Source organism: Aedes albopictus, chromosome 1 (genome assembly GCF_035046485.1).
Source record: "Aedes albopictus strain Foshan chromosome 1, AalbF5, whole genome shotgun sequence".
NCBI lineage: Eukaryota > Metazoa > Arthropoda > Insecta > Diptera > Culicidae > Aedes > Aedes albopictus.
The window spans coordinates 200,713,952-200,786,040 of NC_085136.1; the positions used below are offsets into that span (position 1 = coordinate 200,713,952).

The following is a 72,089-nucleotide window of genomic DNA, read 5'->3' on the forward strand; positions in this document are numbered from 1 at the left end:
CGGTATATGATGAAAAGACTAGTAAATTCGACGTGCAAAAGTTTCTATTTTTTTACCCTTTGACTATCCTGACGGCCCAATGAAATTTTTTGACAATGGGTCGATTCAAGATTACGACATATTAAATGCGATAGCATACCGTAAAACGGGGCGAATAGAAACACCTTCCAGCATACTTAGGCAAGTATCTCTGGAACCGTGCGTAATAAAGTCAGTTGCAAGGGTCTTAACTTTGGGTCCCTCCTCCCTTTTTAATTGCTGTAATTAGGATTCAAAACTAATTTTGATTTCGTTAACTTATTTGAAAAAAGGTTGCTTGTTTCTATTCACCCCGCAATGGGGCGAATAGAAACAGCTTTAAAAAAAATTCGATATTTTTTCCAATTTCCAGACAGAAATAACTTTTAATTCAATTAAAACTCTAACACTAGATTATAATAATTCACCTAGTGAAGAAAAAAATGTCGAATGTCGAAAAATACTTTAGACTGTTAATACATACCAAATCGATGAAACGCAATTTAAATGGCGGAAGTTTTTTTGCCTCCAAATCAATACTTTGCTTTTAAAAATTTTCACAAAAAAATTAACGGAATTATCATCTTAAAAAAGGTTTATTGAAACACTAGTAGCATCCAACTAGCTAATAAAATTAAGTTTTGATGAATTTTAAAACATAATTGTCATCTTTTTTACAATAAGTTATTTGTTTGTATTCGCCCCATTGTTTCTATTCACCCCGTTTTACGGTATGTCATAAGATGTCTTATGAAATAATTTTATAATTCCTTATGGAAATCAAAATTTTTCTTATCTGGAAAATTGGTACGGCAGACTTATTACTTTCGTGAAATCAATTTTGTCAGTATGTATATAATTAGGGCAAACGTGACGAAAACTTTCAAAATTCCAAAATGACTATTTGCAACGTGTTCAGTAAAACCAAATCTTGATATTTATTTGTTTGCAATCCTAAACAATTTTTCTTGTCTTAACAATCATTGCTTAAAGCACAAGATGTAAGACTATCTCAGCTGACCCTTGATATGACCTATCTTATAGCAAAATGTGATTTATAATATGCAAACCAGTATCGGAAAGAAACAAAATCAACTATAAACGCGACTTTTTCCCCATCCTTAGATGTCGACGGTATCAAGGTGGTCATCAACTACGACTACCCGCAGCAAACGGAGGACTACGTTCACCGTATCGGCCGTACCGGTCGCTCCAATGCCACCGGAGAAGCCTACACCTTCTTCACATCGAACGAGCGCAAGATGGCCAAGGAGTTGGTTAACATCCTGGAGGAAGCCAAGCAGGACGTTCCGCCAGAGCTGCTCAAGTGGCGCCACATGGGCGGCGGTGGCATCAACCGTTATGGCAGCGGCGGTGGAAACCGATTTGGCACCTTCAAGGGAGGACGTAGCAACGATTTCGGTCGTGGCAGCGGAGGTGACCGTTACGGAGGTGGTGCGAAGCGATCGTTTGGAGGAAGCTCAAGCTACGGAGGCTCGACGTCGAATGGCTACAGCGGTAGCAGCTCGAATGGCTATGGAAGTAGCTCAAACAGCTACCGCAACGGTACTAGTGGAGGCAGCAGCAGCAGTAACACGAAGCACATAAAATTCGACGACTAAATACGTCGCGTTACGTACTGTACTTTGTCTCATCTCTAGTAGGATTAGTCTTAGCTCGTCGTCTTATCTCTAATCTTAATGATAACCTATTTAATTTAAACAACAATCGTAAAAGAAGTATTGTTTTTAGTTGATCCACGTGCGTAAAAAAACGGACCAATTACGTTTTTCAGTTGATTTTTACAAATTTAGATAAGAGAAAGTGAATTTCTGCCCTCCGAAGTTGAACAAAATCAATTCATTTGAAAACGATCGCGCACCGAAGGAACTCGAGAAAATACTTACAAATCTTAATTGCTGTGATATAGAGCATCAGTCGAGTATCACGTTTATAACAATCGGTTTGAATAGTTTGAAGTTTTAATTTGAAAAGGCAATCATTTACCAAAATCTGGAAATAACAAATGAAACAATAAAAACAAGAACTGTAATTTGAAGGCTTTTGTTCGGATTGATCCGTTCAGTACAAGAGCGGTGACATTCCAGTGTATTATGTAGCAACAAACCATGTAGTTCCTCGATGGAAAATAAAACAAAGAAGAGAAATAAATATCAGTTCACACTTTACATTAATTATGTTTCCGCTTTATTTCTAACAAACACAACATTCCTGTAAATGGCACATGCTCCAATTCCCTCCTAATTACCAACCCTCGTCTAAATGCCAAGCGTCTTACACAGATTGTAGTACTTTTTCGTCAACCGAGGGTTGTCCAAACAGCCGTACAAATCGTTTATCTTCAGGCAGTCCGTTTTGCTCATAGCTTGACGCTGCCCAATCTTGACCCCAGGCATTTTCGGTTCGATGGTTTGTTTGCCCTTGCCGACGCTGAAGTAGCTCCGTCCGTAGTGCATGATGCTGTTGTAGTCGTACTCGAAGTTGTAGGTGGTGTTCTTCAGCGATTGCTTCTCGAAGTTGGATTTGAATGCTTGAAATACACAAAATGTAGAGTTCATTAATCAACGTTTACTCTACTACCCATGTTCGCATAGTTGACGTAACCACCATCGGCAATGTCAGTATAGGAACACTAGGCCGTCCCTTATTTTGCAAAAAATAGAAATGTTATAAGTTTGTTAGTGGAAAATGATCGTGTCAAAATTTGAAGTCCGTATCTCAAGGCTAAGTGGTCCCTCAAGGGGCTTAAAGTTGTCAAAAATGGTAGGGGACAAAAAAACATGAAATTTTTTTCGACAAAAAACGTACGCCATTCTACTAAAACCGGTGATTATATGACCCTAAAGGGCCAAAAATGTGCTTAGATTTGCGATATCTCTCTTCGTTTCCGAGTTATTGACAAAAAACAACCGAAAAATCAGCATTTTTGGCCTTTTTTTAGATTCCAAAGAAAACCTACCCTATTTTGTTCAATAACTAAAAAAAGAGTAGAGATATCGCAATTCCTGGCACATTTTTGGCCCTTTAGGGCCCTAAAATCACCGCTTTTAGTATAGAATAGCGTATTTTTCGTCGAAAAAAAAAAATCATGTTTTTTTGGTCCCATACCAATTTTGGCTACTTTAGGCCCCTTGAGGGACCACTTAGCCTTGAGATACGGTCTTCAAATTTTGACACGATCATTTCTTAGCTGAAACGATCATTTTCCACTAACGAACTTATACATTTCCATTTTTTGCAAAATAAGGGACGGCCTAAGGTACACTTGATATTGACCGCATGTACAATGTACATATTTGTGACCAATTCCATTCAATAGAGCGCAAGATCTAACTTTTAGCCAACTTCGAAAAAAAATCGAACTTTAGTATTTTTTGCAAACATTTAACCCTTTATAAGGCAGTGGCAACTATATTGCCACCTACTGTTTGTATTTTTTTCAGTTTTATAACCATTTATTTCGAACTTTTTTTTTGGTTTACGCGAAATTGGTATTACTAACAACGCCTGGTATTTTTTTGGTACTAAACAAAGCTTTAGCAACAATTTGGGAGCCATTTGTAGTCTCAAAAAAGGCTAATTTTGACCGCGTGTAGAAAATTAGCTCAAACTTATTGTAAAATTATAGATTTGGTTAATATTTTAAGAAATACTCAAATTCTGGGTTGGCATGAGCTGAACTACACAATTCCAGGGTTGTTACAACAGCGCGGATTTCGCGAATTTCGCGGATTTCGCGATTTTCGCGGATTTGGCGCGGATTTACCCATGGAATTTGGCCCTCGCGCGGATTTAGCGCGGAATTGATTTTTGTAGTGTGTATAGCTATATAATTGAAAGATTATCGACACTTGATAATAAAATTATGAAATGTGTTTGTTTAAATTGCCAGGATTGGATATAGTAGTAGGTAGGCGATATATTTCAAAAATATGTTGAACTAGCTGTCTCCGACAAACTTTGCGTTTTTAACGTTTCAAGTCCAAGTCACAAAGCCGAAGAATCGGACGTTTCGCTCACGAGTTATGCGTGGTCCTACGTATGTCATTGCATTTATATATACAGTGTCTTACAACACAATACGACCACCTGTCATTTTTTATACAAAATGGCCAAGTTTGATGATATGGTACTCGGTTTTTAGTGAGCCGATATGGCTGAAATTTTGGCAACCGACATGAATTCACGGGAAATTTGAATTGTATTGAATTGATTGAGTACTGTTCACTACTTCCAAAGTTAGAGATATACGAAACGACAAAACAATAGGACCACTTTCAGGTTGCCTTTACCAAAGGATATATCAGAGTATCTGATGTTCGGTGATTGACATACTACCGTCTGACCCCGTTGGTTCGACACGTTTTAATACGACATTTTTTAATTCGTACCCCGCTTATTCGACAAGTGTCGAATTAAAAAGTGTTCAAATGTCACAGCGATGTACACTGTAAATGCAAAACAGTTTGATATTGCGCTTATACTCGCACCGCAGCAGCTCCTCTTGCGGCCGCTAATTCCGAAAGTTCTGAATTGGTGCTATTCAACACCGAAACCGCCTGGAGACCTACCGAAATGAACTGAGGATGGCAACAATCGTAGAAAGAATGAGCTTTTCACTCGCACCACTGCAATATCTGATGAAATTATGTTTCACAACAAATCCGGAAATCAAAACAAAAACAAAAATAGAGTTCCCAAATTTCAATGAGCATGGTGGTGTAGGGTGACCAGTTTGTCGAATTAAAAGTTTACCCCGGTTATTCGACAACAGTCGGTGTCGTATTAACGGGGTAATACGGTAGTACAATTGAGGATGCCATTTAACTCCTTCGGGACGACTTTTTTCTCCAACCTCGCCGTTGTAGAACGCGTCAGCGAGGTGCAAATGACCCAACCGTCCTGAAAAGGTTAAACTTGGGGACATTTTTATTGAATTGACCACAAATAACCATCATAAGGGGCTGTCCATAAACCACGTGGTCATTTTTTTGGGACTTTTCAAACCCCCCCCCCCCCCCCGCGTGTTCATTTGTCCGTACAAAAATTTTAATTTGTCCATACAAAATGATCATTGGCCGAACCCCCCCCCCCCCCTCCCCCCCATGACCACGTGGTTTATGGACAGCCCCTAACAGTCTGGTGTTATTGTTTGATCGCACCGTATATCTGTAACTTTGGAAGTAGTGAACAGAACTCAATCAATTCAATACAATTCAAATTTCCCGTGAATTCATGTCGGTTGCCAAAATTTCAGCCAAATCGGCTCACCAAAAACCTAGTACCATATCGTCAAACTTGGGCATTTTGTATGACATAAAACCGGTGGTCTTATTGTTTAGTCCGAACAAAAAAAAACACAAAGCAAGCGAAACTTTGGGACTGGTTTCTGTTTTCTCGAATTTCTTTGGGCGGATTTTGGAGCGGACGAATGTGCTTGAGAAGGCGCTGTGTGCTAGTGAAGAATTTAGAGCAAGTTTTTATTTTGGTTTGCAATATTTTTTTTACAATTTACATCAGTTCTTCAAAATATTTCTGTGAAGAAGTTGTGCAACAATTCCTCCAATATTTCTATTACGGGTATGTTATGTATCTAAATTCAACTGTCAAAGAACACAAGTTTCTCAAAAAAAAATCAAATTTGTTACCAGGAAATCAATTTATCAGAAGCCGAAAGACTAGTTCCGAAAAAATCTGCCCGAATTACCGGTACAATTTTAAAAGTCACTTGCTATATATTTTTAAAAGAGATTTCTAGATATATGCCTAGTTTATTTCGGGAAAAATCAGTTGAGAGGAATCTAAGAAAAAAAATGAAAAAGGCATATAAATCATTGCAAGAATTGTTACTGAAAACTTTAGCGAAAATTTCTGGGGAATCTCTGCAGGAATTCCTGGATATATTACTGCAAGAATTGTTAGAGAAACTCCTAATAAAACCAGGTAAACCCTGTAAGAAGTTCATTGGATTCTAGCAAGTAAACTTTTTCAACATTGTCCTTCTAGGATTTTCCCAGTGATAACTCATTGTAAGGGATGTTTTCCAGGTATTCTCCTGAGAAAATTCCTCACTGAAGATTCATTCAAGAATTGCTAAGGCATTACTCAAAAAAATCCAAGTGATTTTATAAGATTTTTTTAGGATACTCTCAAATTAAAATTCTCTAATTGGTTTTAAAAATTCTTCTAAAAAATTTTAATTCGGGAACTTCTCCAAAAATATTCAGAAATACTTAAAGAAAGTCTCCACGCTCTGTTTATTTCAAAGTTTTTTATTTACAGAAACATATTTATTCATTTCAGTTCCCTTTAAAATTTCTCTAGTTTTTTTATATTTTTCCCACGAATCCAGTACCTAGTTCTGGGCATGTTTCTCCTGAGATTTTGTCTAACGAACTCTTACCAAAAATTGATTAAAATATATTTGAGAGATGGTTTTAGCGAAAAAAAATCGGAGTTTTGCAGAAATGTCTTCAATTTCAAGCAGAAAGCTTGCAAAAATCGAAATGAGTTGCGTTGATTTACAAATCAAAAGTTCATTCTTCATCAAGCACTCAACTAGTCCATTCCAGTTTAATGGATTTCTTCAGTAACGCGCGTAAAGTAAAAAAACCCTAATTAATCCACCTAGCGGTGATGGTGCCTTTCTCGTGCTTTAAAATATCCTTTCAACAAAACTCGAGCGACATGTTGATGGCTTTGACATAAATACAAAATGAAAACTGCTTGCTAAATCTACTCAATATGGATACATTTTATATTAGCATAACATTCAATATTCAGAAAATATAAGACAACGATCCAAAACTCAAACCAAACAAGTGTCATGAAGCCGCAAAATTTTGAAACGTCATTTTAGATTTTCCGATCATCATTTTATGACTCCGGATATCTACCCCAACTAAACTAACCGCCATCTTGAACATTGAGACACCATCTTGGATGTTCTGGTATTCATTTTTGGACTCTGCACCTAAAATTACATAAAATAGTCGCCGTATTGAATTTTGGCATGTCGTTTATGATTTTCTGGTTACCAGTTTTGGACGAAGACCGGCATTCTTCCCCATTCAAACTATAGTCATATTGCAGACCTTGTGAAACAGCGCACAGCTTGGATTTTCTGATTACAAATTTTGAATTCTGGACATATTTCCATACAAAATATGCCCATAATGCAAGAATTAAAAATCCTATAAAATAGGCACTAACTTGAATACTGGGCCATTATTTTGGACTTTGGACCGCTATCTTGGATACTCTGGTGGACTCCGAACATATTTCCCATACCAAATAAACTTATTTTACATAGTTTTAGAGCTCAAAATTCCTTAAAATAGCCACCATCTTCTGTTGACGCGATCAAATTCTTATTTTTCCATTCAACTTTGACCCATCCTGCTATAAAGTTACACCTTAGGAATCTGAAATGAAACAATTTGATGAGATCGCTTTAGTTTTGTCTATGTTTTGTTCTCATATATGAGAACTTAGACCTATTCGTCACTGTTGTACAAACCTAATGTTTATCAGGCCATTAAGGTGAAACATCAAGAAATCCCATTGCAATTTTTCATACAAACTTTAGAGGCACAAATCTGACGAACAAAGCATCGAGCCAAGCCGCACTTATTTTTCCTGGCTTTGCTCACTTGCAAAAAGAGGCAGCTTTTACAAATCGAGAGCATTTGTTAACGAATTTTCAAGATTGGTGCTCTTGAAAACGTGAGTAGGGGACCAAGTCGGCCATTGTGGCAGCCATGTTTGTATTCTTTGAAGTTTCTCCTTAAACAAAGCCACGATTTAATTTTTCACATGAACGTTGGTTCTGCTACACAACAGCTAGTCTCTAATGTGATCTAAGGCTATTTTCTTGTTAACCGTTCATTAGATTATCAAAAAATCTGCGATCTGATGTGTCGTTCATTTTTATATTTGGTAATTTCCGGTGGGATAGCCGGATCTGATTCCATGAGTCATGGACCATGACACTACCGGTTGTCCCAATTATGGTCTGAGAATATTTTATTGCTATTTATTCACCTTTACCTAATCACCGCGATTTGACATATCGCATGAATGGGTTTGCTTCACTTTTACTTCTGACCACTTTCGAAGCCACAGCTGAACCCGCAACACTATCGAGAATCTAATGTGGTCTGACCCTATTTTTCCATCAGGTTGTCGATAAGTCGTGATCAGTCTTGTTAGAGATCACAGTCATTTGAACCTTTTCGTCGATATTCGGCCTCCTTTGTCTCTGACTTTCGCAACACAAGCAATCAAACTACTGTTCGAAACAAAAATGTCAAACGAATGCACTTCACCACGATAGCGGCTTCGGGAGACGGTTCGGCTTTTGTTATTCCTGTCTTCTTCCATAATTAGAGCTATGTTGCCCATCTGTGTGCCGTATTCAATGCAACATGCAATAATAAACTAATATTTACATTCATAATCGAAATTGGCTGAAAATCTATGCGTAAAGCTAGAATTAGACACATGTCATCGTGTCAGATGACATTGATTTGACCCTTTCTTATGTTTATTGATCTTCGTTCTACTGCTCGTGTTGTGTGTAGGTAAGAGGTAACGATAGCGCACGAAAGTAAAAAAGTCGACTGACACCCGACTGCGGCAACGAAATGAAGGTAGTAAAAAGTGTGGAATGTTTACAAGACTGGTCGTGATTTGATGTACCGCATCCATGGGTTTGATTAAATTTTACATTTTACTACCCGGATCTGATTCCGGGTAACTACCGGCTGAACCAAATATGGTCTAACATTATTGTCTTGTTAACTGCTCATCGGTTAACCAAAAACGCTGCAAATTGAAGGTGTCACATGCAGGGTTTGACAATTTCGACGGGACTCTCGGAACCAATTCCGGAACACTACCAGTTGTCTTTAGTGTGACGTAAGGCTATTTTCTAGCTAACTGTTTATCAGGTTATCGCAAAAGCCACGATTTGATGTGTCACATGCCTGGATTTGGTTTACTTTTACATTTGGCCTCTTTCGGCCACTCAAAACCGATTCCGAAACACTTGCTGGCCGTTCATTAGGTAATCTAAAAAGCCGCTATTTGATGTGACGCATGTACGGGTTTGTTTCTCTTTCAGATTTAATCACTTCGGCGGGAACCCCGGAACGGGTTCCGGAACACTACTGGTTCAGATATGGTCTGAGATGATTTTCCTGCTCATTATCCATCAGGTCATCGAAAATGCCGTGGTTTGATGTGCCGCATGCATGGGTTTGGTTCAATTGTATATTTGGCCACTTCCAGCGGGACGCCTAGAACCGGTTCCGGAACACTACCGGTTTAGATATGGTCTGAGATCATTTTCCTGCTCATTATCCATCAGGTCATCGAAAATGCTGTGGTTTGATGTGCCGCATGCATGGGTTTGGTACAATTGTATATTTGGCCACTTCCAGCGGGACGCCCAGAACCGGTTCGGGAACACTACCGGTTCAGATATGGTCTGAGACTATTTTCCTGCTTACCGCTCATCAGGTTATCGAAAATGCCGTGGTTTGATGTGTCTCATGCATGGGTTTGGTACATTTGATATTTGCCACTTCCGGCGGGACACCCGGAACCGGTTCCGGAACACTGCCGGTTCAGATATGGTCTTAGACTATTTTTATGCTTACCGCTCATCAGGTTATCGAAAATGCCGTGGTTTGATGTGTCGCATGCATAGGTTTGATGCATTTTCATATCTGGTCCCTTCCTGGGGTACCGTTCCGGAACACCTAAATGGCCATATCTCCGTAACGGCTAAACCGATCCGAACCATTTTCAATAGGAAACAATGGGACCAGATTCCGCGTCGAATGAACCATCGGTCATTGAAATCGGATGAGGTTTACTGCCAAAAAGTGATGTGAGTTTTTTGTACACACACATACAGACACACACACACACGCACACACATACACACACACAGACATCGCCTCAATTCGTCGAGCTGAGTCGATTGGTATATGTGATTTGAACCTCCGGGCCTTCTATCAAAAAGTCATTTTTGGAGTGAACATATAGCCTTTCCAGTACACTTAGTGTACGAGAAAGGCAAAAAACACAAATTTATCTTCACACTCTCGCGGATTTGGCGCGAATTTGATTCCAGAATCGCGCGGATTTGGCGCGGATTTAAGTTTAACTCGCGCGGATTTGGCGCGGATTTTTTTCCACCCTTCTCGTAACAACCCTGCAATTTATATTATGGGTTAAGCCCCAATCCACTCTAAAATCTCTTTTCCGGCTTTTTGTCGAAGTCAAAAGAAGAAAAGTACCCTAAACGGGCAGTGGCAACTATATTATTGCCACCTCAAAAGCTCGTTTTTATGGTTAACGGGCAGTGGCAACTATATTGCCACCAGCGTTTTTGGCCTAAACGGGCAGTGGCAACTATATTGCCACCTAGATTTTTGAGAGTTTCTTTCAAACAAAAATTGTTTTGTACATGTAATCATGTATATAATCATTTCCATAATAGTATGAGTTGACAACTCTTCTAGTTTTCTCGGCCTTATAAAGGGTTAAAAAGTGTGTTGAAAACTACAGTGACGCTTACGTCAACTATGTGAATATGGACAGTCTAGAAGGCAATGGGTTTCCAACTAAATTGATAACCTGTCACTACCGAAAAAGTTACTCTGATTACTCATTGATTACTGTGATTACTATGATTACTTATTGATTACTCAAGATTACAACTGATTACACAGATTACCTATGATTATCATATGATTACTCATGATTACTTTGTTTGGTTGTACCATTGATTACATCTGATTACCATTGATTACCTCGGATTAGTAATGATTACTTCTGATTACCACGGTTATTTTTATTTTTTTTTTACCATGGTTACTTGTGATTACCTTGATTACTTATATGATTACTTATTGATTACCATGATTACTATTGATTACTCAAGATTACTCAGATTATTAATGATTAATTCTGATTATCATAATTACCTGTGATTACCTTGATTACTCATGATTACTTATGATTAGCAAATGATCACAACTCATGATTAGGGGCTGTCCAATAATTACGTAAGGGATTTTTTGCGATTTTCCGACACCCCCTCCCCCCTTGTAAGATTTTTTGTATGAGAACCCAAAAAATTTTGTATGACGCGTAAGATTTCTTAAACACCCCCTCCCCCTATAAACCCTTACGTAATTAATGGACAGCCCCTTACTTTGTTTGGTTATACCGTTGATTACCTAGTTGATTATATTTGATTACCATTCATTACATCTGATTATCATTGGTTACATCTGATTACTATTGATTACATCTGATTACCATTAATTACCCCGGATTACTAACACAGCGTAACAAAAAATAACTTTTGGTCTGTCTCTAGAGCAAACTTATGTGTCTCTGACAGATTTTGGGCCACTGAATCCGAATCCGGGCTCAGATTTGCTCTAGCACGTCACAATTTTGAGCTATACCCTAATTTATAGGGTAAAGTATGCGATTTTGGGCTTTTTTGACTGTCTGCCATTAAGCATGGAATATTTTTTTTAGGCAATCAAAAGGTCAATAGCTCAATTAACATCTAAACTAACGACTCAAGCAAAATATTTTGTTCTTCCATGCTTAATGGCTAGCAGTCAAAAAAGTCCAAAATCGCATATTTTACCCTATAAATTAGGGTATAGCTCAAAATCGTGACGTGCTAGAGCAAATCTAAGCCCGGATTCGGATTCAGCGGCCCAAAATCTGTCAGAGACACACAGGGCCGGATTTAAGGGGGGGCCAGGGGGGCCATGGCCCCGGGCCCCCACATTTCAGGGGCCCCCACAAAATGTTACCTCAAACAAGAACCGAAAAAAAGTAGTGCTAGAAGCATCTTGATTTAATTTTTATCATAAGTACTTCTACTCTCAAGATTTGTGTGAAATATTGTGCTTCAAATTAGAAAGAAGCAGATGTCTGCCTTTTAATAAAATATCAAACTTTTCCAGAAAGTAGTTAAGATTTTTATGGTTTGAATTGATGACTCTTGTAAATTGCACAAGTAATTTTAACGAAAATATATGAGAAAATCGTCACCTGATTTCTAAATGAAATCTCAAACGCTATAGAATAGAGAGTCAAAAAGTTTCTGCTGAAAATTCGTGTTTATTTCTGTCGAAAATTATCCCAAGTAACCAAAAGTTTCGCTTCCCATGACAAAATGCACTTTCAAGTTCCGCGAAGCTCAGATAAAGTTCCAAACGGAACTTTCTGGCTGCTTAAGAGGCTAACGATGAGCCTTGCTGGAACTTGGGTCACAAGTTCCGGCAAGGCTAATTGTTAGCCTCTTAAGCAGCCAGAAAGTTCCATTCGGAACTTTATCTGAACTTCGCGGAACTTTAAAGCTGCTTAAGATGCTATGTCGGAACTTTGTCGGAACTTTCAAGTTCATAGAAGTTCAGTTCAGTAGCATTGTGCTTCAATGAAGATTAAATTTATTTATTTTACAGAAAACAACTGTTTAAGCGTAAACGAATAAAAGACAAATATGAATTTATCAAATCAATGAATACTAGGCTTGAGCAAAAAAAAAAAATAGCCACCCATCGGATTCGAACCGACAGTCGCTGCGTGAGAGCCCTACGCTCTACCACAGTACTACAGCTGCGTTTTAGTGGACAGCAGGTAAAGTCTGACTTGAATCGATTTTCTGTCGGCAGCTAGTTTTGCACATTTATACAGTAGTGAAGTTAGCTTGACTTTGTCAAGTGTCTTCAGCAGCGCAGCGGTAAGTCGGCAGGCTATCACGCAGGAGGATCCAGTTCAAATCTACATAGCAGCGACATATGTGAGAATATAATTATCAGTAGCAATTTCCAGACGTAAAACACAAACCCCCACCAACAGGGTGTGATTCTGAAAAACACATTTTTGTTTCTGCATGAATTTTGACAAAATTCTGTCAGAAGCTGCTTAGAAGGCTATCCAGCGTGCTTATGTGAACTTTCAAGTTCCAAAATTACTTAAAAATGAAGCTGCTTAGAAGGCTAATGAGCGACCTCGAACAAGCTGCTTAGCTTATAAAGTATCCTTTTATCTGAACTTTTGGTTACTTGGGATTGGTGTTATTAAAAAAAACTGAAAAAGTACTTTTCGCCAGAATGACGAAAAAGCGAACAAAACCAGCGTGTCCGATTGTCATAATTGACTATATAAACAATCGGACATTCTTATTTTCTTCGATTTGTGAATCATTTTGGGAAAAGTGTTTTTTAGTTCTGGAGCCTTTGCCATCCTCAATTGAGCCTTAAGATTTGCAAGTGTTCCCATCAGAATAAAGAAAAGTTTTCATTGTAGAGTTTGTTTTCGCTTACCAAACTTATAAATTATTCAAATCGAACTCCAGAATTGTTTAAATATTTCTTTGATGGAACAAGCAAAAATTTTAGGTCGGATTTAGGCGAAGATCTGATCCGATTTTCTTCAATATTATAAAATCTATGACGATTTTTTCTTCCTGGCTTGAATGTGTAATTTCAGGCGAACTCTTAACAAATCCATATGAAAATTGCAGTAGATATTTGTGGAGAAATTATTAAAAGATCCTGAAATATTTAAAGTTTTCCAAACAATTTTTGTTTAAATTGGCTATAAATTCGTCCGCCGAAGGTTATTATGAAATTTTACCTATATTTCTATTCAAAGTAAAACAGAAATTCCATCAGGAACTCATTATCGATTTCCGATGAAATTTTTTCAACAGCTTTTAGTAGAATTTCCGCTAAAATACCACTATGGATTTTTTGTTTCTTGAAATTTCACAAGGAGTTCTTAACAATTATTCTGCATGTTCACCAGAAACTCCTCTCGAACTTGCGTTACGAATGTTTATGCTTAAGTTCCACAAAAAAAGAAACCTGGTAATCGGTCAACAACTCTATAGATGTCATCAATGATTCCGCCAGAAATTCTATTTGAAGGTTGGCCCCAAAGATAGCGCTATAAATTTTATCTGAAATTTATCGAAAATGTAGCCTATGAAATCTATTTTTAAATTTCTTAAAGGACTTTCCCATGCACAGAAAATAATATGTAATTAAAATTCAGCGAGAAATCATGCACATAAAGGGAATGCTAGAGTTAGTGCATATTTACATGAGATATCATGTAAATTTACGTTACGCCCGTGTAAATTTCCGCTAATAGTCGCGTAACCGGTTAGAGTCCATGATGGTTTACGCGATGATTGGCGGAAATTTACACGGTGCTAATGTAATTTTACATTATATCTCATGTAAAAGTGCACTAACTCTAGCATTCCCTTTATGTGCATGATTTCTCGCTAAATTTTAATTACATATTTTTTTCTGTGTGAATTTCTACTAGATCAATGGAATCTAATACTATGAACACTCTCGGATAAAGCGTTATTTACTTGATAAAATTTCTTTTACAATCGTCTTCAGACTAGATTTTCATATCTGGATCTCTGTTATGCTTAGTTTATAGTAGATGCCTTAATTATGGTTGCACTTTTTTAGCTAGATTATCATTTTTTAATAACAACCCTTATTTTTGGAAGAATTTTCCATATTTTCTTGATTTTTCTACAATGAAAAAAAAAATCCTCTAAAATGAGGGCCCCCACAACACTGTGGCCCTGGGCCCCCACATTTGTAAATTCGGCCCTGGAGACACATAAGTTTGCTTTTGCGACAAAAAAAAAATGTTGCGCTGTGTAATGATTACACTGCACAACATTTTTTTGCCTCAAGGGCGTGTCTGGCAGATTTTGGGCCGCTGAATCAGAATTCGGGGTAAGATTTGCTCCAGCACGTCACAATTTTGAGCTATACCTCAATTTATATGGCAAAATATGCGATTTTGGGCTTTTTTGACAGCAAGCCATTAACTATGGACATATGTATATTTTTTAGGCAATCTAAGGATAAATTGGTCAATTGGCTTTTTAAGCGATGTTGAAATAATTCCATATTCTGAATCTGCACGCCAAACTGAGCCGAAATCCAAATTTTCATGAATTTTGGAGCCCGGGAACCTATTTAAAAATCAATTTGAAGTTTGTATGGGAGCGATTTGTCGAATCACCCCTCGTCGGATTTTGTACTGGGCGGAGCTGTCAAGCAGTTTTCCAGCTGTCAAAAGGTGATTTCAAAAAATCTTGTTGAAATTGATTTTAGGTAGTTATAAAAATCTGAAAAAATCATAGAGGCTTAGAAAAAGGTGCTCTTTCGTTTAAAAATATAAAATCATTGAATTTTCCTAAATTCAAAAACCCAATTGATATCTAAATTAATGACTCATGCTAAATACATGGTGTTAGGTTCATGAGTGCAAACTTTTTAAAGGGTGATAGAGGACCATGAATGGTGAAAAAATTGTACTACGCATATGGTCAAATCTCAACCGTTACGTAGTTATTTAACTTCCCATGTTTTTGACTCTTATTGCCTTAATTGGCTGTAACTTTAAAATGGTCAGACTTATCGCAGTTTGTTTACCCTTATTCGAAAGAATATTGAGTTTTCTATCAAATGGCATCTTTGAATCGATTGGTTTAGTTGAATAACTAAGTTTTCTAGAGCAAAATAGCTAAAAATAGTGTGATTTAATTTGTTTTTGTCTTTGAAACATGCGTAATAATCTAAAATTCTTTCTTTGGCTAAGTTGTGTTGTGGCCCCTGTTCCACTGTACAATTCTGGAGCTCGATTTGAATAGGTCGTATGTGCTTTTGTCGATTAAAAATTCGATCAGTTGGATTCGCTTATTATAGCGAAAACCGTTGAAATTGAGCAAAGTTGATACAAACAGCAGAGTCCTCACAAAACAGGCTTTCTGTTCCATCATTGAAAGTTTGCAAAATACATACGACCTATTCAAATCGAGCTCCAGAATTCGTTCTTTGACATAAAACTTCTAGCTCTTATCGTTTTCTTGCAATTTTTATTTAAATGTGCGGCACAGTGCGCAAAAAAGTGCTTACCATGAAAGTTGCAAATTTATGATCTGAAATGCGATGTTTAAATCGAGATTGCAAGAAAACGATAAGAGATAGAAGTTTGATAGCAAAGAACGAACTGTAGAGTGGAACAAGGGTCACAACTTTACCAGAGAAATTTTTTTAATTTATTACGCATGTTTCAAAGATAATTGACAAAAACAAATTAAAACACACTTTTTTTAGCTATTTTGCTCTACAAAACTTAGTTATTTAACTAAACCAATCGATTTAAAGGTGCCATTTGATAGAAAATTTAAAAATCATTCGAATAAGGGTCAGAAAACTGTGATAAGTTTGACCATTTTCAAGTTATAGGCAGTTAAGGGAATAAGAGTCATTGGAAGTTCAATACCTAAGTAATCAAAAGTTCAGATAAAAGGGTACTTTATAAGCTAAGCAGCTTGTTCGAGTTTGCTCATTAGCCTTCTAAGCAGCTTCATTTTTAAGTAATATTGGAACTTGAAAGTTCACATAAGCACGCTGGATAGCCTTCTAAACAGCTTCTGACAGAACTTTGACAAAATACTTTCAGATACAAAAATGTGTTTTTCAGAATCACATGATTCATGTCTGGAAATTGCTTCTGGTAATCGCTGCTATGTAGATTTGAACTGGATCCTCCTGCGTGATAGCCTGCCGACTTACCGCTGCGCTGCTGAAGACACTTGACAAAGTCAAGCTAACTTCACTACTGTACAAATGTGCAAAACTGGTTGCCGACAGAAAATCGATTCAAGTCAGACTTTACCTGCTGTTCACTTAATCGCAACTGTAGGTACTGTGGTAGAGCGTGGGGTTCTCACGCAGCGACTACGGGTTCGAATCCGATGGGCGGCAATTTTTTTTTTTGCTCAAGCCTAGTATTCATTGATTTGATAAATTCATATTTGTCTTTTATTCGTGTATGCTTAAACAGTTAGTTTCTGTAAAAGAAATAAATTTAATCTTCATTGAAACACAATGCTACCGAACTGAACTTCTATGAACTTGAAAGTTCAGACAAAGTTCCGAGTAGCATCTTAAGCAGCTTTAAAGTTCGGAGAAGTTCAGATAAAGTTCCGAATGGAACTTTCTGGCTGCTTAAGAGGCTAACAATGAGCCTTGCCGGAACTTGTGACCGAAGTTCCAGCAAGGCTCATCATTAGCTCCTTAAGCAGCTAGAAAGTTCCATTTGGAATTTTGTCTGAACTTCGCGGAACTTGAAAGTGCATTTTGTCATGGGAAGCGGAACTTTTGGTTACTTGGGATGGTACCCATTTCGTCAGCGCCAGTTTCAAGCTTTTCTGTGACGAAAATGGTATCCAGCATCTGACGACAGCGCCGTATCACCCACAATCGAACGGACAAGCAGAACGTTTCGTTCCTTAGCACCCTTAGCAAATTTGTACCTACTAGCTATGCAGCACGATGAAATTGAATATATTAACATTATACTCTTAAAGCATTATTTAATCCTCCAGCTGTCACGCTTCTGTATTTTGTCCTATACGTTAAAAAAGCTCGCCTGATCTATACAAATGAACGTGATGCTGGTAGCGATGACCAATTTCTGTAAGATTAAGGATTTTTATTCACTCGTGCACTGTTTTGCTCTGATTTTTATATTGTTAAACTCTACAAAATATTCATAAGAAATTATAGCTGGAACCTTTTGAAAATTACGAACTAATTTGAAGATTAACCTAAAATTTCCTGGTTCCTGTATGCATCCCTTTTAAGTAATCTTCCATTACTATTCGATGGAAGAAATTTCACCACAAATTCTTGAAAGAATTACAAAAAAAGCATCACGTAATCCTGAAAAAGTTCTTGGGTACATCCCTGGAAATATGTTTGAAGGATTTCTGAAATTTCTAAAGAAACTCCTGAATGAATATTTGAAGAGAACCTAAGAGGAATTTCTGAAGAAATCACTCGAGTAATTCTCGGAGAAATCCATGGAAGACTTCCTGGATAAATCCCTGAAGAAAAACCTGGATGAAACCCTGTTGAAATTCCTACAGGAATGCCTGGAGAATCCCTGGAGGAATTGTTGAAGTATCCTTGAAGAAATTCCTGGGAAAATCTCTTGCGAGAATCCTGGAGAAACTTCTGAGCAAATTCTGGGCGTAATTCCTGGAGAAATACTTGGATAAGAACCAGCCGAAATTCCTGGAGAAATTTCTTGTAATCTCCAGATTAATTCTTGGAGGAATTGTTGGAGAAATTTCTGAGAAAAAATCCCTTGAGAAATTCCAGGAGGATTTCCTGGAAGGATTCTGGAGGAATGTCTGGGAGAATCCCTGAAAGTATTCCTGGAGAATTAAAAAATAGAAAGAGCATTTCCTGGAGAAATTCCTGAAGAAATTGCTGATATAATTTCTGAATGATGTCCAGAAGCAAATCCTGGAGGAAATCCTGAAGAAATTTCTAGGGAATTTCCTGTAGGAATTCATGAAGAAGTTCCTGTAGGAATTCCTAGAGGTATGATGGTATGTGGGAATTGCTTGAGGAATCTCTAGAGGAAATATTGAAAGAATTATTGGATGAATTTCTGGAGGAATCTCTAGAGGAATTGTGGGAGATGGCTATTTCTAATATTTTTCGATTTCTGAAAAAAAAAACCCTTGAGAAATCCATGAAGGGATCCCTGGGGTAATCCTTGAAAAAAAAATGTGAAGAAAACCCTGGAGGAATCTCTGGAGGAATTCCTGGAGGAATACCTGGAGAAATCCCTGAAAAATTCCTAAAGGTATTCTTAAAGAATTTCCTGGAAGAATTTCTAAAGGTATTCCTAGAAGATTTCCAGGAAGAATCCTTGGAAGAACTTCTGGAGGATTTCCTGGAGGAATCTTCGAAAGATTTCTTGGAGAAATCCTTGGAAAAAATTCTGGGGAAAGTTTTCTGAATAAATTCCCTGAGAAATTCCTGGAAGAATTTCTAGAGAAATTTCTGGAGGAACTCCTGGAGAAATCCTCGAAGAAATTTCTGAAGGAATCCCTGGGAAATCATTGGAGAAATTCGTGAAGAAATCCCTGGAAAAATTCTTAAAGAAATTCCTGGAGGCATTTTTAGCGGAATTCCTGGAGGAATTCTTGAAGCAATTCCTGGAGGAAGATCTGAAAGATTTCTTAGAGGAATTCCTGGAAAAATTCCAAAACTCTGGAAACTCTGCAACAATTCCCTGAGGAATAATTTCTGGAGGAATCTCTGAAAAAAATTCGTGGAGGAATCCCAGAAAGAATTCCTGAAGAAATTGCAGATGGAATCCAGAGAAATCCTGAAGGAATTCTAAGAAGAGTTCGCGGAGGAACTCCATGAGGAATCCCTGTAGTAGTTCCTGAAGGAATCCCTGAATCCCGGAAACAGTCCCACGTGGGATTCCTTAGGAAATCCCAGGAAAGCTTTCTTAACAAATGCCTGGAAGAATTTTTGCAGGAAAAAATATATGAAAATATATGGTTTGCAATAATTTTTGGACGAATTTTTGTTGGAATTTTAGGATGAACTCCCAAAACAATATTTCATAGAACTAGTGGATTAATTTTCAGCTTATCTCTGGTAAAATTTCTTGTACGTGTTTTTGGAAGATATTGCTGCTGAAATAGTTCGAATTATTCCAGATTGAACTATTGGAGCAATCTCTAGTGGAATTATTATCCAAAATATATGGAAAAAATCCCTGAAGAAATCTCTGAAAGAATGCTTTCAGAAATACCTAAAATTTCTGTTGGCATTCCTTAGGGAATTCCTGGAGAAATTCTTGGAGGAATCCTCGAAAAAAGCACTGAACAATTACTGGAAGAACCTCTAAAATTATGCCAGGAGAAATTCCCGGAGGAATGTTTGGTAAATCCCATGGAGGAATTCTTGGAAAATTCTCTAAAGCATTCCATGATGTAATCACTGAAGGAAGCTATGATAAAAATCCTGAAGGAATTCGTCGATGTATTCTTGTAAAAATTTCTATAAAAATTTCTGAAGGAATCGTGAGAGGAATTCTTGAAACATTGCTTGGAACAAACCCCAAAGCAATCACTATCGGAACCCTGCAAGATACTCATGGAAGAATTCACGAAAAAGAAACTCCTGCAGAAGTCCCTTGAGGTATTTCTGAAACAATCCCTGGAGAATTTCTTGAATAAATGCCTTAAGAAATTTCTGTACGTGTCCTCAAAAGAATTCGTAAAGAAATCCCAGGTATTTTGCTCTTAGCATGACGTTTGTTTGAATTGAATACTAGTGAAATTCATGAAGCAGTAGCACATAACTGCACTCTATAGCAGCATATGGTTCTACAAAGTCCTTCTTTTCCCTACCGGAACTGGTTCCGGCATATCTGGAAAATTTGGCATGCTGTTTTTGTATTTCATGAATAAACATCACAAAATGTAGCCATTCCATCAAGCTTGTTATTTGTTAAAATTCTATGATAAATACAAAAATAAGAAACAAAACAAACAGAGCTTTAATCCTTTGTTTTTCGTAGGATGAAAATGGGAGCCACATGCTTAATAAGGGAACCAATACTCTATTTTGATATTTTTCAGTTGCACTCACCTGGAATAATATTATCCCAATTGATCTTCACAAACCGATCACGATCGGCTCGAGATTGCTCATGAAACAGACCCAGTGCGTGCATCAGCTCATGTATGGCACGACCTTCATTTCCCAAACAATTCACACTTTGATGATCCGGTGGCTGTAAAGATACGATTTGGGTTCCACCAGTTTTCCCCACGTAGCTCCAACATCCTTTGGGGTACTTGGTTGGCCAAATTAACAGGAAATCCTTGTCTTTTCCGTTCCACTGTACAAATCGCACGCACGTCATAAAATTCAACGTTCTGATTGCTTGAAGTATCGTCACTTGATCATCAATATCGTATAAAGGACTTATGGCATACGGCACCGTTCCATTGGGCCATTTACGTTCCGGAAAAACATCCCACTTGAGCCCTACTCTCCAATACTTGTACATTCGATTATCCATGGCCATGTCCCCTTGAAATAGACCCGGCGTAACTTCTGGATCTTGTTCTCCATCTTGCAGAGCGGCAGATTGCTCGATGAGATCAACACTATCTGGAACAGGTGGATTAAGTACATCCGGAACTCTTGGGAAAATTATGGCACCACAAACGAGACTCAGTGAAAACAGGACCCCAGCAGGACCCCGCAGGTGTCGAAATGAGCACCACATTTCGCAACGTTAATCGATCGTCTTGTTTCAGCTTTTTAACTTTTACCAAAATGCGATCGCCTGAAACCCGTACGCTTATGACCGTTTTTATGATAATCGAACCGCACGGAACCGTTGTCGTAGTCGAACTGAGAAGAGAGAAATTTTTGTTCCGAGGCGCATGTGTCCCCACATCGATGCCATCAAACCATTACCATGCGGCATGCATGGCTCAACGGATTTTTTTTGTACGTATTTTGTGTTTGTACACTCTCTTTCATGCTTATCCTCATGTTGATCATAAGCAAAGAAGGAAGTGGGTATTGTAATGGTTGATTAAGTTGAACGTGAAGTTAAATTAATTGTTATGTAATACCTTTGATTTATAAATATGGGTTGCACAGATGATCAATGTCACTTATTTTTGGAGCATTTTTTATGTTCGTTTGATATTTGGATCTGTTGTGAACTAGGTCTAGATGCATGGTCTAGGTCTACGATGGGTGTGAGTAAATTTCGCCAAACAAACGCACAATGGGGAATTATAAAATTTGCGGCATCCTAAATGTAAAGAATTGCATTTCGATGTATAATTTCAGATACCTTATTTGAAAGTCTTCATAAATGGCCTCACAACTTGTGGTATATGATAAATATGCAGGGTACGAAAAACGGATCACGCCAAAAAACAAACGCTTTGTCCTAAGCGGTGCATGTTGGTAACAAAGGCGCTCCGCAACAAACGCATGTCAGGCGATAAGAGCAATAAAACAAACATCGCTTGCCGTTCGTGTGCCGATATTCCGGCTTTTCTGCTGAAATTTTCGACCCACATCATCGAATTCATAAGCATTTGGACGAATTAAGACTCTTGAAAACCCCAGAGTCGAGTTTCAGTTGTAAAACAATGCAAAAATCACGATGTGCATAAAACGAGACAAATATTCCTACCGTTTTTGTTGTGAACAAACTCGGGAGCGATTTTGTCATTATCTGCTAACGAAAAAAACAAAGCGTTGTTGCCGTTGCCGTGCCTTCTTTGTTGCCTATTTTCCGCTTGCGGTGCCATATTCTGCGTACACTGTAAATATGGTATTTATTTTCGGCTGTTTGCCATGAAGGATTCATTGCCTGAAACTTGGCCGTATAATTTGGTTCCATTGCGTTGCGTTACGTGATATGATAACGGAGAATTTTGTAGATTGCATGTCGAAAGCTGTCATGTTATAAATTTTGAAATTCCTAGTCCAACTTATGCGTTGATACCTGGATAATTTGTCGTATGTTGAAGATCTAATCCGTTGTCAACTGACCGTAGATGAAGCCGGCTTGAAACCTCCCCTGAACTCATTCGGTTTAGGTGACAGACGACGACAAATGGTGTGGGATAGTACTTTGTAGGCGGCATTCAAAATGGTGATCGCTCTGAAGTACACACATTTCAAAAGGTCGTTTTTCTTGTGATGGGGAAGATTACCCTGTTCCTTCCACTCCTCCGGTAGCAGTTCATTGCCTGATGTTGGGCCATTTCCGTCCTCTGTAGCACTTCCGTAGTCGTTTCGTTCCTGCCTTGGTTTCCCGTACATACGTTCTCCACGTCAATCAGATGCTCATCAAAGTGCCCCTTCCACTTTTTAATCACCTCAGTCCGTTCGTAAGGATGCTGCCGTATTTGTCCCTGCTACCTGAATCCGTTGCGGGATGAGTTGAGTATCCGGTAGAACATCCGTGTTTCTTGAGAACGACACAGCTGTACCTTTTCCTCGCATTCTGTTTCTTTCAGAGGACGTTTCTTCTCTCGAAAGGAAGCAGGTCTGATGTATCCGCTTCTGATTGTATCGATCCATTGCCATCTACCGGCTACACTATTTTAATATTCTGCGCGTATGATAAGGTGAAATACGGTTGCTACGCTATAGGTTCTACTGTGGTGGTCACTGGTACCGTACATTGTTGATGATGGAGAGTTTAGCTCGCAGTTTGATCATCACCAGGTAGTGGCCACAGTCGATGCTTGCGCTATGATAGTTCCTGACATCGTTAATATCAAAGAAGTGGCGTTCATTTATCAGAACGTGGTCGATTTGCGATTCCGTTCTCTCCTTCAGTAGATCGACGAGTATGCGGGTGCTCTCGATTCGACTGTTGCTGACTTTCCGTTGCTGTTTTTACGGCGTTGAGTTAGAGTCCTTCACTGGCACTGGCAGCCGCCTAAACATGGGAAACAGACGCCGTTGTATGCCGCTTCTAACGTGGGGAACGCTAACAACCACCCCCTCCCTTTCCTGCCAAGCAACGACCAAAGTTCCCACTTGGGTTGGTTCCCAGCCTGACCGTCGCCACGGCGATGACAGTTTCTGAGAGGAGTAAGACAAGGATGTGTATTATCAGTGCTATCGTGCTACATATCAGGTTTCGTAGGACTTTTTCTGGAATTCAACAATTACGCTCCATACACATTTTCAAATTTCTATATGAGAAGTGAAGGGGTAGTCTGGTAAACCATAATTCGGTCGATTTTTTAAAATCGATTTTTAACGTCGATGCCGATGTCCTGACCTATAGTGCGACGGATGAAAGTGAAAGTGAAACCCGTTTGCTCGTGGAGCGCCGCCGTCGTTACCATCATTGATTGCTGCGTCACCTCGTGGTCCTCCTGATAGCTGCGAAATGATGTGAACACACGAGCACACGTTTTGCATTGCCAATTAAACAGGTTTGTTAATACAGGTACGGCGCGTTGGCCGCCGCCCGGGTCCGCGGTCATAATGATTATGATCAAATATCAGTGATCCCGATGTTGTTTGCCTGCTAATCGATGGGTGCTACTTGAGTATGCATGTTTGATTAGTTCCACGTACAAATGCATAATACTTAATAGAGGTGTGTTTTGAATACATACATTAAAATATGCTGACATAAGATGAGTCTAGGGTAAGATTAAAGGTTATGCCATATTAGCTAATTAATTTTCTCCTGTACATTAATTTACTGAAAATGATATAACTCAATGGAACTCGCGCAGGATGGCCTATATAAGGAGACATTAACTTGTTTTTACCTGAAATTAAAAAGTACGATATCTGAAATATAATAGAAATGCTGCCTTCGGAACGTGTTCTCATTCTTTTTTTAGACCCTTCAGGAGAAACACCAGAGATTTACAACATTTAAAAACGTCACTGAGACCGCTTGATACAAGCAACTTTCAATCGTTGCACTAAGCTCTAAGTTAATGAAAGACTTTTACTAAGTGGGCTGAGTATTCTGCTGTCAAATAACCTCTAACAATTCAGAACTACCAACCTCGACAAAACGTGCTTCACATCAAAAAGTGGTGTTTGACCTCGATTTATACTAAGAGACTACACTGTCTTCAACCAGAGGTTTTTCCCAGACTTTAGCAAGAATCAAACCCACACTCCGATGCTTACGGAACGCATAGATGACTGACGCCTCTAGCCATACGGTCACGAACCCTACTATAACTGGGCTATATCCCACCTAAAGTGCGCTCAGTTAAAACGACCCAAGTAACCACAAGCATTATATCATAACATTAATTCAATCGTATTATAGTTTAGCTAATGCGAGATAACTTTTATTCTACACCTGTCAAGTAATAAAGCATTTTATCTACATTATGAAAGCATTGAAGCATTATGGGATTTTGACAGTTCGGTATAATTCTATAGGGACGTTGTTTAATGCTTCATTGCATTACCATGTTAAAAGCTTTATGGCAATCAATAATGCAAGGATTTATTACTTTATATATGCCTTTACTAATGCTCTCATAGTTGTAAACAGAAAAAACATCAGATCGAAAAAAATCTGTACAACCTTTTTAAAAAGAAAAGAAAAACAAACCCAAATTTTCATGGATTGCTGCGTAGAACTTGGATTATCATGCGCAGATGTTGCTGAAAATTTATATTGTGTATGGTTTTTTTTAATTCTGGTTGGGACATAAAGACAATCAGATGCTGAGGGAACAAAAATTATGTGGGGTTGAGGTATTGGTTTCCTTATTTAACATATAGTGCCCCGATTTCATAAAATAAATGGTAGAAGTGAGCACGTATGAAAACAATAAGAGCAGAATCAACACAGACTAATTTATATCTTTATATTATCTTCGTTTGTGGAATCAGTTGGTTCTGCAATAGTTTGTTTTCGATTGAATTTGGGAGAGTAAGATAACTGATGGCATTCAGACCCTAGCACAACTTCTTAGAGCTGCTGAAAACATAAATCAATAAAGCACGAGCTGAGTATACGTTACTTTATGTTGCACATTTTTCCGGGTGCAAAATGCATGGTAGTCGTAGCACAGCGTTAGCGCGTCCGAGTTTCATCGCAGTCCAGTTTCAGCAGTCTAAGTTCAATTCCCGCATTAGAATAAAAAACATCAGAGTGAGAGTATCGGAACAGGTATGAGAAGATAAAAATAGACAGAAAAATAAAAAAATACTTTTTTTCTTTTGTTGACAGGATGCCTTAAGTATACATTCCATACTATTTCATTGCATTAGCTATATGGTACAAGCATTTTTTATGCTTTAGCAATCACCACAGTAAAGCTTGCTTCAAATCAACAATAGTAGCGCCACTTTCGACTTTAAACTTACTTTAATGGTACCTATATGACAAAACAACTTTACATCGCATGTCATATAATACACTATAAAGCGAAATTAATGCTCTATATGCAGCGTCATGGTTACTTGGGGAAGCCCAACGAACGAAGGTCGGCTGTACCTCCTTGGACCTTGGATCCCCTTGAAACAACTCTAAATTCTCCTGACATCCCCTGAAATCCCTTAGAACCCCCAAAAACTCTCCTCGTATCCCTTAAGACCCCTGTAAAATCAGCACTCCTGAGACATCCTGGGATCCCTTTAGACGTTTTGAGACTCTCTTGAAACGCCCTTGTGTTCTCCTCGACCCTCATGAAGCTCCCTGGGATGCCTTGAAGCGCCCCTGCAACGCCTCTAGTTTGTCTTCTAAACAATGGACGGGGGATAAACTGTTCAACAGACACCTGAACAGGGAGCTTCAGGTGGTGTTGGGTTAGGGATCGTCTTCTGTAATCAAAGTAGAAGCCAGGACTACTATTTTCTCGATCCAACATTCCTATTGCCGTCAAATCCATCGTCACTCTGCAGCCACCAAGAAGGAACGGCTTCAGAGAGGGACTAGCGCACATCTCTTCCCCTCAAGGTTAGCTACGTAGCCTGCAGCAACGATGGCATCGATGACGCTTTGAGGAGTCCACCAAGGTAGCATGCTGGTGCCACTTTCCCGAGTGTTCCTTACCCTTTATCCTAGAAAGGCGGGCAGGGGCAACCACCACACCCGCATCCAACTGTTCTGCAAGTATTAAGAACTGATACTTGCGTATAATGGCCCTGTCAGAGGGCCTCTACTTGTCCCGGCTCTTACCGGGCAATACTTTTCAACCGCGGGCTCGCATCCAACCCAGAGACCGACGCCACGACAATAACGCTATCAGGATGTTTTCTACACGGCCATTTAATCGCTGTAAGTGTCATTTGACCGCATGGCATAGGTATGCCCTATAGGTATACGTATACGTAGTCTGAACCCTTGTTCATCCACTTGTATAGTATCTCAATCTGCACTAGCCATTCTTTGAGTACACGCGCCGCGTAGCTGCGCCTGCCTACAACTACACAGCTAGTATCGAGAACTGATACTGCGTGCACAGCGATTTGACCTTCCTGCAAGTGAGGCCCTATCAGCCAGCACACAGAAGGACGTGCCGACATGGGGTCTCCTCCACCTGCCTCGATCTTGTCGAGGACCTCTTTCCAACCGCGGGCTCGGATCTAACTCAGTAGGCCGACGCCACGACAGCAATGCTACCAGGATGTTCTCCTCGCGGCCACTTAATCGCTGTAAGGGGCGATTTCGACCGCAGGTCACCGGTATGACCTATGTAGCCGACTCCGAACACTTGAACCACGTCTTGCATAGCGTCTGCACTGGCCATTCTCTGAGTCCAAGCGTCATCTTTTCTGTAGCTCCAAGAGGATGTGGGTAATAGCCGTTAAAACGGCATTCCAACCAAACTCATCCTTACACATCATCTGGAAAAGATTGTCTGGAGTTGTGTCCTCCCCGCATGTGGTAAGCATGCGGTCACGCATTGTGCAAAACCGCGGGCACACGAACAAAACGTGTTTCGCCGTTTCCTGTAAATTAGCACAAGCCGGACATTCGGGAGAAACCGCATGATCGAAACCATGTAGATACTGTCGGAAGCAAGCATGGCCTGAAAGGATCTTATTCAGGCGCCTGTTAACCCAACTATCTACCCTCGGGATCAGCCTGTGGGTCCACCTTCCTTTGTTGGAACTGTCCCACGCGCGCTACCATTTGACCATGGTGGCCAATCTGACAGTCCGTATGCCTCTTGTGCCGCGCATTTCTAAGCACTCTATGTCTTCCCTGATAAGGATACCGATAGGCACCATACCAGTGATGACGTAGAGTGCATCGTATGGTACGGTACGCACTCGCAGCCCTCAGGCACATTAGCCTATAAGGCTATAAGTACGTATCAGCTTACCACGGTAGCTTTCGTGGTGGTACCTTAGTATGAACGAGCCAATACTAGCCAGAAGCTTGCGCTAGTTATTCGACATCCTCCCACAATAGGAGCTGGTCTATTTATAAACCACGTGGCCATTTTTTGGGAGATTCTGAACCCACCTTCTCCTCTACCCACCGTAGGCTTTTGTTCGTACAACGTTTTTTTTTTTAATTTGTACGGACCGCGGTCTTTGTCGAAGATAAACTTATCATCGATCATCACCCCCAAGTATTTGAAGTGATAGCCTGCACCTCGGCCTACACTGAAAACCGCTTGCTGTTTTACTTTACGGTTGTTCAAAGCCACCACCTCAGTTTTGTGGTGAGCCAATACCAGTTTTCTGGAGTTCATTCTCTCTTCCACAACTGCGATTCAGGGGGCTGCGGTCAATACCACTTCTTCGATCGATTTACTGTGGACGCTAACAGCGAAGCCAACGATTGCCACTTCCGCCGAGAACTTTAACCTCACCACCTCATTGTACATGTACATGTACATTTCATAAAACCGGGCCCAGGTTTGATCCTTGCGGGACTCCTGAGGTTATGTGGCCCACCTCTGTGTCGTAAATAAGTACTCGATTCTAGAGGTAACTTCTGATACATAGAAGCGTATCGGCAGTAGCCGCCCTACAAGCGCTATTGAACGCATTCGTTATATCCAGAGTCACTACTGTACAGTAGCGAATCTACCTCCTCTTGCACTGGAGCGCTATCTCGGCGGTCTTTGTAACAAACAAGATGGCGTCTACGGTCGACATCCCCTTCCGAAAGCCAAACTAGTTGCTCGAGAGACCAGTTACACCCTCGGTGTGCTTCAACAGCCTGTTGAGGATGATCTTCTCGGGCACCTTTCTAGTCACCGTGTCGACCAAGATCAAGCATAGGTTTATATACCGAATAGTCCCCTAGTTATTTGTTTGTTTGTTTATTACCAGGGATTTTAACCTTTTATGGGTCATTCATCCCGTAATAGTCCCCTAGTGTTTTCCTCACCTTTGGCAATAGTAGCAGACTCTGCCGCTTCCAAACTTTTGGGAAAGCTCCTTCGTCTAGGAATTTCTGCATAGCAGAACTGAACATCACGGGAGCCACTGCTATAGCTACTTTTAAGGCCAGATTCGGTACTTTTGGGGCCTTTCCCTACGCGAAGGGACTGGTGGTCTAGTGGCTACCGCTTCTGATTTATATGCAGAAGGTCCTGGGTTCAATCCCTGGCCCGTCCCTTTCCTCCTACTTTGTATCTTTCTATATACTTTCTCTCTGCTCTCTACATATACAACTCATGTATATAAACATGTTCATAACTTCGTCGCTAGAACAGAAACGGGTTGGAAAAGCCGTTTCCCTTCCTTCCAAACTTTAAGAAACAGTGTCACAATCCTATTAGAAAACGCCTACAAGTTATGCAATCAAGCGAACTGTGCCGCACATCTTCAAAATAATAAAAACACACAATTCTATCACCTTCCCCTGGTATCCACACACCAATGTGTGAACCTTCTGCCAACCAATTCCCACCAACACTCCAACATTCGCATGAATTTGTGCTGGCGCAGAGGTATATTCGGCCAGATGTGGATACAAACGATTGCAATCATCACTTCCTTACCCCTTCCCCACATTGACCTGCAACCTGACGTGGCAGGCGCCATTGTCGCCTAAAAATAGAAGATCATCAACGCTCACACACTGAAGATGCCTGCTAGTCCCGGCAGTTATCTCATTGGTCCTTGTGTGAGTGTAGCTGGTCTGGCGATACTGGAGTAGCATCCACGGGCGGTCAATCAAGCTCAAGCTCAAGCTTTTGGGGCCTTTCCCTACGCGAAGGGTCTTTGCTAAACCCGCAAGTTCCACATCGGTGACCCTCGCCTCAACGCCAGCCGTAGTCCTCGGCTGTCCTACGAAAGGAGGCCAATAATGACTAGGATCATGACGCGAAAAAGTCACTCGATGATCCCCTCCAACATCTCTGGAGATTGCTCTGTAGTACCCATTACACCTCTTGTCTAGGCTATCACGAACTTTAGGCATCACCCCACGGATTCGCTTGTCCTTATCTCGATCTACAGCGCGGATTTTGCAGCGGCTAACACTCGCCGTTAGTTTCGCTCTCCCGGGCACGGACACGGACCCGACATATATTACGAGCACCAGTGGATACGAGGAAGAAACATTTTTTGTAAAAAAATTCATCATTCGGAGCGGGAGTCGAACCCTCACCCCATGGCATGGTACGTATATACGCTTGATGACGCTAACCGCATGGCCACAAAGTAGTCCAATTGCCGTTGCCGACGGGTACTCGGTATGGATTCGCTATGATGGCGATATTCGTCCCTCACTCAGAAACCACCTGACAAAGAAGTTGCTGAGTTGCGTCACTGGTTCAAGTTCAGCTGCTCTTCACTGATTTTTCGGAACAAATCAAAGACATGGTATGAAATAGATCCCTTGGGATACCTCTTAGCATTGAGATACGAATTTCAAATTTTGACATGATTGATTTTTAGCTGAAACGATCATTGGACTATTAACATTTACATTTGCACATTAGCATTTTTGCAAAAATAGGGAAGGTCTACTGTACACCGCCTGAAATGCGAAGCAGCAAAGGTCGGACTGGTGGTGAATGACTCAAAAACAAAACACATGCTGATAGGCGAAACCCAACACGACATATTTTTTCTACATTTTACACGACTTTTTTTTTGACGCGGTTTTATTTTTACACAACTTTTTATGCACGATTTTCCTGAAATTATGCGATGTGCTTTTGGAAAGATTCTTCTTTCCGGGTCGCTATTTCCCAGATGTTTATGCTAGAACAAAATTTAGCTCAAACCATGTGTAAAAATAGCAAACACCAGTTACGTTGCTCACTAATTTCTGCAGTAAATGTTATTGTTCGTGCAGTTGAAAATCGGAATTTTTGACACGCGAAACTCGATGTTTCTCCTAAACCGTGTGTCGGACTGTACGTCGGACACAGTGCGCTGGATAGAGGGCCAGGTCCGCTGTCCAGCGCACTACGTCCGACGTTAGGTTTAACGTATAGATTTTGAGAAAATTCGATTGTCGGGTGTGGGGAAACTTCGGGTTTCAACCGCGACGACAATATCTGACAGGGATTACTTTCCTTTTATCATTTGCTCTCAAGCGCTTGTAGCGGTATTTGATAGAGATCCAATAAATTATGTTTATCTTATGAGGAAGCAAAGCAAAACGAATAGCAATATATAGTCAATATCATTTACAACGAACAGCAGTATATTTCATTACTTGCATGCAATAATGAATTTAGATCACTCACGAATAAACCCAGTTTGCTCCGCGGAAGTTATCGTTCACTCACTTGGAGCGTAAATAACTCATCTCACCAAACATGCGCCAGGGTCCGTTGGGATTGAGTAACATCTCCCGTCGGGATCACTTGTCGTTTCTTTTAAAATAATAAGACGTGAATGTAAAGAATTGAACCGAGCTAGCTTAATGCGAAATGCTTGAGAGGGAAAAGGACAAAATCACTGATCGGCTCAAAGGGTAATCGGGAACCGACTTTTGATAAGATCGTTCCTCGATTTCCGGTACGAAGGCCAAAACCCGAAATACGGCTTTACTGAGGCATCTCAAGTTCTGTCTCGTCCACTTTGATCTGACCCGTGGAAGAGGCAGGAGTGTGAAGTCTTTTTATAAGTAGTTTCGCGGTGTGATTGTTCAAGGTATATAGTGCTAAAGTAATTAATTAGCTAGGTTGTGCGGTGCTGTGCGTGATTGCCAAAGCTAAGAAAAGCCGTTCGACGGCTTTTTATTTGCCAGTTTTGTTTCCCGCACCACCAACCTCCCCGCTCGACACACCGCACCCATTTTCGCCAGAAATTCCACACTTCTGACCCCACGCGCCAGCTTCGAAGTTCCCTAACTGCCGGCCGGAGTTAGAAGGGAGTTGCGCCGTCACCATCGCACTCCACCAGAGCGATTTCCCGCCAGGAAGCAGGATTCACTGCGCCGGCGGCCTGCATCACCAAGCGTCATTCATTCCGCCCCCTTTGTTCATCCGTGTGGACCAGCGTCGCCGAAGCGACGCGGAGGACGGGGCGACGGTACCGGCAAAGCCGGTAATGTAGACGGTAAAGCAGAAGTCAGACTGTAAGTAGACTGCCAATATTTCTATTTTTGGATGGATTGAGCCAGTGAGGTGTGGTGAGAGTGGGAAGCGTTCGAGAGAGCTCCAGAGCGAAAGGCTAAAGATAGATAGGGAAGTAGAAATCCGCACAGCTAGGAGAAAGTAGAAGGGAGAGGAAAGTGAGAGTTTGGAAATGTATAGTGGGTACCCGAGCAGAAATGCAATATAATTTAGAATAAATGTTTGAAGTTTTGTGTTTTTCTAAATGATTTGAATTGTTATTATGTAGTTTGAGCCTCCCGTTATTGGTGCACTGATTGTAGGATAGTTTTCACGTTTCGTTCTTTTGTTGTTGTAGTTTTGTTGAAGTGTTGTTACTCCAAGTCGGACTGCTTGGGATACTCAGTCCTCCATTTCTATCCTGAAGCGTGTAGGTAATTGTGGTCGAGACGGACTTGGCCTGTGATGAGATCAGTCGTCCACGTGTCTTCGGTATCGGTAGGAAGTCGCGTTTCCGGTTATTATTTGGGTCGGTCAGTCGATAGCGTTTTGAGTACTTTTCAAACGTGGGATATTTTGCTAGCTCGTTCGGTAGTTTGATTAAAAACTGAACTCGCCCTGAGGTTTGAGTTTGCCGGGCAACTTAGAACGACAGGTGGTCCTCTTCGGAGGTGGCGCATAAGCCACTTGTTTCCCCTTCAACCCGAAGCCCTAGTAAAAATTCCCTGAGCCGCCTCGTGCCGGCTACACGCTATGAATGCGATCGTTGCGCCATCTCCAAATGGTTGCCAGTTAGGTTTCATTATTGAAATGGTGGTTGAAAGTGTTTACACACATTCTGTATGTCAGCATGAACGTCTGTGTGCTATTTCTTTCCGTCAGGAAAAAAAATCTACCAGAGATCTCTCTTATCCTTGATACCCTGTCAAAAATTAAAGAAAATCCGATAAAAGTTGAAACTTTTTACGCGATTCTTCTTATACGGACCAATTAATAGCGTAAAACAGAGTTTAGTGTAAATGCGTTTACTGTGACATTCACAAATCGAGTTTAAGTTAATAAAATTGAAGTTCCAGTGTAACACAAATTTGATTTCAGCTCCGTAAAGAGCTTACGTAATAGGGTCCTAAAATGAAAAATATTTCCCCGGTTTTGCTGCATAACACGTAAGAGCATGCTTTTCTGATCTCAATAGTCATTTTTCCGAACTTAAACAATAACAGAATAGTTAATAAACTTGAAAATAAAATAATGATGAGCAGGTCTTGTTTGACATTCGAGGTCAACCTTGACGTAACGAAAGTGAAACGGCGGGTTGCAAAAGACACCACATTGGCTCACTTTTGACAATAAATGTTCCTGTTTGACATACACGGTAAACAAAATTTACCCATAATTTAGTGCTAAACAAGGAGTGTTGCAAAAATTATTAAAATTTTTGAAAAAATATTTTATGGGCTTTATTTAATAGGAATACTTAAAAAATGAGTAAACATGTCGTTTTAATCAATGCTTGATCGAATTATGCAGAAATTGAGATAGGCCTTTAGGAGCCTATTGAGCACTAAAAGAATACCAAAGGCAAATATTAGAATACCGTCAAATGGGGTAACTTGCAACACTTTTCGACTTTGAAGCAATATCATTGGAAATTTAAATATTTGAACCATCCTGTAAAGCATCGTGTACGCTAATTACCCAGAGTAGAATACTATACAGCAATTGATTTATCACAATATATTGTCACCTAATCAGGAGGTGCGAAATACATGATTGTTCCAAGTTTCCCCATCTGTGGGGTAACTTGCAACACAGGACATGAAGTTAAGTTAGCTATCATTAAACAGCACGAACATTCTAGTGCTTAGTCGCATTGTAAATTTTTGATGTAATGCATAAAAAATGCATTGTTAAGATGTACACTAACCAATTGACATATAATTTTTCATGAAAGGGTTGATAGTTATTGCAAGTGAGAGTATATCGTTTAACAACAGGTCTCATGTCCCTCAAATATAAAATATTTATGGGTTTCGTGACATAGTACTCGTAACAAAATGTCAATAATGATAATTGTCATTTCTTGAAAAGGTAGAGTGAGTCATCTTTAAGTAGTTTTCAGTTTGAAGCGGTGTTTAACAATTTCAGCTAAAAAAAAACATGATTGAAACACATCTATTGAACTTTGTAAATCTCAGACTCAGAGTCGTTAATTTGGGTACTCAGCTGAAATAATTTAGTCCATCTAGGTTCAGAATTGATGTTGGTGATTGTTTTAAAGCGCCCATAAACTAAATCAAACTTTTAACAAGATGTAACATGAATAAAACTCCATAATATGGTATATCCTAACAATGTTTGAAAATCACGTTCAAAAAAATGTGAAAATTGAGTTGTCATTTGAAAATGAACTCGTTACGTAATCAAGAAAGGATCCGTTTCGGTTCCTTCTGCCAAAAGTATCGTGAAATGAAGATAAATAATAGAAGGTTTTGTCAAATTTAACTGTTGCAAGTTACCCCATAGTGTTTGGCGAATGTAATAATGATTTTTTACATTACTTAGTCGATAAGTTTATTAAACTTTTATCGTTTAGCTAAGCTTACTATTAGGTTCCCTAACTGCAACCAAGGTCATCAGACTTATCGCACTTACCATAGGGGAGAGGTGAAACACGATTTTCATACTTGTTTTTATGGCATAAAATGAGCAAACCGTTTTAACAGTGTAGCTAAACAATAAACAAAGAAACAAAACTATTTTTTCCATTAAATGGATCTTTGGTATGCATGATCTCTATAACCAAAATAGAAGGGCATACTAGTTTACATCATTATTAGAAAATACTTCACATTTAGTGTATGTCATCGTGTTGCAAGTTACACCGCTGTTGCAAGTAACCCCGTTTGACGGTAATGAATATCGATTTTCCCTTGGTTTTGAACGCGAAATTCAAATTCACATGATTTGTGTGTAGTTTGTGTTATGTGGTCCCATGAAAAACGAGGATGTCATCACATCTAGCTTCCAGAGCTACGAGAATCTAATTGCATTAATAAGCTTATTCTGAGAATGGGAAACGTATAACAAAACTAATGATGAATACCTATAATGATGGTTGTGGTGAAATGAAAACCATCCAAAACGATAAAAATAGTCTCTCACGGCTCTGTAAGCTAGAAATAACCTCTCAACATCGAACACAATAGATTTTAGAATTTATTTTTTCTTTTCGTCTGCTTACCCGTATGACAGCGTATAACCCATGCTTTCCATCAAAGTTTCCTTGATCGCCGGTTGAAGAGCCTTTTGCATGTAGGTCGTCAATAGTCCACGAACTCCTTTGGAGAAGAGATTGTCAATTTCGTTGGAGTATGCCTCGTCTAGTGCGTCATTTGATTCGACCGTTTGCCAACCAGCGCCATTCCCAGCATAGGCGTTATAAGCAAACGGATTCCGATCGGTATAGGCGGTTCTACTGTCTGCACTGAATGAGGATAGGTCTTCGTTGTCACTATCTAGAAAGGCAGCAGGTGAAAGAAATAGTGAATCTCCGTCTGTTAGTTTCAGCACGTCAGCATCTGAAAGCCCATCATCTTCATCCAAATTGAGAGATCGTTTATGCTCCATATTCCGCTGAAACTCGTTTGTATAGTCTTTACTGTAAAATGCATCATAGTTTGTTGGAGGGTGTTTAGCTAGGAAGTGTCTTCGTTTGGAGTTGATCCGGTATTTGATTCCAGTAGGACCTTCACAGCTATGGGCAAACACCGAAATGAAACCTGGTTCAGAAAAATGAGAATCGGTGCGCACGTTGGCTTGTCTACTCCTTTCTCCCAACCCACTTGGAATTAGTGGAATCGTTCTAAACTCGATACCAGCCCTCCGCAGTCGTAGAATCATATCACATCGGCCTCCGATGGGATGCATTATTATCCTTCCACTGATTTGAAGATCTGGAAATTCCAGTTTGGTGTCCAAGGTTCGATTTTGTTCTATGAAGTGACATCGATCAACGACCACCCATTGGAGATTTTGAGGAATTCGAACTTTGAGATTAGCCACTTCAACTTGGGAGGTTGAGGATAGTCCAGACGGTGGAAAGAACGAACCACCACTGTTGGGATGCTTGTTATGATTGTTGTACTTATGTTTGTACTCTGATACAATTTGTTCAATGTCTTCTTCATAGTTGTTGTAAGGCGATCGATTGAAAAGAGACTGCTTTTGGGGACCAGTTTCTGAAAAATCGATCAGAGACTAAAACACTCTTTTGTAAATATATAATCCATTTCTGCACAGAATGATATCATACTTACACTAGATCCTGAGCGTTGTTGACTTCTACGTAAAGTAGTGTCTAATGCTGATTCTAATCTTGCGGCACATTTTTGATTATAAATATTACGAGTAGATCTTGTTCTGCCTGAAGAAAGAAAAAGAAAAAGCTCTAGATAATTCACTATTAACTAAGTAAGTAAGTAAGTAAGTAAGTAAGTAAGTAAGTAAGTAAGTAAGTAAGTAAGTAAGTAAGTAAGTAAGTAAGTAAGTAAGTAAGTAAGTAAGAAAATAAGTAATTAAGTAAGTAAGTAAGTAATTAAGTAAGTAAGTATGTAAGTAAGTATGTAAGTAAGTAATTAAGTAAATAAGTGAATAAGTAAGTGAGTAAGTAAGTAAGTAAGTAAGTAAGTAAGTAAGTAAATAAGTAAATAAGTAAGTAAGTAAATAAGTAAGTTAGTAAGTAAGTAATTAAGTAAATAAGTAAGTAAATTTGATAGTTTAAGGTAGTAAGTAAGTAAGTTAGTAAGTAAGTAAGTAAGTAAGTAAGTAAGTAAGTAAGTAAGTAAGTAAGTAAGTAAGTAAGTAAGTAAGTAAGTAAGTAAGTAAGTAAGTAAGTAAGTAAGTAAGTAAGTAAGTAAGTAAGTAAGTAAGTAAGTAAGTAAGTAAGTAAGTAAGTAAGTAAGTAAGTAAGTAAGTAAGTAAGTAAGTAAGTAAGTAAGTAAGTAAGTAAGTAAGTAAGTAAGTGAGTAAGTAAGTAAGTAAGTAAGTAAGTAAGTAAGTAAGTAAGTAAGTAAGTAAGTAAGTAAGTAAGTAAGTAAATAAGTAAGTAAGTAAGTAAGTTAGTAAGTAAGTAATTAAGTAAGGGGCTGTCCATAAACCACGCGGTCATTTTTTTGGGACTCCTCAACCCCCCCCCCCCCCTCCCCCCCCCCCCGCGCGGTCATTAGTCCATACAAAATTTTTAATTCGTCCATACAAAATGGTCATCGGCTGAATCGGTAACCAGATGAATCTGGAACTCATTCCTTCTTTATACAACGCACGCGCCCTTTCGGGATAAAACTATGGAGTAATTTCACGCCATGAGAATACCCAATAGCAAACTACAAGAGTTCGAAACATGTTTGAAATACTCAAATCCTTTTGGAGAAAAAATAGGACAAACCCCCATTTGCACCTGGAGATTTGAAGTAAGCAGAGCTTTTAAGGGCCCACTAAGTCGATTATATAGCTATAATTCTCAAGCGGAAGCTAGAGATTCGTAACTATACAAAAGAATAAGTTATCCGAAGATATTTTTAACTTGAACAGATCAGAGTTCCATTCAGGAATACCTTTTGCGGTCCGCACAGACCGCAGAGGACAAGCTTCTTTCAAAGCAATAGTTATGGTATACCATAATGGAGGGCATTGTAGGTACAAAACCACAGTGAACTCTCTTAGAGTAGCAATGGAAGCGAGTTATCCATAAAATGTGGTCGCAACCAAAATTTTTGAAGGGGGGGGGGGGGTGGACAAAAAGTGAAAAATAAATTTGTATCAGCCTAATTATATGAAAATAAAGATTTTTACATAATTTCTAAAACTGTTCCTAGAACATCTAAACAATAGCCAAACTTGATATTTGAATTTCAAATGAATAATTATTGCTTCACTAATAACTGCTAAAGGGTGGTACGGTCAAATTTTATTAGTACAGGTTCCCTAGTTTGTTGAGCAGGGTCGCCTGAATACGCAAATTTTGCGAAGGAACACTCAAAAGTGCAAAGAAGGTCACATGGAGACTCCTCATCTGACACATGCCAATCAGCCAACTCATGAAGTATTCTGCTCATGCAGAGTTGGGTTAGGTGAAATTCTATGTTAAGTTATCCATGAACTGTACTACCTAAGTAATCCATCCAACTGAAGCATCTCAAATTAATGTTTGAGCTACTTCAGATGATGTAATCACCGTAGCAATACTGCCAAATACCAGCGAAAAGATTTTGAATACAAGAGCTTGCTTGAAGGCATCAATAAGCAAATGTTGAAACATACTGTTTACGTTATTCTAGAATATAGCATGCTCAAGGCACGACACTTCATTTCATAAGGTAACCTATATAGAAGTTACCCTACGAAAATGAACTTTTTGAAGTAGAGCCACTTGGGCTACGCACGCTTTTTACGCTGAAAATTGATCTAAGGTTTCCTAGCCGTAGCCACTACCCAAACTAAACAGGATTACACTCTTCACAATCACAGCACAAAAAGGAAACATCGACGACAAACCAAATCGGTGTCAATTGAAAAACGCCAATGGCGAAAACGCATTTAGCGAAACCATATAGGTGATAATGTAAGCTAATTTACAACATTTGAATAATCCCGCCCTTATTTAGCCTCAAATTTGAGACTTAAGAAAGACAACTGATTATCTCGGAGAAACGCAAGGTCAACTGCACTATTGCTCCGGTTAGTGCAGTAAGGACGTAATACTGTGGAGGACGCCCTAATTCTCCACAGGCTCCGTATGTGGTTAGGCTTTTATATGACCCCCCTAACCATTCATTCCTTGGCACGGTAAGCATAAAGCCGCATAACACCATGAATTAGGGGTCACCTGTTTAGTGGACTCTTACCACTGGATCAGGCGGTCCGTAGTGTTATTCTTAGCCAATTGAGACAACCGCTACCGACACTACACAGCTATCTAGGCTGATCGGGAAAAGAAGCTAACATTGATGGTTAACTTCCAAACGAGCCCGAACAGCCAGTAGATTTGTTGTAGAAAATAATCTTTGAAATCAACGTCCTTTTACGTTAACAGCTGATCAAAGCTAAAATGAGTTTTTTATTATAAAATGTTCAATTATCAATTAGGGTTCTACTACTCACAATTTAGTTTCCGATCCGTTATCCTCTTGCGAACGGGTCTCGCTAGGTATATAGATGGTAATGCACGAATCTATTTTATGCAAATTTCAATCAAATTGTACATAGTAGGTTATTTTAATTGTAATAGTATCAAATTGGAGATAGTTTATAGGAACATGTAGAGAACTTACTATTGACCTATCGACCTAACGTACCTATTTATTTAAGTTTTAGTTAGTTTTAAGTACAAATCTTAAACAAATTCAATTGAACTTACGTGTACAGTAAATAGTAGAACCAAATTTTAATAATTTTTTGTTTAATATTCAATCAAACTTAGCGATTCTTCTGATTTTAACTCTGCACTTATAGCATTACTTCCACGTTACTAGTGACTATCAATTTTTTTCTGTTTTGACGTACCATCCTATTCATACCGCAGAGTGATGACCGTTTCAAACCAACGCCTCACTTTGCCGCAGGGATGTCATGCTGAGCCCAGTGGTGTTGATCGGAACATACCCCGGCCCGTGAACCTGGTCCCGAGGTCACATCCGGAACAGCGTCACCATCACTGATCTCCAACTGGGCGAGCTTCGCCACAGCCCGCTTCAATACTCCATTGTTGGTTCGAACCAACGCTTGCCTTACTCTCCCATCTTTCGATACGATTGGTTCCTCTACAATACCGCGTACCCAGTACTTCCGCTTATCTCCATCGACGATATACACCAGATCCCCAGCCTTCAAATTATCGGTTTCTCCGAACCACTTCTTGCGTTGACACAACGATGGAACGTATTCCTTGATCCACCTGTTCTACATATCTTCGGCCAACTTCTGCGAACGTTTGAAGGAGTCCCTCATAACTTCCGCTGGATGCACTGGAACTGCTGCAACCAGTGATTCGTTCGGCGAACTGCCACGGAGAAAATGGTTTGGGCTGAGCGCTTCCGCCTTGTCCGTATCCTGGCTAACATACACAAGTGACCGAGAATTTATGATGTCTTCAGCTTCTGTGATCGACGTTAGAAGAACTTCATCGGTCAGGCGGCTTCCGTCGTTAATCGCAGCCAAAACATCCTTCACGGACCTTACAAGTCTCTCCCAAACTCCCCCCATATGGGGAGAGGCAGGAGGATTGAAGGTCCACTTCATTCTAGCTGACGTGAACTCATCAGCGCATTCCATCCCAATACAGCGAACAGCATCAACTATCTCTTTACTTGCGCCTCGTAGATTGGTCCCGTTGTCCGAGAAGAATTCTGTAGGTGGACCACGGCGACAAATAAAACGGCGGATTGCCATCAAACAAGACTGAGTTGTAAGTGAATGTGCTACTTCGAGGTGGACTGATCTCACGACTAAACAAGTGAATAGAACTATCCAACGGTCTCAGAAATGGCGTTAGTCTCTGTACCGGTAATGCTGCCATTCTAGGGATATGTGGACGGTTTTTGTTGGTTCTGCACCACATACAACCTGCAGCAACCCTGGTGATCACAGCGCCCACCGCCTGCACGAAAAATCTCTGGCGCATCTCGTTCTTCGCCGTCTCTCTGTATCCATGGCCGAACCGTTCATGATAGTGTTGAACAATTTTCACCGTGACTTCATGTTCCTTTGGCAGCACTATCGGAAATCGAAGATCAAAGGATAGAAAATCCGCACGTTCTACACGACTTTCCATCCGCACAATACCGTCATCATCGATAAGGGGTGCTAATTTGTACAAAAGCTTGATTTTCCGATCTGCAGCTGATTTGCCATCACAGTTTTCGCGTTGTTTGTCAACACCTTCACCTCATCACCAAAAGATTCAGCTTGGGCTATCTTGATTAGAATCCGTTCCGCCTTCTCGTACTCATCTTGTTTTAACGAAGTCTTCTGTACAGGTTTAAGGCAACGTTTAAGGCCGCACGGGACGACGTGTAATTTTTCCTATCTTCCCTCTTTTTCTAACAATTTGCCTCGCGATTTTGAAGAAGCAAATATCAGTTTCTACTGCACTGACGTAGCTGAAACTTTAGTCGATTGTGCACCACAAGTGAGCAAATGAACGATCAAATTTCTAGTCAATAATATCAAGTAGAAGTTGAGATTTGCATCTCACTAGCAACAGAGCAATGGCGGACGATTCAACCACCGTCCCGTCCGGCCTTAATTTTTGATATCTTCCCTATTCTTTCTAAGGCCAGTAGTACACAGGGTCAAATATTTGACAAGGAAAGAACTCAAGAAACAACATCAGTTTGACACTAATGAAAATTCGATCGAGTCAAACAAGATGTTTGAGCATTGGTTTCTTTTTGGACAAATATTTGACCCTGTGTACTAACAGCTTAACAATTTACCTCGCGATTATGAAGATGCAAATATCAATTTCCTCTGCACTGACGTAGCTGAAACTTTAGTCGATGTGCACCACAAGTGAGCAAATGAACGACAAATTTCTAGTCAACAATATGAAGTAGGAGTTGAGATTTGCATTTTACTAACAATACAGAGCTATGCAATGGTGGACGATTCAACCACCGTCCTCCCGTCCAGCCTTAAACTAATGGACGTGATTTTTGGTGCACGCTGAAATCAGGGATGGGAAATTTCACGGAATTCCATGAAGAAAATGTCATGACATTTTTCAATTTCCATTACTTCCGGTGCGAATTTCCGTGGAAATTGGAAATTCATAATGTCGTCGACAAACATTTCTTACATAGTACAAAGAAAATCAGCAAATAACTAAATTATATTTTTGCGACATTTCCCATCCCTGGCTGAGATACACACAACCAAAAAATGCATGTTAATTGGTTTGATATTGACAGACCTATAGCAGCAAGTGTCTTGAACACACTACCCATGACAACAAAAGAAACGGTATTGATCGGTACAGTAATCATCTGTTATCAAATATGATAAATAAGGGAGCGTTGGATCACAAAGGGTACTCATATTTTATATTTTTCGAAAAATAGGTAGAACTTTTCAAATAAATCATAGACGTAACTTCCAGAATCAGTTTCCGAAATCCCCTCAAAAACATCTGATTGAACTGTTTGAAGGTTTTCAGAAGTATTCTTATTTAATGAGAAATGAGATAAAAATGTATATGTAGATTTTCTAAATCCTTCGGGGGAAAATATCTCTAGTTTACAGCATTTTTAAACTCGGTAAGCTGAAGATCATTTTTAGTGTAGAATCATGCTCTGAGTTCAAAAACGTGAAGGAAAAAAAACAGTAGAGCGAACTTTTTTTCGACTTTCCAAGGCTCCATTTCAAATCGATTTTTGTTCTATTTTTAAGCAACCCTTCATGCATCTCTTTTTCCATAACCAATGCTGCAATTGAGCTTAATATTATGATAATATGATTTTCATTGTCACTAGATAATATCTAATATTTCAAATGTTAGTTAAGAAAGAATTTTTTAATTGATTTTTTCGTAGTAAAACAATAAAAATTTGTATCATTTTTTTTTTTGGAAATTTTGCTGGAATTTAAGGAGATTGGCCAATATAATCACCAATATCTCGAATCCCACTAATTTGATGCAAAAAATATGTTCAGATGATCGAAACATACTTATTATATTCAGCTCTATTTATGCAAAAAGATTGAAAATTGGTTGACCGCAACGCAAGGCATTAGGGGTACTCACTAAACAGATTAAATTGCTGCGTAAGCCTTGATTTTCTGCTTATTTGCGGATGAAATAATCAAAGGATGCGGATGAAATAATCAAAAATTGCCTTTGGTGATCACGACGTTTAATCAGTTTAATTAGTTTACGCTGTTAAGTGAATCACCCTATTTATATTTTAGTAAATTCCATATTTTTTAAATCTGTAGAGCTCGATTTTCAGGAAAAACTTAAAAACTGTTCTACTTATATTTTTTGAAGTACGATCTTGATATCAGCACATACAGGGGATAAACAAAATGATCGGGACAGGCCAATTTTTCATTTTTCAAAAAATGTTCCATTAGCTGTAACTTTTCGAAAAGTGCATCAAATATTCTCAAATTTTTACAGTAAGTTAATCTACTAGTTGTGTATCAGTGGACAAAGTTTGAAAAAGATCGGGCTATTCTGCATGAAGTGATGAAGATTCTAGAAAAAGATATAATTATCCTATAGTCAACTTGGAGCTGTTGTATCTCTGGATTCAATGAACCAAATGGAATGAAATTTTGACCATTTATGACTTATATAATGAGCATTGAAAAACGTTTGACTCAACTTGAAATTCTTAACACGGAAGAAAATTATAACGATTAGATTCTTTTTCTAATAAAACACCAAATTTTCTTAAATTTCAACATCGTTTGAAAATTCAAGATGCTAATTATAGCTCTATTAAATTCTCTCTAATCGTTTTGAATATAAATATGTTTTGAAAGAAAGTAACAAGATAGTCGGAAATTAATCGAAAAAGTAATGGGATGCATATGAAAAATAGACCAATTTACTAAAAAGTCATAAAATAAATGAAATCGCTACAACTTTTTCTGTTGGTGATAATTTTAATTCGAGTCAAACGTTTTTAAGAGCTCATTATATAAGTCATACATGGTCAAAATTTCATTGCATTCGGTTTATTGAATTCGGAGATATAACAGCTCACAGTTGCTAACGGATAATTATATCTTTTTCTAAAATCTTTATCACTTCGTGTGTCCACTGATACACAACTAGTTAATTAACTTACAAATACTTGAGAATATTTGATACACTTTTCGAAAAGTTACAGCTAATTGAACATTTTTTGAAAAGTGAAAATTTTGCCTGTCCCGATCATTTTGTGTATCCCCTGTAATTATACAGTAGACGTATGATAAGTGCAACATGTTTACGTTTCACTTACCGAATGACATTCGACAACTGCAACAATTGACAGAAGTCAAAGAACTGTCACTCGCTGCAGAATGCTGCCAATGTGCATTCAGAAAACATCGCACTGCAACAAAAGTGCATCCGAAAAACATCGCATCGCTGTTGATATTTGATTTTGACGGATAGCGGTGCGATAACTACAAAATTGTTGCACAGTGAACTTGCAACTAAAGCGTTTGCACTGAGCGAACGTCTACTGTACATCAAAAATTGTGGTCGTTGATAGAAGTTCACGACTATCGTTTTATTTTGTAAACTAGTGCAGAGGTTCCCAAACTTTTTGCTCCCGCGGCGCCTTTTGAAATTTTCAAAAATGTCGCGGCGCACCAACAACTTTATGCAAAGATTTTTTGTCATTTCAACTATTTAACTTCAAAATTTCAAATACAAATGGTAAAAAACTTCAATATTATGTTTTCTTTGAAACCACTTAAGGCGAAACTGGAAGCATTTTCTAATTTTTTCAGTTTTTGATTTAAAAAAAAATAACGAAGCAATATTTTCAAAAACGGTTTTCGTATACATGTAGAGTATGGATCAATGTATCTTCAGAATTTTTTTGGTGTTGAAAAAATTTTCCATTTTTTCGAAAACCATTTTTTTGTGAAATTTCGTTCAAAAATGGTTTCTGCAAAAACAAAAAACATTTTCCACTACGAAAAAAAAATCAGAAGATACCTTGATCCATCCTCTACATGTGTACGAAAACCGATTTTGAAAATATTGCTTCGTCATTTAATAAAAAATCAAAAACCAAAAAGTGAAGAAATGCTTCCAGCTTCGCCTTTAAGTCTTAAAACGTGGAGCGAACCTGGTGTGATGGTTAGATAACTTGGCTATCACTCCGAGGAACTGGGATCGAATCTCACTTCTGAAAAACTCGCAAAATGTGAGTTCTTCCTTCGGAAAGGAAGTAAACCCGAGATGAACTAGCCTAAGGCTTGAGGATTCACAGAACTTTGCAAACAATATACATTTCTGGAGCATTAATCTGTCAGGAAGGCTGGCAGTGCGATGGGTAATTTTTTTCGTTTTCGTGCAAGAGGACCACAACTCAAAAAAAGGGGTTTTCGAACAAAATCGACGTACAAATTGCCACCGAATTGTTTTACAATAGTGATGTTAGTAATAATGTCGTCCCGAAACATTTGAGATTGAAAATCGAATACTATAAGCTGAGTCATAAATTGTTATTGATTAATTTCAGTATCTAAATAAACATTTTGAAAGTTCCGGAAATTTACAAATGTGATAAAAATGTAAGTTTCATGAGGATTTAAGAGGTTCGGTGAAATATTCGAAGACTTTCAAATATTTGTTTTTTTTTTTTAAATAAGTTATTTGAAGATATGACAAAACCACATCTCATATTTTTAAGAATATAAATCTGAAGAATCAAATGTCTGTTTGCGGAAACCAATCAATCATCTTTTCAGCGCAAACCAAAATTTGGGTTTTCAGCTTTGCGCTCTTTTAATTTCAGGGCTTCGTCGTACATTCACCTAAACCAAAAATTTTGAAGAAGAAATTGTCATTTGAGTGATTTTCTTTCAAAATCTCCCTAAAAAACGGCTTTGGAATAGATTTAAGAAAGGCTATGAGGTGACATAATTTTTTGATAATCAAAACAAAAACATCAAAAAGATATACTCCGCTTTGAATAATAAGAGTTTGTTCTTATTATTTGCTCAAGAGCCTGCGGCGCACCTAGGATATGTTCACGGCGCACAGTTTGGGAAGCACTGAACTAGTGTAACAGTGTATCAGGTATCAGTAGGTCGGCTCCAGAGGCACGTTCTCCTTCATTTGGGAAATTCGTGCCATCGCTATTAATACGAGCCTATTCATCATTTAGCTGAGCGAAAGGGAAGGAAGAAATAAGGGAAGGGATAGGGAAAGGGAAGGTAAGCGAATAGGGTGTAATAGTGTAGTAGATCATTACCTAATTTTTTCTTCATTTTTAATAGATTATTTTTCTTTTTCTGTATGGCTGTACGTTCCCACTGGAACTTGGCCAGCCTATCTTCAACGTAGTGTTCTTTGAGCACCTCCGCAGTTTTTAATTGAAGGGCTTTATTTGCCTACCATTGCATTAATTTGTTTTCTAAGAGGCAAGCACAATAATACACTATGCCCAGGGAGTCGAGAGAAAATTTTCCCGACCGAAACGGGAATCGAACTCGCCGTCTCCGAATTGGCGATCCAAAGCCTCTGTTGCGTACAGATTTAGTACGCTTGATGATGAGTTGAACTGGTAACAATGAAGCAAGTGTGAAGCGTGAAAGTGGTGGCGACAGAGCCGACGGTGCTATGATTTTACGACTCGGCAGTGTCGTTTAGTTCGTCAGGAAGGAAGGAACTGCACTCCGGTTAGGAGATTCGTGTGTCCCGTGAACATTCACTACATTGTAAGTTAAATTAAGTGATATGTATGAATATAATAACAATTAAATAAATTTGCAGTATTGGAGCTGCCTGAAGTAGAAGCTGCTACCGATGTGTGGTTTTTGTTCCGTGACAAGTCGTCCTAACAAACTCCAATAAATGTAAATCATCAGCCAGAAGCAACCGCCATGGAAAGTACAATGAGAGAACTTTCCCTTCTAGAAGAGAAGAGTAAGCTGTGGCGGAGGCATCATGAAGAGCAGAGTGAGTTGCGACGAAAGTACTACGAAGAGGAAAAACGTCGAATCGAAGAAGAGTACCAGCGAGAACTGGCGGAGATTGAAGAAGAATTCCGAAGGGCTGCACAGAAAATGAAGTCAGACTTCAGCGCCCAGAGGAGAGCAGTGTTACGGCAACATAATGGGAGTAAGGTCAGCGAGGGAACGGTGGAGGAGCCGCATCCAAGTGACAAAACCCAGCCTCAAAATGACAGCACTGCATTGCTTTCGAGAAATACTGATTCTCCAGTTTCTGTTCCGCAGAGCACCATCAGCTGTGACCAAGAGTGTACGACACACACAAAGCGCGGAGAGATCAGCAAAACAATACCAGCTGATTCTACAGCTGTTTCGTTCGTCAGCACCCGATCGCTGACGTCATCGATCCACTGGAACAAACGAATGTTTACTACAGTCCCACAGAATGAATCAGAAATCGAAATTGATCCACTAAAAATCATGTCCTTTGTTGAGTGTGCGGCGTACGAGACCTGTGTGAAACAAATCGGTTCGAGTAAGCGCGCTCGCCGCCGCCGCTATAGAAACACAGGCGATAGTCGTCAATTGGAAATTTGGCTGTTTGATCCCGGTGGTGGGTATTGTGCTGTAGCAGGGGAACGAGTTGGCTCGGTTTGCGTGTACTGCAGTACGTTGCTGCTACCTAGATGTAGCATCGAACCAAAACTGCACCCCAGTATTTTGGAGATTTAGTTTGTCACCAGTTCCACGGGGGGGAATGTTGCGTACAGATTTAGTACGCTTGATGATGAGTTGAACTGGTAACAATGAAGCAAGTGTGAAGCGTGAAAGTGGTGGCGACAGAGCCGACGGTGCTATGATTTTACGACTCGGCAGTGTCGTTTAGTTCGTCAGGAAGGAAGGAACTGCACTCCGGTTAGGAGATTCGGTCTGTCCCGTGAACATTCACTACATTGTAAGTTAAATTAAGTGATATGTATGAATATAATAACAATTAAATAAATTTGCAGTATTGGAGCTGCCTGAAGTAGAAGCTGCTACCGATGTGTGGTTTTTGTTCCGTGACAAGTCGTCCTAACAGCCTCAATCACTAGGCAAACTGGAGACCCTGGGTTAAGAATTCCACAAGTAGAATAAACGAATCATAAAAAAATTACATTTCCATCCCGGTTTTTACAATAATTGTAATTCATAACACTCGAAAGAAAACCAATGGATTTCTAAATTGCCTGTGAACGCATAAGTGTCTCAAGTGCAAAAACAGGCAATCGAGACAATCGCGTCCAAAACTCAATACAGTAATCTGGCTTATCTCAGCTGAACTATGAAGTAGAGGTGCTGAATCGTGTTCTAATGTCAGCCAATCCCGAAGTGTTCAACAATATTGTTTTAGAGTGATTTTGAAGTTTCAAAAACGTCACTGTCTACTTTTAAGAACGTAACAAATCAGCATTGCTTTTGCGTAGGCGATCATTCGTCACGTATTTAACGGGACAACAAAATTTTTAAACAATTGCCACTATAGAATAGTTAGCGGGGGTTTCGGCAATTTATGGAACTAACGACCTGTTTTTATTTCCCTATCACTATGATTCATCTCATGTTCATAAGCTCAAAAATCTTAATTTCGCCAAAGAGTCACATAGGACAGTTATGATTCCACGGGCAGAGGCTTTCAAAGAAAATTTAAATGAATTCTGGTGGCAATCCCAAAATGTACTTGTAAAGGATCCAAATTGTCGCGTACAATAAGGGGGAAAATCGACAATATTAGATGCTGTCCCAATATGGTCGAGCTGTTGCAATACCAGAAAGAAACAACTTCAGAGAATTCAGCTTAAAATTTTGAACATGATTTTGAAGTTGCCCCCAGTACATCACTAATGAAATGCATTAAATTTCCAATATTGAAACATTGGAACAGATGCCAACGAAAATCATTGCAAATTTTCGTCAAAAATCTTCTATTGCTACGATTAGTTCTTTGTATATTTAATTTAAGTTAGGCTAGAGTTAGGGTAAGTAAGTAGAGTTAGGGTAAGTTGAAAAAAAAAAAGATTTTCCGACACGCATGTGAAAAAAAAACCTGCAAAAAAAATCTTTGTTACAGTAAATGACATGAACACCTAGTTTAAGTTGAGGAATGCAAAAATTCATTGAGATACCTATAAAGCTGTTACAAATATTTATTTCACTTTTTGTCCCACCACTCTTTGGCTGATTGAGGGGGGGATAAAAATAATAAAGCATTTAGGGGGATTAGGGGCCTAATGGACACCCGGGGCGAAATGGACACCCCTGTTTTTGCCGAAACCGTTGAATTTTATGTAAAACTTTTAATGCATAAGTGTAAAGGCACAAGTCATCGTTCTATTTTTCAAAAGTACCATTTATATTCCTACAAAATAACCAAAATATCATTGAAATTGAAGTAGGTATGTTTTTCATATGGTGGATTTCTTATAATTTCGAAGCAGCAGCCAATAAGGTATTACGAGTGTTTGAGTGTGTTCACCATTAAAACAAGTGAATGGATCATTGAAGCCGACTTTTCCGCTACTCACCGCATCAAAACAAAAGCGTCACCGTATATGGACGGTAACACAGTGACAGCAGTCGAGTTACGTCAAACACACAAGGCTACGGTGGCGCTATCTGTTCATTTCATAGCGGTCGTTTTAGTTATTTTAGTGATCCATTGTTAGCTCTTTTACATGTATACGCAGATTTAGCAATGGATAAAGTATTATATTTTTGTTCAGAACTTACTCAAAATAGCAATTTCAATGTTATAGTCGATTCGGGGCGAAATGACCACTGGCAATTATAAATGGATGTACGCGCGTTGCATACTGTTAGGCGTTTTAGAAAGTTTGGAAACAATGAATCCGATTATTTTAGCCTAAAATTTATTTAATTAACTTTGATGTTATGTAAACTCGTCTAAGATGGAGTATTATATCTGTGGTATTGATCTCCGTAGGCAAACTACTTAACTGGTCGATATTATCAAAGATACAGCATAAAATATGCAGGGGTGTCCATTATGCCCCGATGGGTGTCCATTTCGCCCCGTAGCTTTCCTGCCAGCCCTAAAAAACACACGGTTTACAATTCATTATTTCTTCACAATAATGACATTCTACCTGCTGTAAATGATTAAAGTTGTAAGCCAACCGATAATATGTTAAGTTTTTGTCTGCCATACAGGCCTAACATGCTCCTTTGCTTAGGGTGTCCATTATGCCCCTAATCCCCCTAATCTGAAAAATATTAAAAAAACTCATCGGATTTGTTAAAGAAATTTTAGCAAGACCCGATTTATTGATAAATATTTTTTTGGTGGAAAATCCAGCCAAACATTTTTGAAGGGGTTTGAAATTAGTTTTGCCTTATTTTTTTTAGGAATTTGTAATGTATTCCTCACTTAGCTGAAATCAGAGTTCGGCAGCAGCAAAGTTTCGCGCGCTCGCTTTGCTAGATTTTTGCGATTTTTTTTCTCTGCGGGGCTCCGACGACGGGACGCCAAGCAGTCAGTAGTGTGCGGTAGTTCGGCAGCAGCAAAGTTTCGCGCGCTCGCTTTGCTAGATTTTTGCGATTTTTTTCTCTGCGGGGCTCCGACGACGGGACGCAAAGCAGTCAGTAGTGTGTGGTAGTTCGGCAGCAGCAAAGTTTCGCGCGCTCGCTTTGCTAGATTTTTGCGATTTTTTTTCTCTGCGGGGCACCGACGACGGGACGCCAAGCAGTCAGTAGTGTGCGGTAGTTCGGCAGCAGCAAAGTTTCGCGCGCTGGCTTTGCTAGATTTTTGCGATTTTTTTTTCTTCTCTGCGGGGCTCCGACGACGGGACGAGTGTGCGCGCGCCGTGGTTCGAGTCGGTTCCGAATTTTTCGCTTCCCATCGGCGCTAGTTTCCAATACACTTTTAGTTGATAATAAATATTTTCTTTCATTTTTTTTGCATTTACACAAAAGAGTGAAAGATGTTAGTTCGGTTCGCCGGTCGAGAAAAAATCCGGGCGCCGACAAGTGAGTCGCGTTCAGTGTATTTCTGTGTGGAATAGACTAAAGGTTTCTGCTCCCTAGTGGAGTGGAGACGCGCGATAGAATTTTCTTTTTGGCTAGTTCTTGCGTCGAAAAGTGGTCGGTTGTTAACGGCGGTTTGTGTATATTGATCCATTGTCAAATCATATCTATCACCAACCATAGATCCCAAGCAACACACATGTTATATTAAAGTTATGACAGCGCAAGTTTTGGTTGTATTGAAGTTTATTTTACGTAATTCTAACATTGTGTTGAAATAACGTAAAATAAACTTCTATACAACCAAAACCTGCGCTGTCGTAACTTTTATATAACATGTGTGTTACTTGGGGATGACTCCCGGACTGACAATGTACCTTACCCTACTAACAAAAAATTCCTTCCTGAGACAAACGTGGAGATGCAGTGAGTCGCGGTCTTTATAACAACGTTTGTCTTACTAACATTCCCTTCCATCCTCGATGACCGTAAGGACGTGGCCGGCGCCGTTATTGACCTTATTAAAGTTGAGAGCTCTCGACCTGTGTACATTGAGAATAGTAAGCTAGTCCCAAGCCCTATTCATTGGTTCCTTGTGCAATTTCGATTGCTCTGGTCAATCACGGAGTAGCAACTACGAATTGTGCGGTCATCTATGCTCATGCTCATATTCCTCACTTAGCCGAAATCATTGCTACTAAACAATCGATTGCCAATAGGATTTCCCGTAAAGTTTATGTGGAGCCTTGGTTGGGAAGTTATGTAGGTATTCTGAGCATAAATAAGTTAAAGCAAATTTAATTTTATGATGATATAGTCATTTATTGTGATAGAAATAACTTTTTACAAGGGAAATTGCCTGCCTTTAGGCGTTTAAGGGGAAATTTTGCATTTTTATTGCCGAATTCACAAGTTGTAAGAGTTTTTGTGCGTTATTCGGGTTTAGAAGTTAAAAAATAAGCGGAGAAGGCAATTTTTATGTCTAACCGATGCTTAATTGTATACTGATTAATTTCGCCCCAAAGTGGCATTTTAATTTTTTTTTTTGAATTTTGAAGTTTTGAAACTTAAAGTTTATATTTGTTGAACAAAATTCTGTCACATGGAGATCCACTGGGTACTGATTTAACAGAAATCAGTTTGATTATATTTGAATTGCCACTAATGTTATCCGCAAAAGTTGTTTTAAAGTAATCAACTTGAGCCCGGGTTACGGTAGTTAAAATTTGAGCAACCTTGGTTGGCTGTTCACTATGTTATATTTCCGACACGAATGCATCCTTCTAGTGTGAAGTGTCGTTAATAAATAATAATAATAATAATAATAATAAGTATGTTATGTTAACAAATAATAACCGAAATAAAATTGAATAAAAATAGTTGAGCTTCATATAAATGCGGTAAAGTGAAAGGAGAGGTCATTTTTTCGTTTGCCAAAAACAAAAAATAGAAATAAAACTACTGTAAAGTGCCCCACACAATGCATACGTTTGCGTGTGCGTGACAGTAGTTTGACACATTTCCTATGGGAAAACTGTCAAAAAAACGCAAACCTCGACGGAACGGACGCTATGTGTTCCAGGCTTAAAACATCGATATGGTTTTTAATTAAATTATAAATCATGAAATTTTCATGAAAGTGTGCGCCATGATACAGAAGTATGAGTAATACATATTTTGGCAAAATATAAACCTAATCAGAATAGGGTCTGGGACCATTTGGGCAGGGGCACCTATTTTGGGCACTTGCTGCTATAACTCAGTCAATTTCAAACCGATTGACTTGATTTTTGAGTCACGGTCAGATACGCACAGTATCTAGCCATATGCAAGTAGAACTCGATTGTCAGAATAGAATTCACAATTTAAAATGTTTTCAATTGATCTAGTCCAAACATTCGACTCGAAAGTACGAATAATGCAATTTCAAATGCAGTAAACCTTGGTTACTGTGCGTCATGGCGGTTACCAGAGTCACATTCAGCTTCATTCTTTAAAGGTGGACGGGGCGGTCGAGGAAATATTCGCCTATGCTTTGTTGCTACTAAGATGGTAATCTCAAATTCTACTTCATATTTTGGAACAAAAACTTTATTATTGTGTATGCTCACTTGCAGTGCATATGCGTTTATCATCTTCAAAATCACGAGGCAAATTGTTAGAAAGAGAGGGAAGATAGGAAAAATAACACGGCGTCCCATATTACCTCAAAGGTTCTTCTAAATAAATTGATTGAATCCTTTTCAATTTTAACATAAAAATAATGTCAGAAACTAAACTTTGCAAATAGGGCATTGTGCCATCAGTAATCTTACGCTCCCATATTCATCCTATTCGAAAACAAGCGATAACGGCACCGATTGATTCCGTTCTTTTGGTTTTCATGGGTGCTCACTTCTAACAAAAACTACAAAAATAAGAAACAAAACAAACAACGCTCCAATGCTTTGTTTTTCGTAGGATGAAAATGGGAGCCACATGCTTAATAAGGGATCCAATACCCTATGTAGTTATTTACAAATAAGGTGTATAATGACATGGGATCAAATCTTGTTGTGAATAAACAATAATAAATTTCGCTAGAGCCAGAAGGTTGCAAAATAGTTCGAAAGCGATTCTCTACTACACTGGACAAATTTTGAGACGAATCGTCCTTTGGACTTTTTGGAGTCTTTTTCATTATATTCTACGAAAACTAGGCAACTCACTATACAAAAATTGGATGTTGCTTGGTGCAATATTACTGATCAAATATTAAGCTTCACCTTTAGTAGAATAGGATAAGATTCCAATATGTATGATAATAAGTGGATGAAAATTTAAATGTACACCCTAGTTGTGCATTGGGGTCATAATGACCCAGACAGGCACGCTGAGCATGTACTGCATCAGCGGGGTGAGCATTAGCTAACGCAAGGGTGGAAAGTTATGTAGAATTTTGAGAAAAGGGGTTTTATTGAGGTTTAACATACCGCTTCGTATTGTATAACCGCTTCAGGTACAGAATAAAGAACATTTTGTATGATGTTATATTTTTCCTACATTGCACAATAACTATTGAAAAATATGCATGACAAAGGGACTTGTAACATTTGGGCAGGTGCACCTATTTTGGGCACTTGCCGCTATAACTAAGTCAATTTCGAACCGATGGATTTGAATTTTTGTATATAGTTAGGCACGTACAGTATCTAACTCTACAAAAATTCAAATAAATCGGTTTGAAGTTGACTTAGTTATAGCGGCAAGGGCCCAAAATAGGTACACCTGCCAAAATGGTATAAGACCCTAGATAATAATTTCATTGAAATAAACATACCGCACACACTGTACTAGCTCTTCACTTCATAAATCGGACAGTTGTTAACTACTTATTCATTAAAATCAGTTTTTTGCTTATTTTGAAAATATCTGATTTTGGTTTGTCATTTCTATAGCAAGGATATACAAATTAAGGGCGCCGAGAATAGTACTGTTATGAAACTCTTCATATGAGACAATACTGCTTCTACCGACACTATATACTAGTTTTTGGATTTTCAAATTTTTCATTTGAGATTATTCAGCTTCAGCTTTCTATCATACCTGTCAAATTTTCTCTTAACTATTAGATCACATTTTACAAATTACCAATTATTCATGATACATTTTACCAATGGTATGGTAATAATTCTATTGCACAACACAACACCATGCAATATCGTATTTACCACATTTCTTCTTGCTAATAAAAACTTCACGATTGATATAATTCTTTTCTCACCTAAAACTAAGTCAGATGATTTAAAATACAGCAGCAACACTACAATCCATACGTTCATTTTCTCCATGAGTTTACAGATCATGAACACTCAGCGGAAATGTTTTCTAGAAGTGTACGGCACATTTGGTCGCTTTGTCAGCCTTCAGTTCTATTCATATGATTCCTGGAACTGCACAAAACCGTGAAAACTTCTCACGCGACTCATATAAAACATGCACGAGATCAACGTAACCGAATCCCAACTGGTAAAGCATTAGAAACAAGTTCTACCTCCGATTCCTTCCGACGTCTGCGACTAACTGAAGTTCAGGGAATCGTTTTTGGAAGACTCTGACCCAAGTGTGGCTAGGCGAGATGGTACGGTGCGTTGCCTCTCGGTGGTGCATCAAGTCCATTCAGCCAACCGCACTTAGTTGGTAGCAAACCAGTAGTGGTAACGACCACGGGTAAGTCTATAGTTGAATGGAACCCATCTCTCCCCCATGCACTGCAGCTTTATCGGGCACAGGCGTACGACACAAACACCCTAATGGGAGCGCATTTTAATGCTTTTTTGAATTGAATGGGTGACTTTGGTCGAAACTACACGGTAGTTGCTTGGATTGTGGCAAGACAGTGCGGAAGAAAACTTTTAGTAAATGCATCACTAGTTCATAGTCTGTAAGATGGATTGAGTTTTGGGTTTGTGTTGTACTATTTCAATTGGTAAATGGAGTATTATCTGCACAAAAATGTCCTCTGCTCTGAATTTTGCCAACTGTTCGAATTTTCAGCACTCTGAGTCTTAAGCAAAACGGTCTTATTTTTTTAACCCGCACTGTGTCGCACATCTTGGTAGGCCAAATGGCTTCGACTGGATTTTTACGCTTCGAAGGAGGAAGGCAAAGCAGAAAACACCTAATGCTGCGCTGATGAAAACCTGGTTGAGTTGCGTGAAAAGCCATCCCCATTCGGGGTCATTTATAAATTTCGTAATGCCATAGAGAGGGACCGAGGGAGAGATCTAGCACAGTATTAAGGTTCACACAAAAACTCATAATTTTCTATATAAAAGCTACTAGAAAGTGGTTTGTAAAATTTTACGTTACACAGTATTTGAATGACCTCTTCAGTGTTAGTTCAGGTGATAACAAGAAGTATTGAAAAGAAAATGCATGTATACGCTACAGAAATGAAATGCGTATTTTACAATTATAATAAATCGTAGTAACGGTTCATGTTAATGTTGAAGTGAAACTTATTATTCTTTAAACAAATATTGTGTTGGACCATTTGATCAGGGGCACATATTTTGGGCTATAAATCGTCCAATTGCATGCCAATTGATTTTAACTTTTATACACGGCAAGATATTTCACGTACTTCGTCGTGACTGTGTCATAGTGGAAAGAATAGTCTTTATTATTTAGGAAAGCCCAAATAGTCTTTTACCGTATATTCGGTAAATAAAAAAAAAATCTTCCTCAATTCATGTTTTACTTACCCCTGAAGGCTCTGGTAATGACAACCTGTAATGTATTCTATCGATACATGATCAAATTTTTATAATGCGGTGCGAAAATTTTTCGAACAAACTAGAAATTATCAACTTTTTGAAAACCGTGTTCTTGAACTTAGACGAAATAAAGGTAAAACTTATATTGACACTGAAGATGAAATTATGTGTCGTTTTACGATGCACAAGACAAAGCAAAGGGGCGTACTTGATATGCTGTTGTATAAATTAAGCCAGGGCTTTGTTTTTTATACACCTGCTTGGTTCCGCATTATAAATGCCTGTATGTATATGAGAAACAGATTTCCAACCCTGACGCGATAATGCTACAATTTCCTACTCAGCATATTTTGATCGTAGGGAAACTGCATTTGATCTCTATGGTACACCAATTGCGGCAAACCAGGGGAGCGGATGAGGTTCAGTGATGGTCCCAGAGTTGCGCCATGTTTCTTGTTCAGCACTTTACGAAAACACACCTTTGCAGCGTTTGTTGGATGGCCATGAAAAGTGAAGTTTTCGACCCGGTACCAAACGAGTTATATTACTCTATCAATGCAACAGTAAACAGTAAGAGTAAAAGGTTCATTTCCCCTTTGCCGATAGAAAGTACAAGATTTTTCTTCATATTGCCGCCCTTGGCTTAGACCAGAGTAACGATCTGTTAGAAACGCGTAGTGCTCTGCTAGTGTGAACAGAACTGGTTACACATGAAGTGATTTCAATGCACGGAAGACAAGGTTCGCTACCAGGTCAACTGATAGTAGGTTACTTTCCTTTTTTTTTTGAAAATATTAGTTTGTTTCCTCTTATACCTGAATAGAATGTAATCCAACATTCAATAACACTCGAATGAAAAAATTTAATCATATTTTTACACAAGTTCAACTACAGTTCGCACGCAACTGAAGTATCTCGATAGCTGATAATTGTTTGCTCATTAGTTCACCATCAATGAAATTTCTGATGGTCAGGAGCAGAGAGGGGACTCACAAAACAGTTCAAATTGCTGCGTAAGCCATGATTTTCTGTTTATTTGAAATGTTTCATTAAATAATCAAAGATTGCCTTGGTGATCGCGACCTTTAATCAGAATAAACTTCTATATGCGGTTTACGCTGTAAAGTGAATCCCCTATTTTAATTAACATGCCTACTTAATGCCTACTTACTGTACCTGCAACGCAAAACTCAACTCGTGAGACCCAAAACACGACGATTAAGCGCCCTCAGCTTTTGTTTGATTGACCCTGAAAATTGATATTCGGTGTTATGTCTGAGAAATAGGTGTTAAGGCGAAACTGGATCTATTTCCTCACTTTTTGGTTTTTGATTTTTTACAAAATAACGAAGCAATATTTTTAAAATCGGTTTTCGTGCACATGTAGAGTATGGATCAAGGTATCTCCTGATTTTTTTTTCCAGGTAGAAAATGTTTTTTTTTGTTTTTGCAGAAATCATTTTTAAATGAAATGGAGATCGAAGTAGGTATCGTCGCGATCGGACGTGTTTGTTTTTCGCTTGACATATTTTTTTCGCGTTTTTGTTTTGTGCGGTTCCTGTGTAATTGTTGAAGATCGAAGTAATCAAGTACCCCGTACTCTATCCTAGTTACCCGATCAATACATTACCCTAGTAACCTGGTTGTTGACGAGTGTCAACAAGTGAAAATTTCTATTCATTCTCTGTTAAACCTCCGTCCTGTGAAGACCTAAATATAAGTTGTTCTTAGTTCAACCACTGCGTTAGTTTCTACCTTCAAGAGGTTATGGGCGACACACGTAGAGAGCTGGTGCACGGAATCCCGCAGTTCACCGGAACTGGATTCGAGAACTGGAAGTTTAGATTCGAGAAACTGCTGAAGTCGGCCGGATTGCTGGACGCGGTCAAGAAGGATGCGCCAATCGTTGCAGCCGAATTAGCGAAGGTTCAAGAGATGGACGGGAAGGCAGTGAACCTGATCATTTCCTTCATTCACGACGATTTGTTAAATTTGATCCGGGAGAAGGAAACGGCCAACGACATCTGGGCGACGTTGGAAGGTGTCTACGCCAAGAAGTCGGTTCCGTCGCAAACGCTCATACGCAAGCAACTCGCGAAGCTCAAGATGGCGGAAGATTCGTCGATCAGAGACCATCTGAAGACGTTCGATGAGCTCATCCGGAAACTCAAGTCAGCGGGAGCGAAACTTGAAGAAGGCGATTTGGTTTCGCAGCTGTTCGTCACTCTTCCGGAATCCTACGATCCGTTGGTGACGGCTTTGGAAAACCTGGACGAAGACAAACTGACCCTGGATGCCGTAAGAGAAAGGCTGTTGGCAGAAGATATGAAGAAGAGTGACCGCATGACCGATGTGCACAAGAACGATCCATTAGCGTTTGCTGGGAACATTCGAAAGCCGTGGAATGAACAACGAAAGGAGTCATGGAAGTTCCGAGGTAAATGTCATCGATGTCACAAGACGGGGCACAAGGCGAAGGACTGCAGGAACGATCCAGAAGAAGATGAAGCAGAAGCAAACACAGCGAGCGGCAGACTAGCGGTTGTGTTCATGAGTGGAAAGTGCAAGGAGAACTGCAGCCGGAGAAAAATTACCTTCAAGCTGGACTCCGATGCTAGCAATCATCTAGTGAATCGGAAGGACTATTTTGTTCGCTTGAAGAAATTGAAGCATCCAGTCAACATTGCTGTGGCGAAGGACGATGAATCGATTACCGCGTGGCACAAAGGACAAATCGTGGGAATCAATAGCCAAGGAGTTGAGTGCCTCATAGATGACGTTCTGTATGTGCCTGATGTAAGAGCGAATCTGCTTTCCGTGAAGAAGATGGCCGAAGCTGGAGTGAACGTTTCTTTCGGGGCTTTGGCAGCTGAGATGAAATACGACGGCGATATCATTGCTGTGTGTCCTGTGAGAGGCAATTTCTACGAGCTGGATATCCACCAGGAACAGGCGGCTGCGAATTTGTGCGATCAAGCTCGAGGCATTGAAGAACCTTCGGAAAAGACGAATCAACCTGCTACCGGAAGACTTGAGCAAGAGGGGGAGAGGCCAGATGAGGACAGCAACGGTCAAGAAAGCTTCTGTGACGATGGAGAAATTTTAGACGATGTTCAAGACATTCCAGACGCGCTCCCTTCGCAACTTGAACATGGTCGATACCTCGATATGGTGACCATGAGGCGCAGCGAATGGGAGCGCATGTTTCCCGGTAAGTTACGACATACTTTGAATGAGGACCCTTTTACTGCATATACATTCCCCGTAGATCGACATTCGGAGATATGTACCACGAACAAAGCACGTGCTGGTCGGTGCAAACAGTGCTGTTGCGAGACATTCAGGATCGCAGTTCCGTCCCCGAGATGCGTCAATACCAATCGATACGATTCTGGCCACCCTGATGAAGCATCATGGATGATGACGAATTCGAACGGCGTTTGGAAGGTGGAGATGCACCCGCCTGATATCGAACCACGACAATCGAAGCAAGTGGTCCAGCCAAAGCGTCGGAAACTGACGAAGCGTAAGGGATCTACTGATTGAGAGGGGGTGTTGAAGATCGAAGTAATCAAGTACCCCGTACGCTATCCTAGTTACCCGATCAATACATTACCCTAGTAACCTGGTTGTTGACGAGTGTCAACAAGTGAAAATTTCTATTCATTCTCTGTTAAATCTCCGTCCTGTGAAGACCTTAATATAAGTTGTTCTTAGTTTAACCACTGCGTTAGTTTCTACCTTCAAGAGTAACCTTGACTGGCGGTTCATCATCCGGAGCAATTTGCGGATTCGATGTGTGACCTGTAGTGCTTTTGATGCCAGTGTCGGTTCGGTCAGCTCTTGTTTCTTGTTTGAAACCGCGGAAGAAAAATAGAAGGATGTTTTCATCGCTCGTCGTTTCTGAACCGTTTGGTGCTACGCCACCCAACCATCGACTTCGGATGGAGGGCATCCCGTATTTCTTGTTATGAAGTGGCCCGCAGACTTTTGAAGTTTTATTGGGTCAATTATGTGTTGAAAGGCTTGAAAGGACAAGTGGTGTTTTTGGAGGGCTCGAGATTGTGGGTGCGGAGAGGGGCTCGGGTCTCGCGTCGTCGGTCGGTTGGGATAGTTGGAGGGAAAAAGTGTTTTTTTTGTATTCGGCTGCGATGCCAGAAGCAGCATGGCAAGGGTGTCAGAGTAGCGTGTCTGATTTCGCTCACTTTTTCATTTTTTTTTATTAGTGTTCCGTTCGACGGCGCACGGAGAAATCAAACTACCTAATTTTTGGGTCGATTTTACTCAAAGCTGAGTATATCGAATAAACTAGTTACTCAAAATTAGGTTGTTTTCCCTCTTTCCCCCACCGATGTTGTCAAAAACAAACAGAGATGCGTCTACCCAATGGGGGTCCTTGAGCCCAATAAGCCAATTTTGAGTAAATGTAGGTATACTCAAATTTGGGTTGAATGAGGGGGGGTCTTGGGTTGAATTTACCTACTCTTAAGTATATTCTTTGCTGGAGGTAAATGCAATTTACCTAGTGTGAGTTTAATCGATTTACTCAAATTTGGCTTATTGGGCGGAACTATGGGATTGCGTCAAAAGACCTCAATTTTGGGTAGTTTGGCGGTTCCGTGCGGGAAACCATACGAGTGATGTGAAGGATTAAACATTCGTAACTGACTGAACGGACGTGTTGGTCCTGTAGTCGGTGATGACCACGCAGAGTCAGCTGAATGAGATCATCCGGTGAGTTTGTTCCTTGTTCCCTTTTTGTATGTCGATCTTATCTTCATTTTTCTATAAGCTCAGTCTTCTACCAGAGAGAATAATTGGCGTCTATTTTGTGTATGAATCTTGTATATGTTCTTCCAACAAATATGGGTTGTTCGCATATTTGACGTTTGACATGTAAATTTGAAATTACAATTCGAACACTTCGTGTCCAATGCCTAACAGTGTCGAAGGCCTAACTTCCTCCGTGCTGGGCTTGCATATAGCTCGCGCTCAGTATCATACGGGCGTATCTACAATGATCGATTTCTCTTCATCGATTTTCTTTTCGGCTAGTAACTTGGCTTGCAAATCATTTTTGGTTGTTTTTGTTGTTTTCGGTGCTAGTCCTAGTCGTCATTCACCGAAATACACCGAGAGATCATCCGAATATTGATCGTATTTTCCGGAATAATCCAAAGAGAAAATCGACGAAGAGAAATCGATCATTGTATTGTATCATTGTCTATGATACTAAACGCGAGATTGTATCTTTTAGCCTGACATGTGATGTGATGTGCGTTTCGTGAAGCACCCGGTCGGCGCGCGTGTATTAGTTTTTTTTTTTTTCGTTTTTTTTATGATTATGTGATGGCGGAGAATTGTGTTGTTCGTTGCTGTGCATTAAGGTGGCCCACACTTATATGAAAAATAAAAATTATGAAAAATGCCAAGTCTTACCTCCTAAATCGGTTGTTTTTGGACTCCCACAAGCTACGTTCAAAATTTGAGCAAAATCGGTTGAGTCTAAGGGGGCGCTCAAATCGCTTGAATTTTGTATGGGAAAACTTGGCCAAATGTATGCAGAAATTTTAACTTTTCGAATTTTGCCGCTAGGTGGCGCTGTAAGCGTTCAATAATCAAACCCTTTGGTATTTTTGTAGATTACTATATGCCAAACATCTTTGTCGAAGACCGCAAAGTGATCCAACGTCTATGAAAAAAGTTATACCCTTGGTAAAGTGAGGATAAACTTTATTGTTGTTTTTCCAATACATGTAAAGGAATAATATCAATAATGAAATCTCAATACTTTGCCTCACTTTGCCTAGGGTATAACTTTTTTCACAGCCACCGGATCACTTCGCGGTCTTCGACAGTTCTTTGGTATATATTCACCTACAATAATACCAAAGGGTTTATATATTGAACGCTTACAGCGCCACCTAGCGGCAAAATTTGAAAACTTAGAATTTCTGCATACATTTGGCCAAGTTTTCTCATACAAACTTCAAGCGATTTGAGCGCCCCCTTAGACTCAACCGATTTTGCTCAAATTTTGAACGTAGCTTCTGGGAGTCCAAAACAACTGATTTAGAAGGTAAGACATGGCATTTCTCAAAATTTTTGTTTTTCATATAAGTGTGGGCCACCCTACTGTGCATGCATCACTCCTGTATGGGATGAGTATCGCAGCACAATAGATCGTGTTCCTCACGCGGAAACGAAAACAATAGATGCGTGGGTGTTTACTGTTTAGTATTGTGTTGTTACTTACTGTGCATGCATCCCGAGTTCGCGCGAGAATATTGGTGTATGTGCGTAAGAATGTTCGGATATTAGGCGTCCACCTGACGTGGGTGATCGATTGTTTGTTTACTATGTGAAGCGAATAATAGCGAGACATGTTGTAAATTGTGTAACGTCGTTTGTAGTAAATCTAGATTGAGTTTAAATAAGGGCGAAAGTAACATGAGAGAGTTCTCTTCATCGACTCTCTCTTCTGCAAATTAAAGTGACAAGATGCAAATTCAATCGAACTTTTTTACACTTAGACGCTAGATTGCATCACAATCTAGCGATTTCTGACCTAAAAGTTCAACCATACTTGCATCTTGTCACTTTAATTTGAAGAAGAGAGAGTCGATGAAGAGAACTCTCTCATGTTACTTTCGCCCTTATTTAAACTCAATCTAGAAATATTGAGCGACCACCCGTCGTGGGTGATCGATTGTTTGCTTTCCGCGTGAAGCGAACAATAGCGCGGCACTCCGGTAGGCATTATAAATTAAAGGTCATATTACTTATCAAAGTAAATCCCGACCCAACGATACCTTCCCTACTAACAAGCACTCCTTCCTGCAGCCTTTGGTGGAGACGTGCGGTAAACGCCAACTTTCACATAACAAAGGTTGCTATTAACATTCCTTCCCTCTTCCAACCTGACTGCAAGGACGTGACCGGCGCCGTTATTGTACCGTTAAAGAGAGCCTCTGAAGCGTGCACCGTGAGAATGTTGACCACTCCCAGTCAATTATTCAGTTGATTCATTGTGCAACTGTCATTGGTTCGGCTCAATCACGGAGTAGCAACCATAGATATGTGCAGTCAGTCTAAGCTAAGCTAAGCTAAATCATTTTTAAATAAAATGTCATAAAAACATGGTTTCTGCAAAAACAAAAAAAACATTTTCCACCTGGAAAAAAATCGGAAGATACCTTGATCCATACTCTACATGTGTACGAAAACCGATTTTGAAAATATTGCTTCATTATTTTATAAAAAATCAAAAACCAAAAAAATGAGGAAATGCTTTCAGTTTCGCCTTAACTGTGATCTGAATGGTGAATGGTGAAAAGGGTGCGCGCGATTTTTTTGCACTACGTGATGCCGGATTAGTAAAAAGTGTATTATGAAAAAAAAAGATCTGTACTAAATGTTTACGAATATTTGAATGATCTCGTAAGAAAAACGGGTTGCAGATATCGAAAATATTTTTCGAACGATCCTAAGAACCGCTACAAGCCCGTTTTAGTGTTACTATTTATGTTTTGTAATAGTAATAGTACTCGAAACTTGGAAACTGTTTCGAGAAAGTAGCAAATTTCTTGGCGTTCAGTCAAAATTTGTCATTTTTTGCGATGGTGTCCCGTTATGCTGTATGTCTTGATTTCTTTCGAAGTAAAAAGGTCCGATTCCCAACTAGAAAGCATAAATTGAATCTTCTATTCAAATTTGATCGTTCGGTATGCTGGTTAGCATGTATTTAACAACATAACAAGTTTGTTCTTGTTCTTCTTTTTTCTTGTTATTGGCCTATCGCCCCAACTGAGACAAAGCCTGCTTCTCAGCTAGGTGTTCTTTGCGCACTTTCACATTTATTAACTGAGAGCTACCTCTGCCAATGAAATTTTGCATGGGTATATCGTGTGACAGGCACGAAGATATTATATTGTCATGTATGCCTTTCAAATTGTATCCCATAAATTTGGAAAAAGAATTGCTATAGGATACAAAAATGTCGACAACTTGACTAAAAATATGTTAGTTCAATTGGTACAGCCTTCTCCTATTTGCATTTTCTCGGTTATCCAGCATGCTACGAAGCTTATTTTTTCAGTATAGTTTTGGATTAACCCTTATGTGGCCGGCAGGGTACCCACGAAATTGAAGTGATCATATGTCCATTAATTTTTCATATATTTTAGAAATTGTTGGCTCATTCAACTCAGAAACTCATTATCTATCGAGAACAAATTTGGTTGGACCGATCAGATCACAGTAGGTTTCGTAAATCCGATTTTTTGATAGTAGGTATGTCTTTCATATGGTTGAAACAAGGATACCTAAGTATTTATGGTCCCACGACGTGTTCCAAAATCAACACGACGTGATTCCAGGCTGATCAGATATAGTTCTATGTTGACTGCTATACGGATATTGCTTCTAACCTGCCGAAAATTTGTATAAAAAATGACTGTTCTGGTGGTAAGAGTCTTGGTAAGAGTCCACTAATAGATGACCCCTAAGGCTGATACAAATTTATTTTTCACTTTTTGTCTCCCCCCCCCCCTCAAATTTTTTGGGCTGGATTTTGCATTTTGAGGGAGCAGATAAAACAATATTTATCAAATTATCGGGTCTTTCTGAAAATTCTTTAACAAATCCGATGAGTTTTTAATATTTTTCAGATTTAATTCTTTATTATTTTTATCCCCCCCCCCCTTCGACCATTTAAAAGTGGTGGGACAAAAAGTGAAATAAATATTTGTAACGGCCTAATTCATGGTGTGATGCGGCTACATGATTACCATGCCTTGGAATAAACGCCAAATAGCAAAATTACAGAAAAGTTACTAAATCTAAATAAAAAATCTCTGAGCATAATCATTGGGCTCTTCACAGGACATTGCCTGACCAGATATTATTTGAGAAAGATTAACCGACGCCAAAGTGATATCAGATTCATTGAGTTGAAATAAGGGCGAAAGTAACATGATCGATTTCTCTTTGTCGACCCTTTCTTCTTCAAATTAAAGTGACAAGATGCAAGTATGGTTGCACTTTTTGGCCATAAAACGCTAGGTTGGGATGCGATCTTGCGTACAAACGTAAAAAAGACAATACACATTGAAAATTCCAGAAGAGTTTGGATAGCCCGCAATATCCCATGAATGTACCAAAAGCGTTAAAGTTGTGCACTGAGGCTCCATCAGCAGCACAGACTTCATTCCACGAACATTCATTATAATTATACATACAGTATGTAGATATTCTAACCCAAAGTTCAAAGTAAATTGGAGGTCATTTGTATTTCACGGAATGTCTACCTTCCACAGTATTGAGTTGCTCGTAATATTGCGAGGTCTAATGGTCATCATCGTGACTAGATTTCTTTAACAGCGTGTACATAAATGGTGGTAGATCCTGTAGATCTTAAAAAATCAATTACAGAGTAGTTTGGATGACCTAAGTCACCGGACCATGGATTTTTAGCGGTGCTTTGAGGCTTTTTTAAATACCGTAGACTATGTTCGGTGATCATTCAACGTGTATAAAATTTGGTTTAGTATGGGATTTGAGGATTTTTTTTATTATCGTGCAAAAGGGTACGAAGGTTCTCAGAATTTAATGAAATTTGTTTTGGGGTTCATATATATATGAACAAAAACTAAATTAAAAAAAAAACAGGGTCGCCCAATTTTCCGGAAAACTTCAGTAGAAAACAATCATTTTCCACAGGCACCACCTATCATAACTCAAGAACGAAACATCGTACACATTTTTTTTGTGAAATCATAAGCAAATTTTCTCAGCAATTCAAAAGAAAAATAACACAAAATAAAAAAAATCCACAAAATTTTCTACTGTTGAGGAAAATCGGTTACAAAAGTCGGAAAAACTATTTAGGAAATCATGAAAAAATCATATAAAAATATTTTTAAGGCATTATTACATTAGCTATATTCTGTAAAATTTTCAGGATGTCGTTTTTCTCCGTTCCTGAATTATGATCAATTTTGTGGAAATTGTCTAGATGTAGGTTGATTTTCGATCGTCTCTATTATTGATTAGCTAAAAATAGATCATAACTCAGGAACGGGGAAAACCCACATTTTTATAATTTCACAGAATATAGCTTAAGTAAATCCCTCCCAAAAATATTTTTATAAGGATTTTTCCGGACTTCCAAATAGTTTTCCGACTTTGTTCTTATGTTATGATTTTTCAAAGAAAACGGCTTTTATAGTACATCTGGACAATTTCCACAAAATTGATCAACTCAGGAAAGAAGAAAAACCACATCTTGAAAATTTTACAGAATATACAGGGTATGGCCAAAATGTTTGGGATAGGCAACTTTTTTTCTCCCACAAAAAAAATCAACATGCAGCAACTTTTCATAGAATGCATCAAAAAATCTCAAATTTTGACCGTTTGTCAACCTATTATATATGCATCATTGGTACAAATTTGGGCTCGATTGATTAAGATTTCGCAAAGTTAGAACCGTTTGGATAAAACACTATTTTTTAGACAACTCATTTTTGAGCTGTCATATCTCGAAAACCAGTGAACCGAATTGAATGAATTTTTTAACGTTTATCAACAATATATTGATGCTTAATACGACGTTATAAAATGTAATATTTTCTCACGGCGAATTAAGTTATACCGGGTTGAAATTTTTATCCATATAGAGGAAAATAAGTCTTCCGTCAATTTAAATAGGCTCTAATATATCTGATTAGAGATAACTTGAGATCAGAAGTGGAAAATCTTTGGATATCAACACTAAAATTTATTGACATTGATGTAAAAAATTACATTTTTTCGAGAAAAATCCAAAAAGTGTCAATCCATGATAACTTTTTTCAAGGTTAAAAAAGTACCTATGTTTTAATAGCTTGTGAAGCATTTACATATTGTTAGTGTACGTTCAAAATTTCATTCAATTCGGTTCACTGGTTTCCGAGATATGACACCTCAAAAATGAGTTGTCTAAAAAATAGTGTTTTACCCGAACGGTTCTAACTTTGCGAAATATTGATCAATCGAGCCCAAATTTGTACCAATGATGCGCATATAGTAGGTTGACAAACAGTCAAAATTTGAGATTTTTTGATGCACTCCATGAAAAGTTATAGCATGTTGAACTTTTTTGTGAGAGAAAAAAAAGTTGCCTATCCCAAACATTTTGGCCATCCCCTGTAGCTTATAAAATTTCCTTTCAAAAATATTTTTTTGAAAATTTATCCGGACTTCGAAAATAGTTTTTCCGACTTTTCCAACTGATTTCCTCAACAGTGGAAAAATTTGTGGAAAACAATTTTAATGTTGTATTTCTTGTAATTGCTGAGAAAGTTTGCTTATGGTTTCACAAAAAGAATTGTGTCTACGATGTTTCGTTTTTGAGTGGTGAGGTCTGTGGAAAACGTATGTTTGTTCATGTATAGATGAACCTTACATCTATGAAAAAAAAATCATCAAATTCTGAGAAACTTCGTACCAATTTATACGATAAAAAAATCCCCATTTGTGTCACAAACTTCGTAGTTCTTTGGAGGCGATATAGTATTTCAGGGGTAAAAAATGTAACAGATTATGATGGGTACACTGGGAAAAAAATCTTCATTCCTTCTATGTGTCCGGGACATGGATTTTTGCAATGGGGGTAAACAAATGTTTTCCATTAGTGCGACTCATACTTTTGATGAGGCACCATACAGCAGCGACTCATACAATTTAGAGCACATACTATTCATGTGCTAATTTGCATGCGTAATCGGGTATTGGTTGCATATACTTTGGATGTGGTTTGGCACATGGATATTTGCCATTAAGTATGAGGCAATTTTTCTGAGTGTAGTGATATACTGGATGGCAAGGATCAGAGAAAACTGTTGATAATTACCAAACGATTTATTCCCATGACTATAAAAAAGACTCCTGGGCAAAATATTAGGAAGCACAGAAGATATTGCATCTCTACCACAAGATTGCTCCGGGTGTTTACGAGTTGTTTTCTAACCCATTAAAATTATTAAAATTCGAACATGTTTCGACCAAAACTTTGAAATATTTACCAAATTAAGTCAACGCAAACAATCTATGAATTATACGATATTTTAGCCCTTATGTATAACGTCACGGGTCATTGTACGACACGCGCTTTTTTCACATCGAAAGACAGCAATCTGCGGAGCCGCCTTTCATTAGCCGCCCTTCTATGCTTTCATTATTTTAACAACCTGCACACCATAAGACGAAAAACTGGCACCATGTGCTGTGCAGCATAAAACAAAATTTGGTTCACCTCCCACATAAATTTAATTTAGTGAAAGTTACTACTAATTAATTCATGCTTCAACCTTCTGGTAATTTCTGGCTTCGAGAGCTTCTGTCGCTCAATGGTAAGGTGTGCTACAGTAATAAGAAAATTGAGGATCTGGTTGGGGTAGGAAATTCTCTCGAATCGTAGGTATATATACTGCCTATGACCACATAACTGTCCCGTATGAATATAAAACCTAACAAATGTGGGACTGATATGCGATCATCAGCAGTACGTTAAGAAACTGCTCTCAGTTATTGAATGTAGAGTTGAAAATTATGCCGAAAAAAATATGCCTTAGTTCAGATGTAATCTTGGAGAGAAGATATTACATTTTTTATTAAATGTTTAAAGAACCTTTAATAACCAGCTTTGACATACAACAGTTTTACGGTTTTACTGTCCCTAACGAAACTAGGTCTAAAGGTTTTAGGTCCACCGACTTGCATATAATGTCCATCAAAAAGTTTGCACAATGGTATGCCTACGGAAAGCGCGAGAGGGCGAGAGTACTGTGCGGTGCTTATTGTGCTATACAACTATCATGAGACTTTAGTTCGGGTTGGGTATCCTTCAATGTAAATCAAAAAGACCGCATTTAGATTTACACTTCTTTTAGGTAAGCCTGCCTTTAGTAGGAGATACACTTTCCTCCGATTGCCAGATGCGCATTTCTTTATGGTGCTAGACAGTCTGGAAACTAGGTGACGGATGACGCTCACCTAAGTTGGAATCGCAGCAAGATTTAGGTTCGGAAACCAGGGGTGAACACCCATCTAGTTCACCAATCATGAACATAAAAGAGCAAGCACAATTAGGTTTCACAGTATTGGGGACACATTTAGTTAAAAATGAAATCGGGCTGATTCAGTTTGATGCAATGATGTTCTTATGTTATATTCATGTCTGATTGCAAAATAGAGAAAATAGAACACAATACAATTGATGTTTTTGGGTTACGAAATCATGACCTTCAATTAACAACCAACATTTTTCATTTTGAAATCGTATAATCAAAAAATTAAAAATAAATAGAACAGTTCCTGAGTTATTACTAGAAAGCGAGTGCACCTATTTCAGCTCAATAAAAATATTGGTTTACGGAGCATGAGATGTGTATTAGACTGGGTCAACAAAGTCGATTTTTTGGAACAAAGCTTTTTCGATTCCTTTTGGCGTTCAAAACAACTGTGCAACATTTGGGAGCGATTGGTTGCGTCCCCGTATTTCGCATTGCGATTGAAATTTTTATGGAATTTAGTATGGGAAAAAGTGCTTTTTTGCATTTTTCTCATAAAATTTTTTTTTTGTCTAAAACTATCTAACTAATGACGTTGAAGTATAGCCTAGGATATGCCGAAAAACTGTGATCCGATACTTGTGAAAAAAGTTATAACGTACAGATTGCCCGGTGGTGCTTAACATTTAACATGTAAAAGAATAACATCAATAATAAAATCTTAATTTTTGGCCTAAGTTACCAAGCGAATAACTTTTTTCACAAGCATCAGATCACTTTGCGGTCTTCGGCAAAGTTTTTCGGCATATCCTAGGCTATACTTTAACGTAATTAGTAACATGGTAATAGACAAAAGAATTCAACTTATGAGTAAAATGCAAAAAAGTACCTTTTTCCATAGTAACTTCCATACAAATTTCAATCGCAATGCGGAATACGGGGTCGCAACCAATCGCTTCCAAATTTTACACAGTTACTTTGACCGCCAATACAGTTTGAAAAAGCTTTTTCCGGGTTTATGCGATCAAATTTAAAGTTTCTCCATACAACGTTGACCCACTCTAATGTGTATGCAGTGAGCAACTTTGCTTAAAAACAGAAAAAAACTCGATTTCAAATGGATCAACTTTACATAAAAAAAAACCAGATATAATCAACCCATGGTGAACTGAACCCTTCTTACACTTATCTTTTTTTTTGATAGGTTTCTAGCTGCACTCTGAATAAAGTTGAAACCTCTACACTAGACCTGAGGATAGGAAAGAGTGCGTCAGAAGCAGTTTGCCAGACATACGCGGAAAATGATATCCATTGCAAACTAACAAACTGACTCAGAAAGTTACGGTAGAAGATTGGAAAGTTTTCAATTGGTCAGTCCGGATTTGCCTAAGTAGTGTTATGGTCACACGGTTTATATTTGTCTTCTGGTTTGATTTTGTGGCATGGTTCAATATGTTTTTCTCCTCGTGTCGTATGTTTGTTTTATTCATCGAACTCCGTATGTTTTTTTTTTAATTTTCATTATCGAGACTTTCAGCCCGAGGCTCGTTCGTCTCCGACTCCGTATGTTAAAATATAGTCGATCCTGTGTCAAATTGTTTTCTTGATTTCACAAATCGTTTTCTACTTCTCTGTGTTCATCTCTTGTGTCCTTAAATTGTCATCGGTCCAAAACCCACAGAAACATGTAACTGAACTTCTGATATTTTGCTGTTGGTGTCATAATACCATCTAAGAGATAAACAAAAATACGCCAAGTTGGTCAGTTGATTGCAATAAAATTTTAAAACAATAGAGAATGCTTGTCAAACTATTATAGAAAATATGACCAAGTAACATTGTAAAAAAACGAAAATGCGATAGTGACATTAATAAATTACTAATCAAAATCAACCGGAAACGTGGAAAAGAAAGCGCAAACAACATTTTGAAGTCAGCTGGCTGTAAAAGGTTCCAAAACCTGTCACAAAACATATAATACTTTTACTAAGATTTGTAACGATCACCAAAACCTTCTCATATCCAACCGACTTGGAACTATTGCTTGGGAATAGACTCTATTGAGCCCCGGCGGTTCCTCCGTGTTTATCGAGCTTGTCTGATGCATATGATCAGCCATACTCCATCTGCAGCAGCCGGTTCGTGATGAACCGTTGGAGGCGCATAACAGTGTTGATAAGGTGATATGTTTCACTAAGGGGCGATTTCTTCACCTCGGCTTAACCGGTAAGCCAGGCTTACCCATATAGTTAAACCAGGTTTAGCGCTTAAGCCAGGGTAAAGAAATCGGCCCTAAAGAACACTACATTACAATAATCAAAATGAAACTCCTTCACTTTAATACCGTCAACCCCTGCGAACTTGGGGTGAACTGAACTCTTCTTACACTTATCAAAAGAATATGTTAAACAAAAAAACATACATATTTATTTTGAGTCTTGTTTTGAGCTATTTTGCATTTGGGTCATTCTTGAAAATACCAGCGTGAAAGTGTACGAGTGTAAAGCGGAGTCAAATTGATCAGTCGGAATTGACATTCGGGTTCTAAATTGATATTTCATTCTAGGAACTTCTAAACGTCGTCATGATTATAAAATTCTTACTTCATCTGGTTTAGAGATGTTTGGAGATGAGTGTGGGCTTTTCAAGTTATAGAAAAAGTTAGCCTTGCATTATTTTTCAGTTTTTTTCTGTTGCTGGAACATTAATACTAAACAATCGATTGTCACTAGGATATGTACATTTTGTCTTTAAATTTTTATGGGAGTAATGTAGCCATTCTGAACATCAATCTGTTAAAAAAAATATGGAACAGCCATTTTTATTGTGGTAGAATATGCTTATTCCAAAGGAAATTGCCTACCTTTAGGAGATTAAATTTTACCTTTTAATAATCGAACCCACTAGTTGTAATCGATCGATGGTTCTTCAGATTTGTGCTCTTGGAAATTTTGGCTGTGGCTTCGTCATATCTTCACCTTAACGATGTTCAATTGAACGCTGGTCGCCCCAAAGTGTCGTTCTTATTTTTTTTGGTTTTCGTGGTTATATAAATTTGTTGAACAAAATTCTGCTACGTGTATGAGTGTAATCAGTTTTGTACCTTTTTATTCA

The 72,089-nt window shown here is 38.9% G+C and overlaps 3 protein-coding genes and 1 long non-coding RNA gene across 5 annotated transcripts in view; 2 read left to right on the forward strand and 2 right to left on the reverse strand.

The window, feature by feature from the left end:
* The window catches only part of LOC115263730 (uncharacterized), a 9,814-nt gene extending 7,601 nt beyond the window's left edge, over positions 1 to 2,213 (forward strand). Inside the window, exon 6 of one of the 2 annotated variants that reach the window (XR_003895790.2) lies at positions 1,144 to 1,271. Coding sequence is in view for 1 of the 2 variants with exons in the window: in XM_029867004.2 (XP_029722864.2) it covers positions 1,144 to 1,640 (497 nt within the window). In the remaining variant the exon portion in view is untranslated. Of the gene's footprint in view, positions 1 to 1,143 lie in introns of both variants that reach the window. The other variant, XM_029867004.2, reaches the window with a different exon arrangement.
* On the reverse strand, positions 1,785 to 22,251 carry LOC109432126 (hatching enzyme 1.2). Its single transcript, XM_062846124.1, has 2 exons — positions 20,595 to 22,251; positions 1,785 to 2,569 (listed from the first exon to the last, which is right to left on the reverse strand). Exons 1-2 carry the CDS (start codon positions 21,238 to 21,240, stop codon positions 2,298 to 2,300), a joined length of 918 nt encoding a protein of 305 aa, XP_062702108.1. The 5' UTR covers positions 21,241 to 22,251; the 3' UTR covers positions 1,785 to 2,297.
* A 12,689-nt stretch (positions 22,252 to 34,940) lies between these two features.
* Positions 34,941 to 55,809, reverse strand: LOC115263731 (uncharacterized). Its single transcript, XM_029867005.2, has 4 exons — positions 55,791 to 55,809; positions 54,429 to 54,515; positions 36,283 to 36,389; positions 34,941 to 36,223 (listed from the first exon to the last, which is right to left on the reverse strand). The coding sequence occupies exons 1-4, from the start codon at positions 55,807 to 55,809 to the stop codon at positions 35,204 to 35,206; spliced, it is 1,233 nt and encodes a 410-aa protein (XP_029722865.2). The 3' UTR covers positions 34,941 to 35,203.
* LOC134285430 (uncharacterized) lies at positions 37,273 to 50,597 on the forward strand. The gene is made up of 2 exons (XR_009996370.1): positions 37,273 to 46,408; positions 46,464 to 50,597. It is a non-coding gene; the product is annotated as an uncharacterized LOC134285430 (long non-coding RNA).
* Positions 55,810 to 72,089: the final 16,280 nt, after the last annotated feature.

What these genes read in the sequence shown, in the direction of transcription:
- LOC109432126 (XM_062846124.1), bottom strand. Translation starts at nt 21,240, where the DNA reads ATGTGGTGCTCATTTCGACACCTGCGGGGTCCTGCTGGGGTCCTGTTT. An exon ending in TTGGGATAATATTATTCCAG is followed by an intron (nt 2,570 to 20,594) that starts GTGAGTGCAACT and finishes GTGTATTTCAAG; the next exon opens with CATTCAAATCCAACTTCGAG.
- LOC115263731 (XM_029867005.2), bottom strand. An exon ending in ATCATCTGACTTAGTTTTAG is followed by an intron (nt 36,390 to 54,428) that starts GTGAGAAAAGAA and finishes TTCTTTCTTCAG; the next exon opens with GCAGAACAAGATCTACTCGT. An exon ending in AACAACGCTCAGGATCTAGT is followed by an intron (nt 36,224 to 36,282) that starts GTAAGTATGATA and finishes AGAGTGTTTTAG; the next exon opens with TCTCTGATCGATTTTTCAGA.